The 71857-nt window shown below is 38.3% G+C and overlaps 5 protein-coding genes across 10 annotated transcripts; 2 read left to right on the top strand and 3 right to left on the bottom strand.

The window, feature by feature from the left end:
* Positions 1-38343: 38343 nt before the first annotated feature.
* LOC9323114 (B3 domain-containing protein REM12) lies at positions 38344-39998 on the top strand. Of its 3 annotated transcripts, none has more exons than XM_021036008.1 (5): positions 38344-38712; positions 39030-39155; positions 39241-39274; positions 39350-39462; positions 39773-39998. In XM_021036008.1, exons 2-5 carry the CDS (start codon positions 39150-39152, stop codon positions 39848-39850), a joined length of 231 nt encoding a protein of 76 aa, XP_020891667.1. In that variant the 5' UTR covers positions 38344-38712; positions 39030-39149; the 3' UTR covers positions 39851-39998. The 3 variants fall into 3 exon arrangements, 2 of the variants coding, with proteins under 2 accessions (XP_020891667.1, XP_020891666.1); XM_021036007.1 differs by having other exon boundaries at positions 38344-38723; XR_002334214.1 differs by lacking the exon at positions 39241-39274 and having other exon boundaries at positions 38344-38723.
* Positions 39999-40067: 69 nt separating this feature from the next.
* LOC9323113 lies at positions 40068-42585 on the bottom strand. 4 transcript variants are annotated; one of them, XM_021036004.1, is made up of 5 exons: positions 42457-42585; positions 42308-42361; positions 41265-41372; positions 41054-41131; positions 40068-40748 (listed from the first exon to the last, which is right to left on the bottom strand). In XM_021036004.1, the coding sequence occupies exons 3-5, from the start codon at positions 41313-41315 to the stop codon at positions 40263-40265; spliced, it is 615 nt and encodes a 204-aa protein (XP_020891663.1). In that variant the 5' UTR covers positions 41316-41372; positions 42308-42361; positions 42457-42585; the 3' UTR covers positions 40068-40262. The 4 variants fall into 4 exon arrangements, with proteins under 4 accessions (XP_020891663.1, XP_020891664.1, XP_020891662.1 ...); XM_021036005.1 differs by having other exon boundaries at positions 42274-42585; XM_021036003.1 differs by having other exon boundaries at positions 42308-42585.
* Positions 42586-43449: 864 nt separating this feature from the next.
* On the bottom strand, positions 43450-44874 carry LOC9324574 (methionyl-tRNA formyltransferase). Its single transcript, XM_021010055.1, is given in 8 exon segments — positions 43450-43680; positions 43816-44019; positions 44088-44147; positions 44256-44335; positions 44338-44355; positions 44438-44471; positions 44539-44646; positions 44743-44874. Coding segments are annotated over 8 exon segments (726 nt in total). The 3' UTR covers positions 43450-43590.
* Positions 44875-53873: 8999 nt separating this feature from the next.
* LOC110224202 (uncharacterized protein At3g60930, chloroplastic-like) lies at positions 53874-55011 on the bottom strand. Its single transcript, XM_021010054.1, has 2 exons — positions 54703-55011; positions 53874-54623 (listed from the first exon to the last, which is right to left on the bottom strand). The coding sequence occupies exons 1-2, from the start codon at positions 55009-55011 to the stop codon at positions 53874-53876; spliced, it is 1059 nt and encodes a 352-aa protein (XP_020865713.1).
* Positions 55012-65204: 10193 nt separating this feature from the next.
* LOC9324572 (cytochrome P450 81D11) lies at positions 65205-67272 on the top strand. The gene is made up of 3 exons (XM_002888463.2): positions 65205-65830; positions 66089-66472; positions 66565-67272. Exons 1-3 carry the CDS (start codon positions 65327-65329, stop codon positions 67177-67179), a joined length of 1503 nt encoding a protein of 500 aa, XP_002888509.2. The 5' UTR covers positions 65205-65326; the 3' UTR covers positions 67180-67272.
* The last annotated feature ends 4585 nt before the right edge of the window (positions 67273-71857 follow it).

The following is a 71857-nucleotide window of genomic DNA, read 5'->3' as shown; positions in this document are numbered from 1 at the left end:
CACTATCCACCACTATGATATCCTTTTGAGTGTTCATATCTTCAATTTAAACAAGAGGTATGATTTAAAAATGAGTAAATCATAAGATTCATAAATTAATAAAATATCAAAATGTCTGAAAATAAATAGCAAATGAAAAATAAAACAGATCCCCAAAATGAAAAGAAACAAAATCAAAATAAGCAAGTGTTCAGATGATAGAATCAATCGAGGAGATCTGAGGTCTCGTAGTCCATGAGATCGGTCGGCTCGGTGGTGGTGTCGTTAGCATCAACTTGCTGGGCCATGTTAGCTTCAGCAGGTGCTTTCCCATGTTTCTGATACAAATCGCAATGAAACTTGGGAGTACGACAGTTCTTTGTCCAGTGATTGAACATTCCGCATCTGGTACAGGCAGACTGATTGGTTGGGTGGGCAGGGCGGTTTGGTTTAGAGATACCACGGCCTTTACCGGAACCATAACTGAGGTTATGTCGGTTGCCACGTCCGTTTCCGCGTCCACGCTTTCCACGTCCATTCCCACGTCCATTCCCATGTCCATGGCCACGATCTGAGGATCTGTCTCGCTGGACATTGTAGGATTCTTTGCGGGAATCTGGTACTGGAGCCGATCCCGGGGGCCTCTGGGCACTGTTCCTCATTAACAGGTCATTGTTTTTCTCGGCCAAGAGCAAACAGGATAACAAATCTTCGTACAATGTATGTTTCATTGCACGATATTGTTGCTGAAGCACAATATTTTGGGTATGGAAGGTGGATAATGTTTTCTCGAGGAGATCATTATCAGACACCTCTTCACCACATAGTTTCATGATTGAAACTATCCGAAAGAGTTCGGAGTTGTAGTCATCCACAGATTTGTAATCTTGGAACCGGAGTTCCTTCCAGTCAAACTTGGCTTGTGGCAAGAGCACCGTTTTCTGGTGATCATACCGTTTTTTCAGGGCCACCCAAAGTTCGAGTGGGTTCTCAAGAGTGAGATATTGCTGTTTGAGGCTTGCGGCCAAATGATGGCGGATATGAAATATCGCCTGGGACCGGTCTTTATCAGATGCGGTGTTATCCGCTTTGATACACTCACCCAGTCCCTTTGAGTTGAGGAAAATCCTGGTGTCCAGGGCCCATTCGAGATAGTTTTCACCGGAGACTTAAGGGCCTCGAACTCGACTTTCTGAATGTTTGACATCTGAAACATGAAATTGATTTCATTAGGGGTTTGTTAAAAGGATAGTTATATGAAAATAATTAAATTTTCTATTTGAGGAAACTTTATATCTGAGGAAAGTTTCTAATTTTGGAAACTTTCTAAATGAGGAAAGTTTTCATTCCGGGTCATTTGCTATTTGAGGAAAGTTTTTATTTTAGGAAACCTTCTAAATGAGGAAAGTTTCTATTTGAGGAAACCTTCTAAATGAGGAAAGTTTCTATTTGAGGAAAACTTTCTAAATGAGGAAAGTTTCTATTTGAGGAAACCTTCTAAATGAGGAAAGTTTCTAATTTGGGGGAAACTTTCTAAATGAGGAAAGTTTCTATTTGAGGAAAACTTTCTAAATGAGGAAAGTTTCTATTTGAGGAAACCTTCTAAATGAGGAAAGTTTCTAATTTGGGAAACTTTCTAAATGAGGAAAGTTTTCATTCCGGGTCATTTGCTATTTGAGGAAAGTTTCTATTTTAGGAAACCTTCTAAATGAGGAAAGTTTCTATTTTGGGTCATTTGTTATTTGAGGAAGGTTTCTATTTTAGGAAACTTTCTCGGGAATCGTAAATTTTAAGGATACGGAACATAAGTTCGGTTTAATGGTTTAAAGTTGGACCGGAATATTAGATTCCGGTTTGGGCCGAATTGATTTCCGGTTTAGAATAACCAGTTTGAACCGGTTTACCCAGATTGAGATCCGTTATTATTTTTTGGAACCTGTTTGATAATCGGTTTAACCGATGAACCGAATTGATATTCGGGTTTAGGAGTTAACCGAGAATGATTTCCGGTTTAGGGGATACACGAAAATTGCGGTTTTGGATTTGATTTGATTTAGGTTTTAAGATTTCGGCCATGGCTTAGTGTTTTCGATTTTGAGTGTTAGGTTTAAGTAATACAAGGTTTTTGATCTTTAAGCTTTTAAGGTTTTGTTTTTACCTTTCACCAATTGGGGTTGAACGAATTGAACCGGGAGCTTAAGACCTCGGTAACTCACGCTGTCGATGAACAGTACCGATGAACAGTGTCGATGAACAGTATTGATGAACAGTGTCTGCCGGCGTGAACAGTGTCGATGAACAGTATCGATGAACAGTGTCAGCGTGAACAGTATCGGCGAACAGTGTTGATGAACAGTGTCGGCGTGAACAGTGTTTTGCGATTTTTAGGGTTAGGGTTGTTAAGAGCAAACTCGTGCTGATAACGTGTTGTGAAAGTTATTGTTGTCTCATTCTATTCCATGAATAATGATACATATATATAGGCATATAAACCTAGGGTTTTAGAGTAAATAATGAATAACCCTGATGGGCTTATTGGGCCCGGTTATAAGTCCAATATGATGTATTATAACAAATTATGATTTTTACGATTATTTTTCTTTCTTTATTAAATCCTTAATTTTTATTAATTTTTTTTAAAAAAGAAGATAATTCTCATTAACTTTTTTTTTATTTAACGGATGTACAGTTGTACACTACAATTCTCACTAACTTCCAACTTTCTTTTACAAGTTTAGGTGATGTATAGCATTGAAAGTTATATTTCACCTATACATACATTTTATTTAATGGAGAGTGATGTTCGTTAAAATGAAAATTACATAAAATACTTGGTTGGTCCTAGAGATAATATATCTCATTTTCGCATTAATTGTTAATTAAATCAATTGAAAGTTTGACGCCAAATTTATTTATATATAATCTTATATAATAAAGTAAAGGTGTTTTTCTAAACTGCATGAGAAGCTGACAAGTGGCGCTCTATTTTTTTGACATGTGTCAATTTTCTCAAATTTAAATACACTATTTTTAATATGATATTTATTTTATATTTTTTGCAACATATACCATTTTTTGTATTATATTTTTTTTTAACATAAATATTTCACATGACATTATTATTATTGTATTGTATTATTTTATTATGTTATTTAAAAAATATATATATTATCTTGCATTAGGCTTTTCAAATAGTGTTCATTTACATATTTATGTATATTTGAAAAAAATTAAATATACATTAGATATCATAGTAATATTTTTTAATTTTTATTTTAAAATTATGGTGAATTAAGAAAAAATGTAGAGAAAAAAACCTTAAATAACAGATTTGAAAATTGTTACATTTTAGTCAATTTTCAAATGAATGCATCTAAATGGCTTTAATGAGTCCAACCGCTACAATATCAATTTCTTAGCCATTAAACAACATTAAAACCATTATAAGTTATAATATTATTTTGTAACATACAAAACACATATTTTCCTATAAATAGTAAGACACACATTTCACTTTCCATCATAATATTTTGAGTACTACATAATTCTGTAAATCAATAACAAATGACCTCTAGTCACGAAGGATGGACAATAGACATCCGAACTTGTAGACAAATGACCTCACAACTTGCAATTTAAAATAATGTGGACATTATTGACATACTATGTATCACGTGGACATTTACTTCTTTTTGTCTTCAGTGCTATTACGCAATCCAAACAAAAACCGTCTTAAATAAGAGAAATAATCCAATACATAGTTTTTGGTTGAAACTGTTCCAACTTCAGACAAAACATTATAATCACACAACATTCCAGTCCATGTGAAATCCCCAAAAAACAATTCATCCCAAAAAAAGAAATCTCAACAAAATATCTCCACTAACAGCTTCAAATAAGGGTGGAGCATGTTTTCCGGTTGTGCCCAACTCCTCCACATCTCCCACATTTGGTCACCCTTTTTGTCTTCCCCTACATAGTTAAGATGGACATGTAAATACGTTTTCATATTTTGTCTACTAATTACTTGACATGTCCATCAAGTTTTCTTCATTTTCGTCTCTCGCGATTTCTCCAACATCAACACTAACAGATCCACAACTCTCTTTTTTTTTTTCTTGAATAACGCATACTCCACATCGCTCTTTATCAACACCGGTGGCATTTTCGTTTGTGTAAACACCGTCGTTTCACCAGCGCACCAGAAACTCAAATCAATACTAGTTTCTTTCCTCTTAACTCCGAATACCCTTTCTACTTCCCCTTCCAGGTCTTTAAAACTTGAATCTTTTTTCACAGCAACACATCGCGCCATTTCCCCATTACGCACAACGAATCTCCATTCCCCTGTGTCAGATTAGCTCCATTCCCCCAAAATCAATGTCACACTATCCTCCATACTTCACAAATAAACTCCTGCGCCAAAAAATTACAAAAACTCATCATCAAAACAAAGGCCAATGTCGATTTCTAGGGTTTATATACCCTTGTACCCATAAATGCATCACTAAATGCATGTGGAAATTGTTAGATTTTGCAAGACAAAAACTCAACCACCACCATTTATGACGGACCATACCTTCGTGCCAAATCTTGTCCACCACTATCTGTATTCAGCTCGTTTGTCCACATAGAAAACCCAGACAATTTTGAACGGAATTCATTTCTCCATATTAGCAATCCTCTAAAAAAAACTCTATCTTCTCCGTTACTTTCTGGTAAAATCACACTCTTAACTTTTGTAGACATATTGGTTTAATTGCTCATTTTTAAGACATATCCATCAGTTCTTCACACACATTATGTGGCATTGTGCCCAATAAAAGCCAAACGGCTATCATAGTACATCAATAAATGCCAAACAGCACACGTCACATCAACCTGCAACGAGAATTTGTCACAAGGCAAGGGTATTTTCGTCTTCTATTATATTCTGAAAAGTGAATTTGTGGCACATTTAGAAACAAAATAGTTTTATGGCAATTTTACTAAGTTTTACGGCACCATATGGCACTCCAGACCAAATTCCCTAATTTCAAAACCTAATGCATACTGGAAGTTTTCATAAGCGAAATATTTGAAATTCAGTAGAAAATTATTAGTCAAATTTGATAGGTTTAATTAGTAATTACCTCTCCGTTACGACTTAAGAAGGAATTAAGTACATAATTTTAAAGTTCATCATGTTATATGGGTAACTTTGTAGATTACATAATTTTAAAGTTCATCGTATTATATATGCAAAGTTTCGACTGCCAAATTAAAGTAACCATCGTTACCAATCGGGTCCTTTATCGAATACAATAAGTATGATATGTAATGAAAGATATTTGCTGAACATTAATTTCTCGGAAACCGCTTTTGACTGATTTGCACGTTTAGAAGAGCAATCAGACAATTGTAATTTCTTATACTAGTTAGTATCAATCAGTTTTCTAAAACAATATTAAGTCGATCTTCATCTAGAAGACGGTGTCCAGGACAGAACTTTGGGTCCTTTCTCAAGGTCCAAAATATTCACTCTGCTCTTACGTCACAAAATTCAAAGTGGTCATTTCAAGAATGCTAATAATCCACAAAGACACAACTTTAGTGGTTCTCAAGGATAGATTATGGTACACGTTAAGGTTCAAGGAAGATCTCACCGTCAACCAATGGACTATGATCTAAGACGCACTCCATTGAGGCTGCAGCTATCTAGTGTAGAGGCCGTTGCAGTATCCGTTATTGTATCTTACATCAGCCAAGCCATTAGGAGCTTTCTTGGAGGTTCCACTGACAAAAACGTTTTTCGGACCGTTACTAATCAGATGTTGATGAACAGAGGCTTGATTCATGACTGTGTCTAGCTCACCACAAGATGCTGCAATGAGTCCTGCAACAAAAAAAATAAAAATAAACAAAGATTGTTTAGAAGAATTGTGTTGATTCAAAAGAAGAGAGATATAAAGCTTGGAACTTTGTGATCGATGACAAATAGGCTCAGACCTATGAACAGAGAGGAGAAGCTTTCCCGGGTCTGGATTTGTACTCTGGGTGGAATTGAGCACCGATGAAGAAAGGATGGTTTGGAAGTTCAACAATCTGCAGTTTTAGTACAAGATTAGTCAAGGATTTGAGTTGACTTTGTAGCAAATAGATTGGATTAAAGAGACACATAGTTGTGAGGAGTAAAACTAAAACAAATTCTAAAACAGATCTTAGTAGGACGAATAAAGGAAGCCAGGCCAAGAAACGAAGCTACATAAGCGAGAAGGAGAGAGAATCTAAGAACCTCTGGCATGAATACGATGCATGTATGTTTAGTATCAGGTTTGAGCTCTGTGCTGTTTGCATAATTGCATCGTGCAAGCAGATAACTTCTCTGATCGTGCAAACTTGATGACAGCAACTTTCATTCCAAGCCAAATACCAAAACCTCCAGGTACAAGAACTCCATCTACACCGTGATGATATATAATACTAATAGAGATGAGGAAAAACATAAAGAAAGGCTTCTCGATGATTGAAGTTGTAAAATGCCAAACATTTCAAACCTTGAGCAACTTTCAAGCAGCTTTATACGCATTTGGATTCTACTTAAACGAAAAAGAAAGATATAAAAACTTGTGAACACAAGCAAATGCATACATGTGTAATCAACATGTCTCATGACCTCTTTCGCAGTTTCCTTTTCGAGATCACAAGCTGGAACCCAATCAACTTCGAGCTTTTTGCGACAAGCCACAGAAGCATGTAAGAGAGCCTAAACAAGTTATCCAAATGTAAGTTTACTGAGCCAAGGAACTCGTGATGTGTAAGTTGTACCTTCAAGACAGAGAGATAGGCATCAAAGAGGCCTGTAAATTGATTTTATTGTGTTAAGAAAGAGATATTGAGGTTACGGTTTATGGAGGAGTTATTGAAAGCTGAGACCCACCGGCACGTGTAAGATCAGCTCTTGAAGTCCATTCCTATAGAGAAGGTTCTTTAACCATACTGATTCAGAAACAACAGATCACTTCCAATCCCTTTGACTCAAAAATCCAACCCAAGAAAACAAAGGACAAAACAAGATACCTAGCAAGATTGAGATTGAGAACCAACACGCATTTGCATCTACGATATGGGTTTGTTTCAAGTATTACCAGCTCTTTAACAAGAAGAACGCGAGACTGGCATCATTAGTTGGAATGTTCTGATGAGAAAACCTCTTTCTCTATCTAGAGATTAATCAACTTTGATCAATCAACAGAGGGGAATTTTCTTTATATTTTCATTTATCTTTGGCCAAAATCTGATAACAAACGAGTTTTCTACCATTTCATTAATAAGCAAACCATTTTACTTGGGGTAGGCATACATCATATTGATAGCTAATGCATATCACTCACAAAGCATATATAAAAAAACAGATTAATTTGAACCTTTGAAAGATCCTAGAGAAAAGACTAGTAAGTTTTGAATTGAGTTTCATTTTAGAGTCTGTCTTTTCTCTAGGATCTTTCAAAGGTTCAAATTAATCTCTAGAAAAGATCACAAAGCATATATACACCCGCTTTCGGGGCCCCTTACTATATTCCACCACAAAAAATAGACTAGTAAGTTTTGAATTGAGTTTCAGTCTAGAGTCTGTCTTTTCTCTAGGATCTTTCAAAGGTTCAAATTAATCTGTTTTTTTATATATGCTTTGTGAGTGATATGCATTAGCTATCAATATGATGTATGCATACCTCAAGTAAAATGGTTTGCTTATTAATGAAATGGTAGAAAACTCGTTTGTTATCAGATTTTGGCCAAAGATAAATGAAAATATAAAGAAAATTCCCCTCTGTTGATTGATCAAAGTTGATTAATCTCTAGATAGAGAAAGAGGTTTTCTCATCAGAACATTCCAACTAATGATGCCAGTCTCGCGTTCTTCTTGTTAAAGAGCTGGTAATACTTGAAACAAACCCATATCGTAGATGCAAATGCGTGTTGGTTCTCAATCTCAATCTTGCTAGGTATCTTGTTTTGTCCTTTGTTTTCTTGGGTTGGATTTTTGAGTCAAAGGGATTGGAAGTGATCTGTTGTTTCTGAATCAGTATGGTTAAAGAACCTTCTCTATAGGAATGGACTTCAAGAGCTGATCTTACACGTGCTGGTGGGTCTCAGCTTTCAATAACTCCTCCATAAACCGTAACCTCAATATCTCTTTCTTAACACAATAAAATCAATTTACAGGCCTCTTTGATGCCTATCTCTCTGTCTTGAAGGTACAACTTACACATCACGAGTTCCTTGGCTCAGTAAACTTACATTTGGATAACTTGTTTAGGCTCTCTTACATGCTTCTGTGGCTTGTCGCAAAAAGCTCGAAGTTGATTGGGTTCCAGCTTGTGATCTCTTACATGCTTCGTTTCTTCTCTTCTCTAAACATATCTTTCTAGACATTATAAGTGTGTCCCTTCTTACCTTACGTTACTCTATCTAATAAATGAAAACCGTAGCATTAACGTTATGTTTCTTCTTTACATTACGTTTTCATGTTACAAATCTCTTATTTAATCAATTCCATAAAATCGAGACACTTGGTGTGTGGTTCTTTTTTTTTTGGTTGAAATGTTAAATTAATATAGCAACAAAAAAGTGAAGTAATTACAAGTGTTTAGAGAAAGTTTTGTAAAGCTGGGACAAACTTATTAAGGAACAAGTGTAAGAGAAAAAGACCAGAGTTTGTCTGGAAACCAAAAATAGGGCATAGTCACGTCCGTGGGTGGAGTCTGGTCCAGCATTCCAAGAGGGGGCTGGGTGTGCAGCGCCGGCCCATGACGTAAGCAACGTAAGCGGTGGCTTACGGCCCAATTTTTTTTTTCTTCTTTTTGTTTGTTTTTTTTTTTTTTTTTTTTGATAATTTTTTTTGTTCTAAATAAATCAAAATAAAAACGTAATAGACTGGAATGTGATTGTAATTTCTTAAGGATGAGTTCATTAAGATTTCTGAATATGACTTTGTTCTTAGTTTTTGGATATTGGTTTTGATCAAGGCCGGCTCAATTATTTTGGAGTCCCTGTACAATTTTTAAAAATTGGTCATTTCTTCATAAAAAAAATAAAAAATGGGTCTTTTTCATGTTAAAATTTTTTTAAAAATTGCCTTTTTTTCATATTAAAGAAAATATTTGGGCTTTTTCATGCTAAAAATATTTTAAAATTTAAAAAAATTACCATTTTTTCTTACTAAAAAAAATTTGGGCTCTTAAATTTACCCCAAATTAATTTGGTCCAGTACATTTGCTCCACAAGCACACCCTAAACGCCGGCCCTTTTGATGTTTTAATGTTTTTTGTATGTCTGAAATTCTGTTCGTTCATTTGAAGTTGAAGAAAAAAAAAATACTATATACAAATTTAAGTAATATTTTAGAAGGGGAAATTTTTTTTTTTTATCTTGAGTAGGGCCTTCCAAAACATTGGACCGGCACTGTGGGTGTGTTATGTGGATGACTTCTCAGGCTTTTAATACGGTATGTGATCGCTTTCCATATCTGATCTGTCAAAGCATGATAGCTATGATGGCTTGCGGCGTGGATACGTCCATTACGTTCTCGCCATACAAAATAGACAACCGTTTGGAAAAGCATACGGAGTAGCGCCACATCAATGACCGGCGAGTTTCTACGGGTGAGTGCTCGTATGGTGGTCTGCCAGTCCGGATTTGTGTGCCTCTGTAGAAGGGGAGTGCTCAAAGAAGACCAAATAGAGTAGGTATACGGGCAAGCAAAAAACAAGTGATCCCGAGTCTCATTTCTCTCACCACAAAAAGGACATGGTTGAGTATGCCCCCAAGCGCGCATACGTTGGCCCGTAGAAAGTCTGTCCCTGATCGCAAGCCAAGTAATAAAAGAATAATGCGGGACTGCTTGTGGGAACCAGACAAATCGTGACCATGAGACCTGAGGAGAGCGGTAACGAATCAGATTCCAAGTGTCTTTAGAGGAGAAAACCGGCTTATACTCCCCCTGTTTAGACATCCACAAGACGATGTATTTTCCCGCGGTTGAGATAGGTGGAGCAATGCGTCTTATGAGGTCATAGACAGCATGAAATATTTGTCCCTGAGCCCTCCGAAGCGACCAGCCATGGTTTGTGGAGACACATGACACATTGGCGAACCGAGGAATCCCTAGCTATTGTGATCCATAATCACCTGCAATATCAATAAGGCGGCCTGAACCTGTCCAGTTATCCCACCAAAATAAGGTTGTTTCCCCATTTATAATCTCATTTTTCATGAGAGATGCAGCGAGAGGCCTGAGTTTCAAGAGCTTTCTCCATATCCACGATCCAACAGTTCCTTCCCTCACACTCCAGAAAGAGGCATTCTGAAGAAGATAATGGCGAGACCAAGCAACCCACAATGAACCCGAGGCCGTAAAGAGTCGCCATATAAGGCTTAGCGTAAACACCCGAGACGAATCACACAGCCTTCTAATACCCAACCCACCCTCATTTTGGAGAGAAAGCCTGCTGATATAAGATTGGAATCACACCAAACTTATTGATCACACGGTTTCAAGGCCTACGGCTTGAATGGATCGAAGTTCGCCACACAAAGTTGCGGAATGACTTTGCGATAAGAACACGAATCAATGTCTATGTGAATCACACACAAAGACAAAGATCAAACTTGCTTTCTAAGGGAATCACACACAATAGAAAAGACAAGCAAACAAAGCCGAAGCTTTAAAGGTGAGAAAACTTCTCAGTTTTTCTATTTCTTTCAAATTCAAGGGTGTCTTTTACAATGACATGAGATGAGCTTATATAGGCTCGTACACAAATGTTTTAAAATAATAAATGAGAAAATAAATCAACATAAATACAAATAAATTAAACTAAATGATAAATCAATCAAAGGTTTGATTGATATGGCCTTTAATGCTCGATTTTGGGCCAAATGAGGAAAATGTGAGAGTTCTTTGTATCTAGACAACTTTGGCATGAAGTAGTGACGTTTTGGAGTTGTCTTTATGGTGTGGAAGGTCTCCAAATCAGGCTGGTCGAATAAATCAAGAAGATATATCCATGCGACACTAATTGCTTGATTTAGCGCCGAATATGGAAAGTCGAGGTGTGGACTGGTCCAATTGATCTCATGCTTGATAGTACACCTTAAAACACTATTAGGAGCCTTTAAATCATAGGAAAAGTCTCCTGGTCGCCAAAGGTAAGTCTGTAGTGATCCAAATAAGGAAATTTCCGAATTTGGACAGTTTTGGACCACCCGGTTTGTGATCTCGGTTCTAGTCAGGTTTGAACCATTATGGGCCGTTTCTTGCTTCTTAGTGGATCCTTGATGGGTCAAGAATATGGAGAAATGAGGGTCTTGGCTTAGTTCACCGTGGTTGGGCTTGTGCGCTTCAATCTTGGTCCGTACGTCTTCTTCATCAAAACTGTCTATGCACGATTTGTTGGAACATACCTTTGTGTGTTCTTGGATATATTCTTCAAGGATTACCTTTTTCTCCTCTTGAATAGGATTAGATTTTATGTCCTCATCATACCCTCCTCCTTCAAAAAGTTTTGTCCTCAAAACTTGTTCACATGGCTTGTGATGGACGTGTGCATGTGTGGGGTGTTCTTGTTGAACTTTTGGTGCACGCTTGCGGATTGGCCTTCTGCCATAGCGCTCCTTGATATCTTCAGGAAAATCGCTGGGTATATACCTCTCGTCCATGAAAAGCTTGAGCTCTTCCCAAGTGTTGATGGGTGGCTCATTGTAGTACCAACGTTCTTCTTCTTCTAGATTCCACCATGATGCGGCTTCACCTCGTAATTGTTTGATGACTAGTGGTAGTCTCTCGTGTTCAGGCATTCGGTGGTGCCAAATACAACTATCCATGTGTGCGGTCCAAGATAGATATGCTTCAGGTCCATATCCTCCTTGAAAAACTTTTGGTCTTAACATGAAAACTGAAATAAGGAAAAATGATTTTTTTTTTTTTAACAAAAGAAACAAAATAAAAAATGTTAAAAACGATTTCTTTTTTTTTTTTTTTAATATAGGGTTTTTTTTTGAACTTTTTTTTTAAATATGAAACAAAAGAAAACGAAATTGAAAACTATAAAAGGTAGGAGCTTTTAGCTCTGATACCAAATGATATAAGATTGGAATCACACCAAACTTATTGATCACACGGTTTCAAGGCCTACGGCTTGAATGGATCGAAGTTCGCCACACAAAGTTGCGGAATGACTTTGCGATAAGAACACGAATCAATGTCTATGTGAATCACACACAAAGACAAAGATCAAACTTGCTTTCTAAGGGAATCACACACAATAGAAAAGACAAGCAAACAAAGCCGAAGCTTTAAAGGTGAGAAAACTTCTCAGTTTTTCTATTTCTTTCAAATTCAAGGGTGTCTTTTACAATGACATGAGATGAGCTTATATAGGCTCGTACACAAATGTTTTAAAACAATAAATGAGAAAATAAATCAACATAAATAAAAATAAATTAAACTAAATGATAAATCAATCAAAGGTTTGATTGATATGGCCTTTAATGCTCGATTTTGGGCCAAATGAGGAAAATGTGAGAGTTCTTTGTATCTAGACAACTTTGGCATGAAGTAGTGACGTTTTGGAGTTGTCTTTATGGTCTGGAAGGTCTCCAAATCAGGCTGGTCGAATAAATCAAGAAGATATATCCATGCGACATTAATTGCTTGATTTAGCGCCGAATATGGAAAGTCGAGGTGTGGACTGGTCCAATTGATCTCATGCTTGATAGTACACCTTAAAACACTATTAGGAGCCTTTAAATCATAGGAAAAGTCTCCTGGTCGCCAAAGGTAAGTCTGTAGTGATCCAAATAAGGAAATTTCCGAATTTGGACAGTTTTGGACCACCCGGTTTGTGATCTCGGTTCTAGTCAGGTTTGAACCATTATGGGCCGTTTCTTGCTTCTTAGTGGATCCTTGATGGGTCAAGAATATGGAGAAATGAGGGTCTTGGCTTAGTTCACCGTGGTTGGGCTTGTGCTCTTCAATCTTGGTCCGTACGTCTTCTTCATCAAAACTGTCTATGCACGATTTGTTGGAACATACCTTTGTGTGTTCTTGGATATATTCTTCAAGGATTACCTTTTTCTCCTCTTGAATAGGATTAGATTTTATTTCCTCATCATACCCTCCTCCTTCAAAAAGTTTTGTCCTCAAAACTTGTTCACATGGCTTGTGATGGACGTGTGCATGTGTGGGGTGTTCTTGTTGAACTTTTGGTGCACGCTTGCGGATTGGCCTTCTGCCATAGCGCTCCTTTATATCTTCAGGAAAATCGCTGGGTATATACCTCTCGTCCATGAAAAGCTTGAGCTCTTCCCAAGTGTTGATGGGTGGCTCATTGTAGTACCAACGTTCTTCTTCTTCTAGATTCCACCATGATGCGGCTTCACCTCGTAATTGTTTGATGACTAGTGGTAGTCTCTCGTGTTCAGGCATTCGGTGGTGCCAAATACAACTATCCATGTGTGCGGTCCAAGATAGATATGCTTCAGGTCCATATCCTCCTTGAAAAACTTTTGGTCTTAACATGAAAACTGAAATAAGGAAAAATGATTTTTTTTTTTTTTTTAACGAAAGAAACAAAATAAAAAATGTTAAAAACGATTTCTTTTTTTTTTTTTTTTAATATAGGGTTTTTTTTTGAACTTTTTTTTTAAATATGAAACAAAAGAAAACGAAATTGAAAACTATAAAAGGTAGGAGCTTTTAGCTCTGATACCAAATGATATAAGATTGGAATCACACCAAACTTATTGATCACACGGTTTCAAGGCCTACGGCTTGAATGGATCGAAGTTCGCCACACAAAGTTGCGGAATGACTTTGCGATAAGAACACGAATCAATGTCTATGTGAATCACACACAAAGACAAAGATCAAACTTGCTTTCTAAGGGAATCACACACAATAGAAAAGACAAGCAAACAAAGCCGAAGCTTTAAAGGTGAGAAAACTTCTCAGTTTTTCTATTTCTTTCAAATTCAAGGGTGTCTTTTACAATGACATGAGATGAGCTTATATAGGCTCGTACACAAATGTTTTAAAACAATAAATGAGAAAATAAATCAACATAAATAAAAATAAATTAAACTAAATGATAAATCAATCAAAGGTTTGATTGATATGGCCTTTAATGCTCGATTTTGGGCCAAATGAGGAAAATGTGAGAGTTCTTTGTATCTAGACAACTTTGGCATGAAGTAGTGACGTTTTGGAGTTGTCTTTATGGTCTGGAAGGTCTCCAAATCAGGCTGGTCGAATAAATCAAGAAGATATATCCATGCGACATTAATTGCTTGATTTAGCGCCGAATATGGAAAGTCGAGGTGTGGACTGGTCCAATTGATCTCATGCTTGATAGTACACCTTAAAACACTATTAGGAGCCTTTAAATCATAGGAAAAGTCTCCTGGTCGCCAAAGGTAAGTCTGTAGTGATCCAAATAAGGAAATTTCCGAATTTGGACAGTTTTGGACCACCCGGTTTGTGATCTCGGTTCTAGTCAGGTTTGAACCATTATGGGCCGTTTCTTGCTTCTTAGTGGATCCTTGATGGGTCAAGAATATGGAGAAATGAGGGTCTTGGCTTAGTTCACCGTGGTTGGGCTTGTGCTCTTCAATCTTGGTCCGTACGTCTTCTTCATCAAAACTGTCTATGCACGATTTGTTGGAACATACCTTTGTGTGTTCTTGGATATATTCTTCAAGGATTACCTTTTTCTCCTCTTGAATAGGATTAGATTTTATGTCCTCATCATACCCTCCTCCTTCAAAAAGTTTTGTCCTCAAAACTTGTTCACATGGCTTGTGATGGACGTGTGCATGTGTGGGGTGTTCTTGTTGAACTTTTGGTGCACGCTTGCGGATTGGCCTTCTGCCATAGCGCTCCTTGATATCTTCAGGAAAATCGCTGGGTATATACCTCTCGTCCATGAAAAGCTTGAGCTCTTCCCAAGTGTTGATGGGTGGCTCATTGTAGTACCAACGTTCTTCTTCTTCTAGATTCCACCATGATGCGGCTTCACCTCGTAATTGTTTGATGACTAGTGGTAGTCTCTCGTGTTCAGGCATTCGGTGGTGCCAAATACAACTATCCATGTGTGCGGTCCAAGATAGATATGCTTCAGGTCCATATCCTCCTTGAAAAACTTTTGGTCTTAACATGAAAACTGAAATAAGGAAAAATGATTTTTTTTTTTTTTTTTTTAACGAAAGAAACAAAATAAAAAATGTTAAAAACGATTTCTTTTTTTTTTTTTTTTAATATAGGGTTTTTTTTTGAACTTTTTTTTTAAATATGAAACAAAAGAAAACGAAATTGAAAACTATAAAAGGTAGGAGCTTTAATTTTAGCTCTGATACCAAATGATATAAGATTGGAATCACACCAAACTTATTGATCACACGGTTTCAAGGCCTACGGCTTGAATGGATCGAAGTTCGCCACACAAAGTTGCGGAATGACTTTGCGATAAGAACACGAATCAATGTCTATGTGAATCACACACAAAGACAAAGATCAAACTTGCTTTCTAAGGGAATCACACACAATAGAAAAGACAAGCAAACAAAGCCGAAGCTTTAAAGGTGAGAAAACTTCTCAGTTTTTCTATTTCTTTCAAATTCAAGGGTGTCTTTTACAATGACATGAGATGAGCTTATATAGGCTCGTACACAAATGTTTTAAAACAATAAATGAGAAAATAAATCAACATAAATAAAAATAAATTAAACTAAATGATAAATCAATCAAAGGTTTGATTGATATGGCCTTTAATGCTCGATTTTGGGCCAAATGAGGAAAATGTGAGAGTTCTTTGTATCTAGACAACTTTGGCATGAAGTAGTGACGTTTTGGAGTTGTCTTTATGGTCTGGAAGGTCTCCAAATCAGGCTGGTCGAATAAATCAAGAAGATATGTCCATGCGACATTAATTGCTTGATTTAGCGCCGAATATGGAAAGTCGAGGTGTGGACTGGTCCAATTGATCTCATGCTTGATAGTACACCTTAAAACACTATTAGGAGCCTTTAAATCATAGGAAAAGTCTCCTGGTCGCCAAAGGTAAGTCTGTAGTGATCCAAATAAGGAAATTTCCGAATTTGGACAGTTTTGGACCACCCGGTTTGTGATCTCGGTTCTAGTCAGGTTTGAACCATTATGGGCCGTTTCTTGCTTCTTAGTGGATCCTTGATGGGTCAAGAATATGGAGAAATGAGGGTCTTGGCTTAGTTCACCGTGGTTGGGCTTGTGCTCTTCAATCTTGGTCCGTACGTCTTCTTCATCAAAACTGTCTATGCACGATTTGTTGGAACATACCTTTGTGTGTTCTTGGATATATTCTTCAAGGATTACCTTTTTCTCCTCTTGAATAGGATTAGATTTTATGTCCTCATCATACCCTCCTCCTTCAAAAAGTTTTGTCCTCAAAACTTGTTCACATGGCTTGTGATGGACGTGTGCATGTGTGGGGTGTTCTTGTTGAACTTTTGGTGCACGCTTGCGGATTGGCCTTCTGCCATAGCGCTCCTTGATATCTTCAGGAAAATCGCTGGGTATATACCTCTCGTCCATGAAAAGCTTGAGCTCTTCCCAAGTGTTGATGGGTGGCTCATTGTAGTACCAACGTTCTTCTTCTTCTAGATTCCACCATGATGCGGCTTCACCTCGTAATTGTTTGATGACTAGTGGTAGTCTCTCGTGTTCAGGCATTCGGTGGTGCCAAATACAACTATCCATGTGTGCGGTCCAAGATAGATATGCTTCAGGTCCATATCCTCCTTGAAAAACTTTTGGTCTTAACATGAAAACTGAAATAAGGAAAAATGATTTTTTTTTTTTTTAACGAAAGAAACAAAATAAAAAATGTTAAAAACGATTTCTTTTTTTTTTTTTTTTTAATATAGGGTTTTTTTTTGAACTTTTTTTTTAAATATGAAACAAAAGAAAACGAAATTGAAAACTATAAAAGGTAGGAGCTTTAATTTTAGCTCTGATACCAAATGATATAAGATTGGAATCACACCAAACTTATTGATCACACGGTTTCAAGGCCTACGGCTTGAATGGATCGAAGTTCGCCACACAAAGTTGCGGAATGACTTTGCGATAAGAACACGAATCAATGTCTATGTGAATCACACACAAAGACAAAGATCAAACTTGCTTTCTAAGGGAATCACACACAATAGAAAAGACAAGCAAACAAAGCCGAAGCTTTAAAGGTGAGAAAACTTCTCAGTTTTTCTATTTCTTTCAAATTCAAGGGTGTCTTTTACAATGACATGAGATGAGCTTATATAGGCTCGTACACAAATGTTTTAAAACAATAAATGAGAAAATAAATCAACATAAATACAAATAAATTAAACTAAATGATAAATCAATCAAAGGTTTGATTGATATGGCCTTTAATGCTCGATTTTGGGCCAAATGAGGAAAATTTGAGAGTTCTTTGTATCTAGACAACTTTGGCATGAAGTAGTGACGTTTTGGAGTTGTCTTTATGGTGTGGAAGGTCTCCAAATCAGGCTGGTCGAATAAATCAAGAAGATATATCCATGCGACATTAATTGCTTGATTTAGCGCCGAATATGGAAAGTCGAGGTGTGGACTGGTCCAATTGATCTCATACTTGATAGTACACCTTAAAACACTATTAGGAGCCTTTAAATCATATGAAAAGTCTCCTGGTCGCCAAAGGTAAGTCTGTAGTGATCCAAATAAGGAAATTTCCGAATTTGGACAGTTTTGGACCACCCGGTTTGTGATCTCGGTTCTAGTCAGGTTTGAACCATTATGGGCCGTTTCTTGCTTCTTAGTGGATCCTTGATGGGTCAAGAATATGGAGAAATGAGGGTCTTGGCTTAGTTCACCGTGGTTGGGCTTGTGCTCTTCAATCTTGGTCCGTACGTCTTCTTCATCAAAACTGTCTGTGCACGATTTGTTGGAACATACCTTTGTGTGTTCTTGGATATATTCTTCAAGGATTACCTTTTTCTCCTCTTGAATAGGATTAGATTTTATGTCCTCATCATACCCTCCTCCTTCAAAAAGTTTTGTCCTCAAAACTTGTTCACATGGCTTGTGATGGACGTGTGCATGTGTGGGGTGTTCTTGTTGAAATTTTGGTGCACGCTTGCAGATTGGCCTTCTGCCATAGCGCTCCTTGATATCTTCAGGAAAATCGCTGGGTATATACCTCTCGTCCATGAAAAGCTTGAGCTCTTCCCAAGTGTTGATGGGTGGCTCATTGTAGTACCAACGTTCTTCTTCTTCTAGATTCCACCATGATGCGGCTTCACCTCGTAATTGTTTGATGACTAGTGGTAGTCTCTCGTGTTCAGGCATTCGGTGGTGCCAAATACAACTATCCATGTGTGCGGTCCAAGATAGATATGCTTCAGGTCCATATCCTCCTTGAAAAACTTTTGGTCTTAACATGAAAACTGAAATAAGGAAAAATGATTTTTTTTTTTTTTTAACGAAAGAAACAAAATAAAAAATGTTAAAAACGATTTCTTTTTTTTTTTTTTTTAATATAGGGTTTTTTTTTGAACTTTTTTTTTAAATATGAAACAAAAGAAAACGAAATTGAAAACTATAAAAGGTAGGAGCTTTTAGCTCTGATACCAAATGATATAAGATTGGAATCACACCAAACTTATTGATCACACGGTTTCAAGGCCTACGGCTTGAATGGATCGAAGTTCGCCACACAAAGTTGCGGAATGACTTTGCGATAAGAACACGAATCAATGTCTATGTGAATCACACACAAAGACAAAGATCAAACTTGCTTTCTAAGGGAATCACACACAATAGAAAAGACAAGCAAACAAAGCCGAAGCTTTAAAGGTGAGAAAACTTCTCAGTTTTTCTATTTCTTTCAAATTCAAGGGTGTCTTTTACAATGACATGAGATGAGCTTATATAGGCTCGTACACAAATGTTTTAAAACAATAAATGAGAAAATAAATCAACATAAATACAAATAAATTAAACTAAATGATAAATCAATCAAAGGTTTGATTGATATGGCCTTTAATGCTCGATTTTGGGCCAAATGAGGAAAATGTGAGAGTTCTTTGTATCTAGACAACTTTGGCATGAAGTAGTGACGTTTTGGAGTTGTCTTTATGGTGTGGAAGGTCTCCAAATCAGGCTGGTCGAATAAATCAAGAAGATATATCCATGCGACATTAATTGCTTGATTTAGCGCCGAATATGGAAAGTCGAGGTGTGGACTGGTCCAATTGATCTCATGCTTGATAGTACACCTTAAAACACTATTAGGAGCCTTTAAATCGTATGAAAAGTCTCCTGGTCGCCAAAGGTAAGTCTGTAGTGATCCAAATAAGGAAATTTCCGAATTTGGACAGTTTTGGACCACCCGGTTTGTGATCTCGGTTCTAGTCAGGTTTGAACCATTATGGGCCGTTTCTTGCTTCTTAGTGGATCCTTGATGGGTCAAGAATATGGAGAAATGAGGGTCTTGGCTTAGTTCACCGTGGTTGGGCTTGTGCTCTTCAATCTTGGTCCGTACGTCTTCTTCATCAAAACTGTCTATGCACGATTTGTTGGAACATACCTTTGTGTGTTCTTGGATATATTCTTCAAGGATTACCTTTTTCTCCTCTTGAATAGGATTAGATTTTATGTCCTCATCACCTGCTCTATTTTAGAGTAAAATATAGAGATTTACATTGGAGATGGTCTTAGGAGGTAATTTATACAATTAATGCTCCATTAATAAAAAATCATTTATTAATAAAAGGATGTAAGGATGTTCATTATTTATTTAAAAGTGAAAAGAAAAACCAAATAAGAAAAATATGGCACATATAGCCTAAAAACAATATTAGAATATCTTATATATGTTAATTCTAGATTTTATATATATATATATATATATATATATATATATATATATATATATATAAGATGTCAGAGTATTTATTGAAAATTGATAAGTTGAAGATTGTTAATTTTTTTTTTCAATTTATACCGCATTAATCAGAAAATTAATTTTTCATAATAATTTATTTTAAAGGAAGAAGAAAAAATATGGCTTATGTTGGTAAAAAAAAAAGAGCAACTTTTATATATGTGTAGAATAACTTTTAAAACTATTTTTATATGAGATTTAAAATTGTATTTAGTGATTTTGAAAACTTGTCACCTATTTAGAATTGTTAGCTAAACAAAGTTCATCAGCATATAGAAACATTTTTAACAATATAGGCTACATACACAAAACATATATATATATTAGGAAATATTTTCTTTATTTTCTGATCAAAAATAATAGAATTCAGATATACACAACATATCTTACAATTATAAACGTAATAACATATGAAATTATGGACTGAAATATACTTATAAATTATATAATAAAGTAAAGGTGTTTTTCTAAACTGTATGAGAAGCTGACAAGTGCCGCTCTATTTTTTTGACATGTGTCAATTTTCTCAAATTTAAATACACTATTTTTAATATGATATTTATTTTATATTTTTTGCAACATATACCATTTTTTGTATTATATTTTTTTTAACATAAATATTTCACATGACATTATTAGTATTGTATTGTATTATTTTATTATGTTATTTAAAAAATATATATATTATCTTGCATTAGGCTTTTCAAATAGTGTTCATTTACATATTTATGTATATTTGAAAAAAATTAAATATACATTAGATATCATAGTAATATTTTTTAATTTTTATTTTAAAATTATGGTGAATTAAGAAAAAATGTAGAGAAAAAACCCTTAAATAACAGATTTGAAAATTGTTACATTTTAGTCAATTTTCAAATGAATGCATCTAAATGGCTTTAATGAGTCCAACCGCTACAATATCAATTTCTTAGCCATTAAACAACATTAAAACCATTATAACTTATAATATTATTTTGTAACATACAAAACACATATTTTCCTATAAATAGTAAGACACACATTTCACTTTCCATCATAATATTTTGAGTACTACATAATTCTGTAAATCAATAACAATTTTCTTATACAACTGTGTTTTTCTAAACTGCATGAGAAGCTGACAAGTGGCGCTCTATTTTTTTGACATGTGTCAATTTTCTCAAATTTAAATACACTATTTTTAATATGATATTTATTTTATATTTTTTGCAAGATATACCATTTTTTTGTATTCTATTTTTTTAATATAAATATTTCACATGACATTATTATTATTGTATTGTATTATTTTATTATGTTATTTAAAAAATATATATATTATCTTGCATTAGGCTTTTCAAATAGTGTTCATTTACATATTTATGTATATTTGAAATAAATTAAATATACATTAGATATCATAGTAATATTTTTTAATTTTTATTTTAAAATTATGGTGAATTAAGAAAAAATGTAGAGAAAAAAAACTTAAATAACATATTGGGTGGTTTACTAAAAAAACCCGTTTGAGCATGAGAAGGCCCAAAAGAAAAGGGAAAAATTGAAAGTTTTTTAATACCAGCGTGCCCTTGTGTGCATGTTGTAAAAAAAACCATATTACGAAAATGCCATTACTAAAGGCTGCCACGTAGGACACTTTTAGAGGGAAAAATTCCCTCCAAAAACGTTTGTGTGACGGTAGATTTATGATAATTTGATAGACTTAAGTGATAGAGGTCTTCTGATGGTAGAGTTAGTAGTCATAGTGATGATAGAGATAAAAACGGTAGTAGAGTTAACAAGAACGGTAGAGTTACGTGATAGATTTTTATCCTTTAGCGGTAGATTAACTTTAACGAATAAGAGTTATTACGGAATAGTATTGTCAATGACAGTAGACTTACGTGATGCGACAGAGTAACTGGGTAGACTTACTGTTGGGTTTGATTTGGTCTTTGTTAGTTGCAGAGTGGGGAATAAGATCCGATTAAACAGGGGTCAATTAGTTGTCCTAGTATTTCGATTAGTTTCTGTTTTGTTTCCTTTAATTTCGCTTTCAAGTATTTGTAGAAGACTGAGTCTTCGTCTCCAGGCTATTTAAAGCCAAGCAAGCTATCATAATAAAGTATCAAAGCATTCAGCTTTTGTATGAGTATTATCTGAGACCAACAAATCTGGTATCAGAGCTATTAAGTGAGAAAGAGAGAAACACACGTGCGTGGTGAGTGAAATGGCGGAGTCGAGTAACTTTGCGCAAGCAAGCATTCCTAAGTTTGATGGAGACTATGATCATTGGAGTCTTCTCATGGAGAATCTGTTGAGATCAAAGGAATACTGGGGGGTGGTGAGAGATGGGTTCGTCGAGGCGACGAGTGAGACGACGTTGTCAGAGGCACAGAGGAAGACACTTGATGAAGCGAGATTGAAAGATCTCAAAGCAAAGAACTATCTGTTCAGTGCAATCGATAAAACCATTCTCAAAACGATTACACTGAAAGATACTTCTAAGCAACTGTGGGATTCGATGAAAGTCAAGTACCAAGGAAATTCACGAGTGAAGCGTGCTCAATTACAGACTTTAAGAAGGAATTTTGAGCTGTTGGAGATGAAGACTGGTGAATCCGTAACAGATTACTTTGCCCGAGTAATGGTGGTGGCCAACGATATGAGAAATTGTGGAGATGACATGCAAGATGTCAAGATTGTGGAAAAGATCCTGCGCACATTAACTGAGAATTTTAACTACATTGTCTGTTCGATTGAGGAATCGAAAGACATTGATAATCTCTCTGTTGATGCGCTGCAAAGCTCACTCCTAGTACATGAGCAAAAGATGCGGAGACCTAGCAATGGTGGAGATGATCAAGTGCTGAAGGTTTCTTTTGATGATAGAGGAGGAAGAGGCAGAGGAAGAATGAACCAAGGAAGAGGACGAGGTAGAGGCGGCGGAGGAGGAAGAGCTTTTAATAACAAAGCCATGATTGAGTGCTTTAAATGTCACAGACTTGGACATTTTCAATATGAATGTCCAAGTTGGGATGGCAAAGTCAACTACGCAGAGGTAGATGAGGAGAGAGATGATGTGTTGCTCATGGCTTTTATAGAAGCGGAAAGGAAGTATGAAGCATGGTTCTTGGATTCTGGATGTAGTAATCATATGTGTGGAAATAAGGCATGGTTCTCCATACTTGATGAGGACTTTCGTCATTCAGTGAAGCTAGGGAACAACTCTCAACTGCAAGTGATGGGAAAAGGAGATGTGAGCTTACAAATGGAAGGAGGAACTCACACCATCTCCGACGTGTACTTTGTCCCGGATCTACGAAGTAACCTGCTTAGCATTGGGCAGCTTCTTGAAAGGGGATGTGAAGTGTTGATTAAACATGGAGTGTTCAAGTTATTTCATCCGAGAGTTGGACTGGTTCTGCAGTCTCCAATGACAGCCAACAAATTATTCAGAGTCATGGCAGCTGTGAATGGATCTAATGCGGTGTCTGATTGCTTCCAGGCCACATCTATGGATGAATTCCACCTCTGGCATCGCAGGTACGGACATCTCAACTATAAGGGTCTGAGAACTTTAAAGTACCAGAACATGGTGAAAGGAATACCACACTTGAAGAGTGATGGAGGAGATAAGGCATGTGTTAGTTGTTTGACGGGAAAACAACATCGGGAACCCATCCCAAAGAAGAGTTTATGGCGATCATCGAGAAGATTACAACTGGTGCACTCTCATCTCTGCGGCCCGATTTCTCCAATATCAAATAGTGGCAAAAGATACATCCTTACCTTCATCGACGACTTCAGTAGAAAGGTCCGGGTTTATTTTTTGTCAAATAAATCTGATACGTTTGCTATGTTCACAAGATTTAAATGTCAAGTGGAGAGGGAAACGGGAGAAACGCTGGTGTGCTTGAGAACCGATCGAGGAGGAGAATTCACTTCCAATGAATTCAAGATGTTTTGCGAGGAGAAAGGAATTAGCCGGCAGCTCACTACGGCGTTTACACCACAGCAGAACGGAGTAGCAGAACGCAAAAATCGCACCATAATGAATATGGTTCGATGCATCTTGAAGGATAAGGAGGTGCCTAAGAGATTCTGGTCAAAGGCGACAAGATGGGCTGTTCACGTTTTGAATAGAAGTCCGACCTCTGTACTAAAAGAAAAGACACCAGAGGAGATGTGGAGTGGATTCAAGCCAACAGTTGATTATTTTAGAGTTTTTGGATGCCTTGCTCACGTTCATGTCCCAGACCAGAGAAGAAGGAAGCTTGATGACAAGAGTGTCACTTGCGTGTTAATCGGAGTAAGCAATGAATCCAAAGGTTACCATCTTTACAATCCTATTACCGGAACGGTAGTGACGAGCCGAGACGTTGTGTTTGAGGAAGAAAGGGGGTGGAATTGGGAGAAAGTAAATGAAGAGCAGCTGATATGGGAAGGATGTGAATCCGATGATGAATCCAACGCTGAAACAGAGCAGTCTCAGCCACCTGACAATTCTCCAGAGAATCATCCACCACTGTTGGTGTCGGATCCCGCACCAGTAGTCCAGGACCAACCAAAGATTGCCACGTATTCAAGGTAACGGCCCACGAAGAACAAAGCCCATTAGATCCGTGAGTCGGAGAAACAGCCGAAGTGGTTATCACCACGAGGAGAATCCGAAGTGATTACACCTCGACATGAGTCCAAAGACGAAGTCGCAGTTAAGTCGGTCCAAGGACATTTTGGGCCAAAAAGGCGAGGCCCATGGAGATCGGAGTCAACTCAAATTCGAACGTTGAGCATTAAAATCAAAAATCAAAACGGACGCATTTAGGAGATAATAATTGTATTTAATTAGCCATTTAAATGTTTTTCTATGTATAAATATGGAGGCCATTGGCCATGTAAAGGGGATCTCTCTAGAGAAAGAAATACTACAGCAATTTTTAACAATTCATAAGCTTTTTGCATATTTATTTTTGTCCCTCAAGAGTAATCTTTCCTACTTAATAAAAATACTTGAGTGTGTGAATCCGACTTCCACATTTTGGCGCTGCTTGTGGGGATAGAGATTCTTGAGTGGTCAGATTTTTCTTTACTACATTTCCGAGATAAGCAGCAATGTCCGGAGGAGACGCAGTTGAGCTATCATTGGCCGAAACCCTCAAAGCCATGCAACAAACTATGTCGGAAATGTCGCAGAAGTTCTCCAATGTGGAAAAGGCTGTCGACACGTTACAAACATCCCAGGTATCTCTTAGTCAAAACGTCAGTACTATACAAACTCGTGTTCGCTCTTTAAGTGCAGGAAACCCTGTGGGAATCCGAAGATGGATATTCAACTCGCCAAGTTCCGTCGCGCGAAATGAAACCAGCGGACAAACAACTCCTGGTGCTACTAATACGGCAGTACAGCCGTTGGAAGGAGAGACACAGCTCGAAGATGAAGAACAACTTGCAGCTCAATACGAGCAGGAGAACCTCGACAAATTCGAGACCATGAGGAAGGTTAGCCAGGAATTAAAAGAAATGAAATCAAAATTTCATCAAGCTACAAGTTCGGAGCCAGACATCAATCGAGTCATTGAAGAAGCTAGGCGAACACCTTTCATCTCGCGAATTGCAAGTTTGAGAATCAAAGATTCCCGGAAGCTCAACTTGGACCCTTACAGCAGAATGGAGGATCCAAAGAGCTATCTCGCAGCTTTTCTGATCGCTGCTGGAAGAGTCGAACTGGATGAAGCTGATGAGGACGCAGGTTACTGCAAGCTCTTTTCGGAAAATCTATGCGGCCAAGCTTTAATGTGGTTCACCCAATTAGAGCCGGGTTCGATTAGCAATTTCGACGAGCTATCAGCTTTGTTCTTAAAGCAATATTCCATCCTTATGGATAAAAGCGTTTCAGATGCCAATCTTTGGAACCTATCACAAGGATCAAATGAGTCACTTCGAGTTTTTATCATCAAATTCAAAGGAGTGCTGTCAAAGCTCCCAAGAATCTCGCAGCAATCAGCTTTATCTGCCCTACGAAAAGGATTGCGACATGATTCAAGGTTCAAAGAAGATTTAATACTTCATAAACCAGACACGATTCAGGATGCACTCTTCCGTGCAAACAACTGGATGGAAGTAGAGGACGAAAAAGAAAGTTTCGCCAAAATAAATAAGCAAGAAAAGCCGGCAATCACCGTCCCTACCAAGAAGTTTGAGCCTAAGGAGAACAAAGGACCAAGAAAATTTGGGTCGCAACCCTTCAACAGTACCGTCGGAAAGCAATTCCAAGGAAAAGGAAGGTCGAACACTTGGGTCCGTGATGAAAGTTTATATTGCGATATTCATAACGTAACCGGACATTTAACCAAGGATTGTAGTGTCCTTAAGAGGCATCTCGCGAAGCTTTGGGCCAATGGAGATCTTTCCAAATTCGATATAAAAGATTTCGTAAAGGAATACCACAAATCAAAGGATAACTCCAAAGATCAAAATTCTAAAAGACCAAAGTTATCCAATGAGGAAGAGCCAAGGAGTTCGAAGGGTAAGATCAATGTGATTCTAGGAGGTTCTAAATTTTGCCAAGATTCGATAAGTTCCATCAAAAAACATAGGCGAAATGTTTTACTCAAAGCAAGTTTGAGTGAAGAAGTCGATTCTCAAGGGGCATCAATATCATTTGACGAAGAAGAAACGCGGCACCTCGAGAGACCTCATGATGATGCATTAGTCATTACCCTGGACGTTGCCAACTTGGAAGTATCAAGGATTCTTATCGATACGGGTAGTTCGGTCGATCTAATCTTTTTAAGAACTTTGGAAAGAATGGGAATTAGTCGGGCAGACATTATAGGGCCTCCATCTCCGTTAGTGGCATTCACAAGTGAATCAGCCATGTCCCTCGGAACAATCAAACTACCAGTCCTTGCTAAACGGGTGTCAAAGATCGTGGATTTCGTTGTCTTCGATAAGCCCGCGGCTTACAACATCATCCTCGGGACTCCCTGGATTTATCAAATGAAAGCAGTCCCCTCTACATATCATCAATGTATCAAATTTCCAACATCAAGAGGAGTGGAAACAATTCGGGGAGATCAAGAAGCTTCACGGACGTGTTATCTAGCTAGCCACCGTATGAAGATTCAATAGCAATTAACGAAGCCCGCAAAAGAGGGACTAAGAACAAAATTTCCTAGCGGGCAGAAAAAAGATGATGTAGTAATCGAAGTGGTGTTGGAAGAAGACAAACCGGACCAGAAAATTCGAATTGGGGCAACTTTGACTGGCCAAATAAAAGAAGCTTTGATCGAATTATTGAGAAAAAACATAACATCATTCGCATGGTCAGCGGCGGATATGTCCGGCATAGATCCAAGCATAATTTGTCATGAACTAAACGTGGATCCAAGCTTCAAGCCGGTAAAACAAAAAAGAAGAAAGCTCGGAGCGGAGCGAGCAAGAATAGTAAATGATGAAGTGGACAAACTCTTAAAAATAGGATCCATAAGGGAAGTGCAATACCCGAAATGGGTAGCAAACACTGTCGTTGTCAAAAAGAAGAATGGAAAAGATAGGGTTTGCATCGACTTCACAGACCTCAATAAAGCATGTCCCAAGGACAGTTTCTCGCTCCCGCATATAGATCGACTTGTAGAATCCACCGCTGGCAATGAGCTGTTAACTTTCATGGATGCTTTTTCGGGTTATAACCAAATAATGATGAACCCCGAAGACCAAGAGAAAACGTCATTTATCACGGATAGAGGTATCTATTGTTACAAAGTGATGCCTTTTGGTTTAAAAAATGCAGGAGCAACTTATCAACGGTTGGTAAACAAAATGTTCCACAAACATCTCGGGAAGACAATGGAAGTCTACATAGATGACATGTTGGTTAAATCATTAAAGAAGGAGGATCACGCTAAGCATCTAGAGGAATGTTTCAATATTCTCAATAAGTATCAAATCAAGCTGAACCCGGCAAAATGCACATTCGGAGTCCCATCCGGAGAATTTCTTGGCTATATTGTGACAGAAAGAGGGATTGAAGCCAATCCAAATCAAATTAACGCCTTTCTAAACATGCCATCTCCAAGAAACTTCAAGGAAGTACAACGGTTAACTGGGCGGATTGCGGCTTTGAATCGTTTTATCTCGAGATCAACAGATAAGTCGTTACCTTTCTACCAAATTCTAAAAGGAAACAAAGGATTCCTTTGGGATGAGAAGTGTGAAGAAGCTTTTGGGCAGCTTAAGGCATACTTAACCACCCCACCTATACTGTCCAAACCAGAAATGGATGAAAAACTTTATTTGTACGTGTCGGTTTCAAACCATGCGGTTAGTGGAGTCTTGGTTCGGGAAGACCGCGGGGAACAGAAGCCAATTTACTACGTAAGTAAGTCAATGACGGATCCGGAAACCAGATACACAATGATGGAAAAACTCGCACTCGCGGTGGTGACTTCGGCTCGGAAGCTGCGCCCATATTTTCAATCCCATCCGGTTGAAGTATTAACCAACCAGCCACTCCGAACAATACTTCATAGTCCAAGTCAGTCCGGACGTTTGGCGAAATGGGCGGTGGAATTAAGCGAGTACGATATAGAATTCAAAAGCCGGATCAGTATGAAGGCTCTGGTTTTAGCAGACTTCTTGACCGAGCTACCAATACCTGGAACGATAGAGCAACCGGAGAACCAAACTTGGAAATTACATGTAGATGGGTCTTCAACAAAACAACGATCCGGAATGGAAATCAAGTTGGAGTCTCCAACATCAGAAATTCTAGAACAGTCATTTCGATTGTTATTCAATGCCTCCAACAACGAGGCAGAATACGAAGCCCTGATTGCCGGACTTCGATTGGCACAAGGAGTTGGAGCTAAGGAAATAGTGGCTTATTGTGATTCGCAATTAGTAGTTAACCAGTTTAATGGAGACTATGAAGCCAAGGACTCAAGAATGGAAGCGTACCTCGAAGTGGTGAAGGATCTATCTAAAAATTTCTCAAAATTTGAATTAATCCATACCTCGGGGGGAGAATACAACTGCGGACGCACTCGCCGCATTGGTGTCAACATCAGATCCTGAGTTGAAAAGAGTTATTCCAGTGGAATGCATTTCGGAGCGAAGCATTCAAGACAACAAAGAAACCCTCGTCGTTACAAGGTTTCGAGTAGCGGCACGTGACCGTGGCCAACCAGAGATCGAACCGCCACCCAACAAACGGAGGAAGTCAAAGGGATCAAACACATCTAACAAGGAACCCGTTGTCTTAGCAGGAGATGCGATTCCAGAAACAGTACTAGAGACCGAGCCATTAATCGAGGAGGATATTCTTGAACCAAACGAGCATCCCGAACCAGAGCCACGAGTATTTCACAAGGTCGACCAAATTCCGGCTAAAGACTGGGGGGCTGACTGGAGGGAGTCAATAAAGCGTTATATCATGACAGGCGAGCTCCCAAAGAATAAGTGGTAGGCCAGAAAAATGAAAATCGTTAGCGCAAAATTTTGTCTATCAAAGGATGCATTATATAGACGAGGTGTCAGTGACCCTTACCTATTATGCAATTTTGGGCCCGAAGTTGAAATCGTCATGAGCGAAGTACATGAAGGATTATGTGGGAGTCATTCATCAGGAAGAGCTATGGCTTTTAAAGTTAAAAGAATGGGATATTATTGGCCCACTATGATCACGGATTGTGTTAAATTTGCCCAAAGATGTAAGCGCTGCCAACTCCATGCACAATTGATCCATCAACCTTCGGAGTTATTCTCTTCCATCTTCGCTCCGTACCCGTTTATGAGGTGGTCAATGGACATCATTGGACCATTGCACAGGTCAACTCGAGGTGTACAATACCTTTTGGTCTTGACGGACTACTTTTCGAAGTGGATTGAAGCTGAGGCATATGTTGGCATCAAGGATTCGGCGGTGAAGACTTTCATTTGGAAAAATATTATATGTCGACATGGAGTTCCGTACGAAATAGTCACTGATAACGGGCCACAATTTATTTCACAAGAGTTTGATGCCTTTTGTGCGGACTGAGGAATCAAAGTCAGTTACTCTACTCCACGATATCCGCAAGGAAACGGTCAAGTTGAAGCCGCGAACAAGACAATATTGAGTAATCTCATGAAACGCTTAAATCATCTAAAAGAAGGATGGTATGAAGAACTCCAACCCGTCCTATGGGCCTATCGTACAACCCCGAGGCGACCTACTGGAGAAACCCCATTCTCTTTGGTTTATGGCATGGGGGCAGTAGTACCAGCTGAACTCAACGTGCCCGGACTTCGCCGAACAGAAGCACCGTTAAATGAGGAGGAAAATTCAGCAATGCTTAATGATTCACTAGATACTATAAATGAAAGGCGTGATCAGGCTTTGATTCGGATTTAGAATTACCAGCAGGCAGCAGCCCGATATTACAATTCTAAAGTTAAAAGTAGGCCGTTCTTCGTAGGAGATTATGTGTTAAGGCGCATCTTTGACAACAAAAAAGAAAAAAGTGCCGGTAAACTCGGTATTAATTGGGAAGGACCTTACATTATTACCGAAGTGGTTCGGAACGGTGTTTATAGGTTGAAAGACTTAGAAGACAGTCCAGTCAAGCGACCTAGGAATGTGATCAACCTAAAGAAGTTTTATGTTTAAAGCTACATGCATTTTTTATGTACATGAACTACGGTGTGGTTTGATCCCGAAATGGGTACGTAGGCAGCTCGGAAACGAGTTTAGCTATTAATAAAAAATTTGTTTTATTTTCTTTATTAAAGGGAAAGGTTCGACTTTGCGAACAAGTGAAGCAAATAAAGGTCGGCTATGCGAACATACAAGAGATTGGAAATAGAGCGTTTATTCAAACAAAAAAGATGGAATGTCCCTCATCGTACACTTCGGGTTATGGAGATCATGTTGACGAGCAGAACACTTCAACTCCTTGACCAGCAAGGTCGAGGATTGGCATCATGCAGTCCAGAATTCGAGCGAAGTCAGAGATTCCAAGCTCGATCCATTCTCCAGGGTGAGATTCAAGGACGTGAAGATCTCTTGATACCGTAGTAAGCCTGCGTTGCATCCGGTTAATCCTCTTCCGGAGTCTCCTCTTTTCCAACGTAAGCTTCCGATGTTGAAGCGCAAGTGCCTCTATGAATGCCATCGCTGTTCCTTGGTCTCTGATTGGGAGATCCCTGTTCAAAGCACATGGAGCTCGGATCTGGGATCTGAAGAAGCCGCGAGGTGGAAGAGGCCGCCTATTTGGCTCATTTGGAGCATCTTCGTTTATCATTCCAATCCTGGAGAAGTCGGGCATAGATTCTGAACATCGAAGGTTGAACTCCATACCTGCTAAAATGAAAAAGAGTGGTGAGGAGAAAAGAGAAGTTGAGACTATAATTTATAGGAATGTCATATTCCTAAGTAAGCTGCGGATTCTATCCTAGGAATAGAGTGATTCGCGGAGAGATTTATGCTCTTAAACCGATCCTGCATTAAAAGACGCATCTCCGAGAATATTTGAAGAGTAATGAAAATTGCAAATGTTTCCATAAATAAAAAGGGGCCGAAGCCCATTACGAGTTCAAAGTAAGTGAAGAAGTTAGAGAACATTTATGGAAGAGGCTCAGGAACAGGCTCCTTCATCGCCGGTTTAGTTTTCGGAGTGGACGCCTTGTTCTTGGCATCCACTTTGGGACGATCCCGAACGCGTTTCCGACTGGTACTGGCCTCCTCCTTGTCTTCTTCCTCGCTATCAGATGGAACGGTATGGACCGGAGCATTCACAGGACCCGGAACTCCTTTAGCACGGAGATACATCCGAAGCATCTTCGGGATCTCAGCAACAAAATCGAAGCTCCGCAATTCCCATTGAAAGGGATCACTTTCCAGAGCCCTTATCTTCCTCTCCACCCGAGCGATGCGAGCCTTGAGTGTTTGCCTTTTGAGACCTAGCCGTTGCCTCTCCTCACACAAGCGACGGTGTTTGTCGGCGACCTAGCATAAAGATGAATGAATAAAACGAAACAAAAATTTTTTAATCAAGAACCACGGATGTTAACCTTGTCAATAAAGTCGCAAGCCTCTTTCTTCTCCTTTGAAGGAAAATGAAAGACGGCGTGAGGGAAAAGAACGCCGGCCGGTTCAAAGCCATCGCCGGACAAGAAAAGTGGGCTACCGGGATCAACGGGGGCTACGTTTTCGTTTTCCATTAATGTGGTGTTTGTTGAATGGATTATGAAGTTTCTTGAGAAAAGATTAAAGGCAAACAATCTCCTATTTATAATAGGGTTAAGGTTTGTCTTGGGAATGAAAATTCAATAATGGTGGCGTGCCCTAATGGTTTAAACCATTTTTGGAAATCGAGAAAAGACAATTATTGCATTAAAGACGAGCCGCTTTTCCTACTTTCAAGAAATAAGAAGGGAAAGAGCAACCGTCGCATTAACTACAAAAGTTTCTAAGGCCCAAGCCCAACAAATTTACCGAGTTGACTAAACCCGAAGTGGGGAACTCGCGTTAAGCCGAGCTCAGTTCTCGCATTCTAAAGAGAAAGGTCTGATCAGCCTAAAAATCTCGAAAGCATGACCACAAGGCCACAAAAGGTTAAAAGCGAACTTTGCAAACCCGCACATAATTTTAACCAAACCCCCTTGGGGTCATAACCTAGAAAGGTTTAAAAGCCTCCTCAGGCAAATATCTTGTTCAAAAGAAATGATAAAGCCTCCTTAGGCAAAAACAAGTTCGAAATTAAGTTTTAAAATAAATGGGACAATCCCCAGTTTAAAGTGGGCACAGCCACTACGGATCGACAGCCACCTCGGACTCCGGCTCGGCTGTCGAAGTTTCATTCGCCTCCTTGGCTGGTGCTTGGTCAGATGAAGCTCCTGGTCCGCCCTCCACGGTACAACCATCCTCTAGGGTGACCTCCGGTGCCGCAGGAACTTCGGGTGGGACGACATCTTCCGTCTCACTTGAGCCTGGGAAGGACAGTTCCAGTCAATTTTAAAAAAACATAAGGTGAGAAAAAGGTAGTAAGTGTCAGGAGCTAGGCGTTACCTGCCCAGTCTAGACCCGATTCACTTATAGGAGGCGATTCAGTGAAGAATTCCTCGAAGTCCTGCGGGTTGAAAGTCGAAGTGGGAAGAGCTGCCAAGCGACTCTGCTTTTCAGATAGATTAGCCGACAGTTCGGTCCTCTCTCGCACCTCGGAGAAATCTGTGTCATGGATTTGATCCAACAGAATCAGGTTGCTCTCGTGCTCCTTGATGTCTGATTCCAAATCTGTCCTAGCTTTCTCGGTTTGAATGAAGCGGATGGCCCCCTGGATCAACGCCATCCCGCGTCCCTTAACCCCTTTTCTGGCTTTTGATGCCGACCTTGCCAACTCGGAATCACGTAACTTAGTGATCGCCTTGTACTTCGCGTTAAGCTCAATAAGTTGGTTATTCAGGGTATCGGCGATTGATTCGGATTCGTGAAGCCTACCCTGAACACCAGAAAGCTCATCCTGAAGTTTGAAATTCTGGTCGTACTGGTCCTGTAGCTCCCCCTTTATCTTCGCAAGCTCGGATGTTAGACTGTCGACCTTGTCCTCCAGATCGTGCTTGGAGCCGGTAGAAGAGCTTAGTTCAGCCTCAAGAGCAGAAAGTTTTTTCTTCCACGCGTCAATCTCCTTTTCCCGACCAATGACCAGCCCCTCATAATGTTCAATCATGTCATTAAGCTCACCGTTAGCCTGGCATTATGCATAAAACCGGGATGGTGAGTCATTTCGAAGAACGGCAGCATAATCGAAAAAATGAAGCGGAACTAACCCGAGATGAATGATGAGCATGAAGCAAATAGCGTTCACGAATCGCAGGGCGCCACTTGTCGAAGTCTGGCAAGATCGAACCCGATCGGGTCTTGAAGCATCGGAAGACGCTGCCTTCTTTCTCCATAGCTGCGAAGGAGGAAGAGTTATAAAAATTGGAATCTAAATAGAGACAAAAAACTTTTAGGTATGTGTAAATCACCAAACCTGAAAGCGATTTGACTTGAGGGACAAGAGCAGGCTTTAACCTCGAGGAAGGATCTCGAGATTCAGAATCTCCCTTTTTAGGAGATGCGCTCTGAACAGTCTTTTCGCTGTCAGGCTGGGAAGAGGAAGACATATCAACCGGTCGAGGAGGACCCATTGGTTCAGTAAGAGGGGATGATCGAGGTGAACGGTCAGTCCGGGCCCTTGACTTCTCCCTTCGCGGGGAAGAATCACTACGAGAGGACTTGTCTCTCTTCCTACGAACCAAGTTCTTAAGTGGTTCATTGCTAAAATCATCTCGGGAAGGACGAGGTGAATCACAGTGAGGAGATCGGTCCCTCCGAGGAGAACGTGCGTCACGACGATCGCGACGAGGAGTTAATCTGAAAGAAGCGACGGATCTGGCCCCTTCGGTACTGCCATCATCAACCAGCAGGGTCCTACTGTAGTCCTTCTTATCTATAGAAGCCGCAAGAAACTCTTTCTTCTCCTCACAAGCCTCAACTATCGGCTTGGAGAGCACCTTGCGCTTGGCCGCAAGGGCCCGAGATGACATCCCCTGAGTTGAGGGAGGAGGCGGAAGTTGGTGAAGTTGACCTGGGGGACTCATCCTGAGCTTGTGGTTGGCTTCTAAAAATCGTTCAAGAGTGAAAGAATTCCCAAGGGTTTCCCCTTTGAGAATTATTTTGAAGAATTCAATGAATGCTTCAGATGGGAGAGTCGGAGCGACGAAAGCTGCGAAATGAAACAACGGTTTTAGTCAATAAAGATAATAAAACAACCGGGAAAGATATGGGCGACCTAATCTCTACCAGGTTTCGCAGACGACTTCGGAGGGAGTAAATCTGCAAGATTTCCAATCGAAACGGGAGTTTTCTTAATCAGAAACCAAGGATGGTGCCAATTTTCATCCTTGTTCGAAAGATGCGAAATGATGTTCCTGTTGGCGTTGGGGTACGCGGAGAAATATCCCGCCTTCTTCGACGAACTCCTTACGCTAAGAAGTTCATTCAATTCGGGGACTCCGGTAACATACCCGGCTTCCGCCGCTACAGTTATAATCCCAAGGATGGTGCGAAGGAGGTTGGGGGTTAGTTGAGGCAAGGCAATCTCAAGGGCTGCCAAGTATCGGATTAAGGCTTCAGGAAGAGGAAAGGTTAGCCCGCAACCCTTGAAATAGACCTCATAAACACAGAAATAGCCGTCACGATGGCTTTCCGGAGATTCCATAGGACCGGGCAGCATCGATTCAGCCATGATTCCAGAAGGAATCTGACAGAGATCTCTCATTTGATTAAGAGATTGGAGAGTACATGTAGACATGTAATGTGGACCAGCGATGTCACCCGGGCGGGTGCACTCGTCGTTACTAGAGCCTCTTTCAAAGGATGGGGATTCGGGTCTCTCGGAATCAGAAGTCATCGGAGAAAAATGAAAAATTCAAGGTCCGGCGAAGAAGGGTTCGGCGAAGAAAAGAAGAGAGAAGTTTCAAATAAAGCGCAAATGTAAAAGTAAAAATGATGATGAAAGAAGTTACCTCACGCAAGCTAGGTGATAATGATGAAATCGCCTCGGGAATCGTGGGGGAAGTGGAGAGGTTTTTTCGCTTTAATAGTAAATAATTAATATACGGTTATAATGGCGCCAGATGTCACGCGGCCAAATATGGGTAGCACCGAGATTAAAGGACTGACGGGATCTTGGCGGGAAATCAGAAGATTCCTCAAAGCGCAATCTTTGGTCATTAAAGCATTTAAGTCCTCCGAATTGGAATAGCACTTCGAAAGACTTGGGGGGCTAATTGTTGGTGTCGGATCCCGCACCAGTAGTCCGGGACCAACCAAAGATTGCCACGTATTCAAGGTAACGGCCCACGAAGAACAAAGCCCATTAGATCCGTGAGTCGGAGAAACAGCCGAAGTGGTTATCACCACGAGGAGAATCCGAAGTGATTACACCTCGACATGAGTCCAAAGACGAAGTCGCAGTTAAGTCGGTCCAAGGACATTTTGGGCCAAAAAGGCGAGGCCCATGGAGATCGGAGTCAACTCAAATTCGAACGTTGAGCATTAAAATCAAAGATCAAAACGGACGCATTTAAGAGAGAATAATTGTATTTAATTAGCCATTTAAATGTCATTTTTCTATGTATAAATATGGAGGCCAATGGCCATGTAAAGGGGATCTCTCTAGAGAAAGAAATACTACAGCAATTTTTAACAATTCATAAGCTTTTTGCATATTTATTTTTGTCCCTCAAGAGTAATCTTTCCTACTTAATAAAAATACTTGAGTGTGTGAATCCGACTTCCACAACCACCAGCAGCAGAAAATCAAATTCAAGAAGTTTCGCAAGTAACCGGAGCTGGAGAGGTTACACCAGTTGGAATGCCCAGGCCTCGTAATCCACCTTCATATTTGCGAGATTATACAACAGGGGAGGAGTTGTCGGAAGAAGAAGAAGAAGAACTTAGTAATATGGCCATGTTTGTATCATCCGATGATCCAGCCACCTACGAAGAAGCAAGGAGAGCTGTTAAGTGGTTGAAAGCGATGCATGCTGAGTTGGAATCGATTGAGAAAAACGAGACATGGCAGCTCACAGAATTACCTAAGGGAGCAAAAAGAATTGGAGTTAAGTGGGTGTACAAGACAAAGCTAAACGAAAAAGGCGAAGTAGACAAATACAAAGCAAGACTTGTTGCTAAGGGGTATGCTCAGCAACATGGTGTAGACTACAATGAGGTTTTTGCTCCAGTGGCTCGGTGGGACACTATACGAATGATATTAGCTTTGGCAGCTCAGAAAAATTGGTGCGTGTTCCAGTTGGACGTCAAGTCTGCGTTTCTATACGGAGAACTTTCTGAGGATGTCTATGTTGAACAGCCACAAGGTTACATCAAAGAAGGAGAAGAGCACAAGGTTTACAAGCTTAACAAGGCGTTGTATGGTCTGAAGCAGGCACCGCGGGCATGGTATAGCAGAATCGAAGCTTACTTCACCAAAGAAGGATTTATGAGATGTGAGTATGAGCATACGCTGTTCATAAAAACAGAGGAAGGTAACAAAATCCTCATTGTGAGTCTTTACGTAGATGACTTGATCTTTACTGGAAATAATCAAGTCATGCTTGAAAATTTCAAGTCATCTATGAAAGAAGAATTTGATATGACTGATTTGGGCCGAATGAAGTACTTTCTTGGTGTTGAAGTGGTGCAAGATGATGAAGGGATTTTCATTCATCAAAGAAAGTACGCTGAGGAGATCTTAGAAAGGTTCAATTTGCAATGTGGCAATGCGGTTAAGAATCCAATTGTTCCTGGTTCAAAGCTCTCAAAGGAAGGTGAGGGAGGTAAGGTGGATGCAACTCTTTATAAACAACTAATTGGGAGTTCAATGTATATCACTTCTACCAGACCCGACATCATGTTCTCGGTGTGTTTGTTGAGTCGGTATATGGGCGATCCCACAGAACAACATTTACAGGCTGCAAAAAGAGTGTTGCGGTACTTGAAGGGAACGCAATCTTTTGGAGTGTTCTATAAAAAAGGAGGTGGTGAGGAGCTGACTGTCTACACCGACAGTGATTACGCTGGAGATACGGATGATAGGAGGAGTACAAGTGGGTATGCATTTATTTTAAGTGAAGGAGCTGTGGCTTGGGCGTCCAAAAAGCAACCTGTGGTTACACTATCAACAACTGAAGCTGAGTTTGTGGCTGCAGCTTTTTGTGCTTGTCAATGTGTGTGGATGAGAAGAATCTTAGAAGAGTTTGGTTTGGAGCAAGCAAAGAGTACTACGATTCTATGTGATAACAGTTCAACCATTAAGTTGTCTAAGAATCCGGTGCTACAGGGGCGGAGTAAGCACATTGATGTCAGGTTTCATTTTCTAAGGGATCTCACAAAGGAGGGTGTAATTCAGCTGGTGCATTGCGGAACAGAGGACCAGGTAGCAGACATTTTTACTAAACCATTGAGGCTGGAAGTGTTTGTCAAGTTAAGAGAAAAGCTTGGAGTTTGTGACCGGAGCTTGGAGTCGGAGTAAACTGAATGCTACTGCTTTCAGTTTAGGGGAGGCATTGTTGGGTTTGATTTGGTCTTTGTTAGTTGCAGAGTGGGGAATAAGATCTGATTAAACAGGGGTCAATTAGTTGTCCTAGTATTTCGTTTAGTTTCTGTTTTGTTTCCTTTAATTTCGCTTTCAAGTATTTGTAGAAGACTGAGTCTTCGTCTCCAAGCTATTTAAAGCCAAGCAAGCTATCATAATAAAGTATCAAAGCATTCAGCTTTTGTATGAGTATTATCTGAGACCAACACTTACATGTAGTTATAGTAGACTTAATAGTTTCTGATAGAGTAACATCACAGACATGGTTTCTCAAAAAGCTACAGTACTGGTCGTAAATGAGAAACCCTTTTAAAGTTTTGATTATTTCGCTGCTCAACTTCCATTAAACAAATTAGAGAAGCTAAAATCTAGAAACTAACAAAAAGAGAACGGAAGGTTGAAGAAAGAACCTTGAGTAAGGAGACGATTAACAGCTTCATCAGGATCCATATCGCACTCAACAAGCATCGCATAGATCTCTAAGTCAGAACAGTTGACAATCTCCTTCAAACTCTGGACAACCTTCCTCGACGACGCCGAAACACCTGCGTTTGCGTTAGTAACGCCGCCGCCACCAACTCGACCGCCCATTATTTCTCTCTCTCTCTCCGGATTACCGGAAAACCAAATCAGATCTGAAGCTGAATGTGAGTATCAGGTTTGTTTCATTTCAAATTTGATCTGGTTTACTTCAAAAGCTTACTGCTTTAACACATTTAACTAGTGTTCTGAAGCTGATCAATAATTTAGCTAGAATCCTTGTAATTGGATATATTCATCTAATACTGTTGTTTAGAGTTCTAGAATGTGATCAATTGGATTAGTGGAAGTGAGATGTAAAGCACTAGACTTGGACTTCTCTGCTCAGTTTCTTTTCCCTGCAGGCTTATACTAATCACTGGGAACATACTTCTTATCCCAAATTTCGTTGATCTTCTTGGATATGTTGTATGTATGTATACAGGTTTGTGGTGGCTAATGAATTTCAAATCGGATATGTTGAATTTCAAATCGGAGATGTTGACGTTGTTAGATATATAAGAGATTTTGGATTTAGGATCAAATTACTCAGAGATTCAAGACAATGAGGGTAAGTTTTGTTCTGAATTCTTGATTTTGTGTTTGGAGATTAAATATTTCAAAGATAAGAATGAACTGTTAATTTGCTAAATCAGCTAAAAATTTGTCAGAAAAAGCGTTTGCATTCAGGTAACTTGGCTTCCCTTGTACTTAATTGAATTATAGTAAAAGTTTTTGAAAGTTTTAACTTGTGGTCTGAGACAGAGCTTCCAAGAAAGAAGAAAGTGAAGAACATTCGAGAAGCACCAGTTTCTTCATCAGACAACTCATGTTTTCTGCCTCTTGTCACAGCTTCGAGTCTATGCACAGATACACTGGTATTTACTTTACTCCTTCATTGAACCACAATCTCATTCTAATAGTTTTTGCTTATTGTGGTTTATAGGGTTGAGTAATTAGGTGTAATTGTCTAATTGTCTACAACTCCTATTTTTCATGCATATGCATATAAAATCATGTAACTTAAGAAACTGTTTGTTCACGTTTGCTATATATTATTGTGGAGTTGGTTGGTTAGTCATGAAACTAAAGAAAGAGTCATGAGGAAAGTCTGAAAATGCTTGTGATATGCAAAGTCGCCTCTTAAGTAAATTAATCTGATTCTTGTGCGTAATCTGGTGCTTGCAGTATCTTCCACTACATTTCACAAGCTTAAATGGTTTTACAAGAAAATACTGCAAGATTCTTGAGGGAGAATGGTATTAAGCCTGGAGAGATGTGACACTCAAAAAGCGTCGTATATATGCAACCGTTTAATACCAGTAAAAGGTGTTGTAATTAACAGACCAAATAGCGACGATTTTGTGACATACTAATGTTCTCGTATAATAGAGACGGTATTGTTACGTGCATACAGTCTCAATTTGTAACGTTTTAACTACTAATTTTGTCGAGACATAATTCAAAAATAAGTGACTAGTACTTGATCGCAAAAGTGTCAAATTAACAACCAAAATGTTCAATATATAGTCACAAATCAGTGTGAATATACCATCTGTTTTGTGACTATCCTTATAGAAATATTTTTTTTTAAAAACGCTGAAACAAAATGAAACCAAAAACATCCTAACAAATCCAAATCCAAAAACATCCTAACAATTCCAAATCCAAAAACATCCTAACAAATCCAAAGCAAGATAACAAAAGATAAGAAATTAAGTCTTAGATAAGGGAGAGGAAGATGCAGTAAACAAAGGAGATGTGGCTGATCCTGTTGGTAGTGCAGTGGCTGGTGCAGTGGCTGGTGCAGTGCCTTGTCCAGTGGCTGGTACAGTGCCTTGTCTAGTGGCTGGTCAGTTTCAGGTGGGATGATTGGTGGTTGACGCGCCAAAAAGTCTGCAAACTGGGGATCATTGGTCTTCAAGTATGAGACAATCATCTCCAAGCTTGAGATCCTACTTTGAGCTATGCGTGGCTCCGCCTCACGTTGAGAATTGATTAAGTCTTGCTCAGCTATCTTTCGACGAGCAGCCTGAATTTGTTCTTGCATCTCTGACAAGGATGATGAAGAGCTTGCACAACTTTCTTTTCTCTTCCTGTTGTTGACAGTCTCTCTAAGTCTTCCAAGTCCAAAAGGGTTTCCCTTATCAGCTGTTATGGTACACTAAAGCAACAAAAAGAAACGTTAAGAAAACAAGACAAAATGATGCAGAAAAACAGACATAAGAAGCAATAAAAACGCTTTAGTAAGCAATGCTAAAGATAAGTCAGACTTCTCAAAACCAAGCATAAGCAAAAACCAGACTTATGCAAAAACCAGACATTAACCAGACAAAAACAAGAGAAAAACAAGACATAAGCAAAAAACTAGACAATTAACATCATCAAAATCAGCAAAAGTATAACAAAATCCAGATTAACATCACCAAAACGTTACAGTCATAGAAATAAGACAAACACGGCTTCCACCTCTGCAGGACTTGGCGTTGGATTGAATGCTTTTCTGTCCCACAATATTCCTATTACATGAATTACTCTAAGCAGATGCTGCATTGGAACATGAAACACAGATAAGCAAAATATTGTTTAGAGTTGGAGAACTATGCATCTTTCACTTCATAAAAGCTAAAGAAAGCTTGGTATGGGGCAGGGAAAGATTACAGTTGTTTCAAATAGATACCTTTATCTGCTGAAGGCATAGGAAAATGAACTCCCATACGCCAAAAAGCATAAAGGAATGCTGACAAGAATAAGAAAGCCCCAGCAGAGGCACGCTCCCTTCTTACACCTGAAATGTTATTTTAACTTGGCAAATTACAGACAGTCCACACTAAATGATGTAGCATGTAGCAGCAAACTGGTAATCAAGGAATTAATCAGAAAAAGAACAAAGAATTCAACAGCTGTTAAGGCAATAAAGCGATGCTTTCTCAAAATTCATTTATCTCCATCTAACTGAACTCACGAGTCTTTGTGAAAGAAGAAACAAAAGCCAAAGATAAGGATTACGATTATTCTAGCAATAAGATGAAACTGATAAACCCAAAGACTGTTTATACAGCTGCACACAAGTGTTCTCTAAGAAAATCCCAGTTAAATAGCATTTGTATAACAAAAACGCTTTCAGGAACTCCTAAGAAACTTGCAATGACACATTAACCAATTATAATGATTACCATCTAAACAAGAAAAAATAAGAAAAGAGAACAAATAAAGAAACTTCACAAGCGGAATAAAGCTTACCACTATTACGAAGCATGGTAATAAGATAATAGAACAAACAAAGAAACTTCACAAACTTGATGCTACTATGTTGACTGCAACTAGTGGATTGGGTTAGAGTACTCAACTACTCATATAACAACCAAAATCAACAAAATCAAGTACCCAATAGAAAAGTATATTCAAGTAGAGAAGAGGGAGGCTTATAAATGAAGTAAGTTGAAATCAAACCTTACAAATCCTTGGCTAAAAAACCAATGCTATAAAAATAAAAAAATAAAGGGTGAAAATTTACTAAACCCAACACTAGAAGTGAGCAAGAACTGAAGAAGATAATTTAACCCACAGATTAATCGGCAAATCGAAACCACAAAATTGTCTATTCTCCAGATCCAATCTACAAACATTGTAACAAGCAAATAACATTCCAGTTTTTCAACTAAGGAACTAGAGATAGATACAAAAACCTGAGTACGGGACCAAGATTATATAAAGAAGAACCTTGTGAAGGTACTGAAACCTGGTTGTGGCCGCGAAGATGAACAACGAAGAAGACTGAAGCAGAGAGAAAAAAACAGAATGATTAAAGGGTTTTTGCTCGGTGCCTGTAGTAAGGACGAAGTAAAGACTTATAAAAGAGAAATCATTACAGCGTCGTGATACAGAAATACTACAAGAAAACACGTCGTAACTGACGACCAAATTCGTCGGTAATCCGACGGGCACAAGACGGATTACCGACGGGCACTAAAACAAAACCGACGGAAAACCGACGAATGATTAAAAAAAAACTATATTAAAATAAATACAGTAAATCAAAATTATTAAATTAAATTATCATTACAAAAATAAAATTAATAATTAAATAAAATTAAAATTAAGAATTTTATTTATAATAAAATAAATTTAAAACAAATTATTCAAAATAAATTATCCAAAACAAATTATTCGAAACAATAATTAAAATGCGAACTAAGAACTAAAACCGGGAAATCGCATACGCATCTCTTCCATGAAACGCATCATCTCTTCGGCTCTACGTTTGTTCTCGGCTTTCTCCTCGGTCATCTCTTTCTCCAAAGCGGCAATCCATGATTACCGACGGTTTAGGGTATATATCAATAAATATCATCTAGATTAAATGATTGACACGTATAATCAATATTAACACTTAAATTAGACTATTTAAAAGTGTATATATGTATCTCTCTTACTTACAAAATTTTTTAAAAATTTAAGCATATCATCTAATCAAACCTATTTCATAAGTAACATTACAAGTTTAAGAAAACTTATTATGAATCCATTTTCAATCTTGTAAACCAACATATAGCACTCGATATAACCTATTTTTGAAACTCTTATTTATTTAAAAAGCATCAATGAATGTTTGCGGACATGTGTAGCTAATTTGTTTTCAATTTCTAAACCCTAAACCACAAATCGTCGGTTTTTTGTTAGTATTCCGTCTGTAATAACCGACAGAAAACCGACGGATATATTTAATATTCGTCGGTAATTACTGACAGATTACCGACGGAACATCATTCGTCGTTATTCTGTCGGTAATCTGTCGGTAATTACCGACGGATCTCGGTTCGTCGGTAATTCCGTCAGTTAAGACTCAGAGCAAAAAAATCATATACCAAAGAATGTGAGGATATTAAATTTGAAAAGAACACAAGAAAATGAAACCAAATTTAGAAGTGGCTACATCAGATTTGACTAGTTTGCTTGCTTTTAACTTCCTGACCAAAGCTTTATCTCTGTTTCAGTCTCTGTCTTCATAGCTTCTGCAGCTTTTGACCTCTCAAGCCATTCCAAAATGCGGCTGCCTTGATCGCTTTCTTACCAGAAGGCCGGACTTCTAGTACCTGAATCGCAACACCAAATTTAGCTTTTTAGATGATAGATTAATGTCTGATTACCACATCATAACATCTGCCTTTTGTATCAATAGTTAGTGAGTCTGTAACTTAGTTGATTTAGAGAATAGTGTCACTGATTACCTCTAAAGCTGTATCTCCTTTGCAGGGAAACATTAGTGAACCTTTCTTGAAAGTTACATAATCTTGTTCACCATCCCAGATTTCCAAAGCTTGACATACTCGAGTGGTGATGATTTTAAGCTCGAGCACCTTTTCCTGACTGCTTTTGTCATCGAAGACTACAAATTTAGCGCATGTTCCTGGCCATCCTGCGAATGCACGAACCTAAAAAGCGGTATTACTTTATATATATATGATTGTAGACTAATTGAACTTAATGAAGAGTTCTATACCTTGTTATGCAGAACAAAAGCTTCCTGGTCAAAAGAGAGCCAAGCCTCATCTGGAGCCAACTGTGCATCAATTGAATAAACGTTATCTCATACAGGAAGCAATATAGCAGCATTGCCTTATATTTTTTTGTGCCCTATTGTGAATGATACAAGACACACAACAGATACCTTTGGAGCTAAGGTAGCTTTAGGATCATCTTGGGGAACTGCTTTTGATTTTGCGGACCCATCGAGTATCGAGGGAAGTTACGGATAAGAAGCTTAGAACCTGCAAAGTTTATCTTCGCTTAGGTCCTAATCATAGAACCCAGTTATGTTCAAATAATTGTTACTGAAAAACATGAATTAACCTATAGAAACTAGGAACGAGAGCAGTTCTGGTGCCTGCAAATGATTCAAACAGAGGTCATTAAGATCCCGAAAACATAATAAGATGGGATAAAGCGAATACCTTAATTAGATCATCCACTTGAAACCTCTTAGAGGCAATCACTGGCCCTGAATCTAACTTACGCACCACCGTAAATGCTAATGTTACTCCTGTTTCAGGGACACCATCCTAGTGCAGCCACCAAGTGTTATTTTGCACACTTGATTCAAGAGTCTTATCATGTAGTAAGTAAAAACATGAAGAGTGAAAAAAGAAAATTTGCACCTGTAATGCTCTTTGAACTGGAGCAGCACCACGGTAAAGGGGCAACAAACTTGGGTGCATGTTCACTGTCTCTAAACCATTAAATAATGGCTTCAAAACACAAGACTCATTTGCAGTATATAGAAACAACATTAGGTTACATCAACCATCTATTATATATTATATAATTCTTACATACAAGTTTTTAAAAGGGAGAATTTGTGCAGAGGTAAAAACAGAGCAAGTAATTTGCGAATCGGTAAATGTTTTTTTTGTCTCAAACAATAGAAAAAACACGTAACAAGTGGCCCTCAATTTCTCAATAATAACGAAAAAACCATGTTGATTTTTTTGATATGCGCGTGACAGACGCTTTGACTTTTGGGAGAGAATAAAAACGAACTGACAGACATTAAATGCTCAACACGTGAACTGACTCTTACCAAACTAACAATAATTGTTTGTTTCTCGAATTAGAGCAATTTTAACACGATACAAACATATATTACACGATTTTAATACTTATACACATGTAAACACATAAATAGAGCGTTAAAAGTTATTATAGTGTTAAGCTATTGGATCTATGTATATATGTAAATATATACATATACACACATATATATAATAGAACGTTATTAACATTTATATACAAGTAAACACGTATATAGAGCGTTATTAACATTAAAATACATGTAAGCAAGTATATAGAACGAACGTTATTAGCAAGTAAAATACATATATATATACAAGTAAACACGTACATAGAGCGTTATTAACATTAAAATACATGTAAGCACGTATATAGAACGTTATTAATATTTATATACATATAAACACGTAGATAGAACATTGTTAACATTTGTGTACATGCATGCACGCTACAAAACCACTCATATTCGTCTAGGAAGAAACAAAAAAAACTTCGTCGGTTTACTAAGCGCGTGAGGCTAAATATGGAAAGAGGATGGGCTAATGTTAGAATTGTTTTAGACCTCGACAAGATTTTATCAAAAACTAATTTCATCCCAGATCTTTACTTGTGAGCTAATTATCTCTTTTTAAAATTTGTATGTTCATTTTTATTTTCTTACTCAACATAATCTCATATTATAAAAAATTTCTCATTTCTACAGCAATATAAACACACTTATTTCTATGAAATATGAAACAATAAATAAATACAATAAATCTTAAAAGATATAATTCATACAAAATTTTGCAATCACACAACTTTAAAATTCTTACACAACAAAAAATATAATATATCATATTTCAATATTTCTAACAATAAACAAAATTTACAAACCAACACAAATATTTACACATATATATATAAAGTACTTACACACTTTCAAAACTATTTAAATATAAAACAAACACAATAAGATGATACGTAATATACACACGGGGTACATTGATGCTTACTAAATTGTCATCTCATTTTTCTGTATAATTAGAATTAGTCAAACATAAAAAATACTTATCGCACAATGAACAATATATATATATAGATTTCTATATATACATTCTAATTACATATGTAAATAGGTTATATATATATATATATATATATATATTGTTGGGTTCGGATTCCATCCACGTTAAGATCGAGCCAAAACATGACACCTCGGGATCTACCACCAGAACGGCTCGGGGAACTATGACTAGGCCAGCTCGGGATCACTCGCCGAACTGGCTCGGTAAACGACGATCAAATCGGCTCGGGATCAATCACCGAATCGGCTCGGGTTAGGACATGATTAAACCGGTTCGGGTCATCCTGCTTCAGCTCGGAAACGAGACCCAGAATATCCTCACCCGAGCTGAATTCTCCCTTCGTCCCGAGCCGATTTGGCAAAATCACCCGAGGCAAAGAACCAAGTCACCCGAGGCAAAAAGGACTTCGTTCACCGAGCAGAAATTCATAGAGTGTCCCGAGGCAAAGACTTAGTATTCGCTTTCAAAGTACCATTTCCAAGCAAGGCATCATTTCCGAACAAGAAGGATCATTTCCGATAAATCCGGAAATGATAAAGAAGAATCACGAAGGATCAACTTAAATCAGGAAATCTTCCAAAAACTCCGAAGAATAAGGAAATTATCCTGATCCGCGATATTCTACACCGACTTCAAGATAAATGGAAATCTTCCGATAATATCGCTGGAGAGGCGGTTTATCACCCCTATAAAAAGAGACTCAAGGCTCTCGCAGAAAGCAAGCAATATCGCTCTAGGATTTACACTACGCAAAGCTCTCACAGCACAAACATCTTTTTCTTTTACGATCAAACTCTTGTACGATCAAAACTACTCTTTTCATCAATAAGATCGAGAACACCATCTTTGGTTACAATTGTTTCTGTTGTTCTTTGAGAATTCACATTTATCGTATCCCTAAATTAAAACCCTAGACAAATCTCGATTGTGTTAGTTTCGATTTCCACAATTTGGCGCCGTCTGTGGGGATACTTTAGAATTCTCTTACCCTAAGACGCAGAACTCGATTACCGAAAAGGACGATGAACGAAGACGGTCGTCAAACACCACCAGCCGGAAGAGGGAACCCTAACCCTCCGAACCCTCAGAATCCTCAAGCCGATCCGACGATCATAGCGACTCTAGCCGAACTGAAAGATCTGATGGTTAAATTCCAGAAGAAAGCTGACGACCAAGAGAGAGCTAACAAAACCTTGGCGCAGCGAGTCGACGAAATCGCAACACGTGGGCCACAAAAAACCACGTGTTTCCAGACTCGGCCGCCACGAGCTCGGAGGGACTTGCCTGGCATCAACCCAACAAGACTCACGTTCGCGACACCAACCGACAACACCAGAGTCACAACCCGAGCCGACCCTGCCAGACGCGAGAACCAAGATGATCCCACCAAGCCAGACGCAGTGGACTTGACGGACGAGCCAGATGATCTGCAAGATGAGCGTACCCGAGCCGGAGCTAACTCCGCCGAGCGAACAGATCTCACTGACGATGAAGAAACTGAGGAGAACATAAGATGGGCCGAAGAATCCGAAAGGGAGGACGAGCTCAGCAAGATCCGAGCCTCCCTAGCCAAGGAGGAAGCTGATATGAAGCTCGTCAAAACCCAGATACATAGCGTTTCATCCTCTGCACCAAACATCGACCGAATTTTAGAAGAATCTCGGAATACGCCCTTCACCAAAAGAATTTCCGAAACGACGATGTCCAATCTGGGGAAGTTCAAAATCGACTCCTACAACGGATCAACCGACCCGAAGAGTCACATTAAATCTTTCGTGATATCCGTAGCCCGAGCCAGGTTCAAGCCCGGGGAGAAGGATGCAGGTCTATGCTTGCTGTTCGTGGAACACCTCAAAGGACCCGCATTAGAGTGGTTTTCTAGATTGGAACGAAACTCGATTGACAGTTTCGACGAGCTGTCGACACTATTCCTCAAACAATACTCCGTCCTCATCGACCCCGGAACCTCCGACGCGGATCTGTGGTCCCTATCTCAAAAGCCCACCGAACCGTTGAGAGATTTCCTCACAACCTTCAAATCGATGCTAGCCAAGGTCGAAGGAATTACAGATGTAGTCGCTCTTTCGGCTTTGAAGAAAGCTCTCTGGTACAAGTCAGAATTCAGGAAAGAGTTGAACCTGTCTAAACCGACAACAATTCGTGACGCGCTGCATCGAGCCTCGGATTTCGTCGCCCACGAAGAAGAGATGGCGCTGCTAGCAAAGAGGCATGAGCCAACGAAACAGGCGCCCCGAGCCGAGAAAACCGAGAAAGCCCAAGCGACACCTCCGGTCCAGAAGAAGACGCGTGAAAGCGGTACGTATACGCATCACGAAGGGCGCAATTTTTCAGGATACCATAACTACCAGATTGACACGCCCCGAGGCCGTGGCCGCGGTAGAGGCCGAGGCCGTGGGCAAGGAAGAGAGTCCTTCAACTGGACAAGGGATCAGCCACCGAGCAATGATCAAGAATATTACGAACACCACAAAATTTTCGGCCACCATACCTCGAGATGCCGAAGCCTCGGAGCCAAGTTAGCAACCAAATTCCTAGCTGGAGAGCTCGGGACGAACGTCACTCTTAAGGATCTCGAGCCAGAGCCAGAGCCCGAGCAGACCAACCCGGGAAGAGACCCCGAACCAAGGAACCAGGAGTCTCAGAAAAGAACCCAGGGGTCGGAAAACGAAGACCGAGATGGTACGCGGCAGAAGGTTCTTACCATAATGGGTGGATCGCCATACTGTCCTGACACCGTAGCGGCAATCAAAGCTTATTAACGTCGAGCCGAGATGCCTAGCAACTGGACAAGACGCTTCGATCGACCTAACGACGTGATCACATTTGAAGAAAGCGAGACAAACGGGCTCGACATGCCTCATAACGATCCAATCGTCGTCACATTAGCGATAGGAGACCATGATATCTACCGAGTATTAATTGACACCGGCAGCACCATCGACGTAATCTTTCGCGAAACGCTCCGACAAATGAACATCGACATGTCACAGGTGATTCCGACCCCGAGGCCTGTCCTCAGATTTTCAGGGGAAACTTTGATGACGCTTGGAACCATCCAACTACCAGTCCGAGCCGGTGGGATAACAAAGATAGTCAACTTCTTAGTCACCGATCAACCTACCATCTACAACGTCATAATGGGAACTCCGTGGTTAAATCTAATGCGAGCTGTCGCATCAACATATCATCTGTGTGTCAAATTCCCGATCCCCAATGGCGTGAAAACGATCTGGGGCAGTCAGAAAAATTCTCGGATGTGTTTCATGGCAGCACACAAACTCTGAAACCTGTCACTGAAGCGAAGGCTGAAACCGATCACAAGAAATCAAAACTTGGCCGGAGTGAAGAGAAGGCTATATCTAAACAGTTATAGCAATTACAGATCGAGGAGGCGCGCGAGGAGAAGAAGCCTACCTCGGATCCTGTAATCTCCATTAGCCTCGACGACGAACGGCCTGAACGATGCGTGGAAATTGGCAGCGACTTAACCGAGGAAATCAAGACCGAGTTCATCTCATTCCTCAAAGAGAACATCAACACCTTCGCCTGGTCGGCTGAAGATCTACCTGGGGTAAGCATCGACGTAATCTGCCACGAGCTGAATGTTGACCCATCTTTCAAGCCCATCAAGCAGAAGCGAAGAAAATTGGGTCGGGATCGCGCAAATGCCGTGAACGCCGAAGTAGAAAAGCTCCTGAAGATCGACTCGATCTCCGAAGCAAGATATCCGGACTGGTTAGCAAATCATGTCGTGGTTAAAAAGAAGAACGACAAGTGGAGAGTCGGCGTCGATTTCACCGATCTGAACAAAACTTGCCCTAAAGATAGTTTTCAACTCCCACATATCGATCGCTTAGTGGAAGCAACCGCGGGAAATAAGTTGATATCATTCATGGATGCTTTCGCAGGATACAATCAGATTCTCATGCACCCCGACGATCGCGAGAAGACAGCATTCATCACAGACCGAGGTATCTACTGTTACAAAGTCATGCCCTTCGGACTCAAGAATGCTGGCGCAACGTATCAACGGCTCGTCAACAGGATGTTCTCCGAGCAGCTCGGGAAGACGATGGAAGTTTATATCGACGACATGTTAGTCAAATCCCTTGAAGAAAGCGATCACATAGCCCATCTACGCGACTGTTTTTGCCAGCTCAACAAGCACAACATGAAGCTCAACCCGACAAAATGTCGTTTCGCGGTAAAGTCGGGAGAATTCTTGGGATATCTTGTAACTCACCGAGGCATCGAGGCAAACCCGAAGCAAATCGATGCTCTACTGAACATGCCCTCACCACAGAACAAGCGCGAAGTCCAACGTCTCACCGGGAGAGTCGTAGCCTTGAACCGATTCATCTCGCGGTCCACTGACAAATGCCTGGCTTTCTACGATACTCTGCGCGGGAACAAGAAATTCGAATGGACCGATCGCTGCGAAGAAGCTTTCCAGGAACTGAAGAAGTATTTGGCTAATCCACCGGTGTTGGCGAAACCAGTCCCGGGCGAGCCATTATTCCTGTACATCGCAGTCTCTGATACGGCGATAAGTGGGGTCATAGTCAGGGAAGACAGAGGGGAGCAGAAGCCGATATTTTATGTCTCGCAAACTTTCACCGACGCAGAAACACGCTACCCGCAAACTGAAAAGCTCGCCCTCGCCGTAGTAATGTCAGCTCGGAAGCTACGGCCATATTTCCAGTCTCACTCAATTGTCGTCATGGCGCCCGTATCACTCCGAACCATCCTGCACAGTCCGAGCCAATCGGGACGCCTGGCCAAGTGGGCAGTAGAACTCAGCGAGTATGACATCGAATACAGGAACAAAACATGCGCGAAATCTCAAGTCCTGGCCGATTTTATCATCGAGCTGCCAACAGAGAACGCCCGAGAAGAGTCACCCACCGCTGTTTGGATCCTCCACGTCGACGGCTCATCCTCAAAACAAGGTTCTGGCGTCGGAATCCGCCTAGCATCACCAGAGGGTGAAATCCTCGAACAATCCTTTCGGCTAAATTTCGACGCGACTAACAACGTGGCTGAGTATGAAGCGCTGATAGCAGGACTTAAGCTGGCTCGGGGACTTAAGATCAACAAGCTGCGAGCCTTTTGCGACTCCCAGCTCGTGGCTAATCAATTTAATGGAGAATACGCGGCTCGCGACGAACGAATGGAAGCGTATCTTTCTCTCACGCAAGACTTGGCGAAACAGTTCGGAGAGTTCGAGTTAACCAGAATCCCACGAGGTGAGAACACATCGGCCGATGCCTTAGCAGCTCTAGCTTCAACCTCTGACCCAAATCAGAAGAGAATCATACCAGTTGAGTTCATCGAAAAGCCGAGCATTGAAGATAATAGAAAGGACCAAGCTCTAACAGCTCGGGAGACAGAAGAACCGGAAGAAATGGACATCGAACTGCTAAACCAGCAAACTACGGACGCAACTGAGCCCGAATACGGAAGCGACGCCAAATGGATCGGAGCCATCCGAAGCTACATTGCCGATGGAGAAGTTCCTACTGAAAAATGGGCAGCTCGGAAGCTTAAGGCAAAAGCGGCTCGGTATACTCTGATCGACGGAGAACTCTTTAAATGGCGATTTTCCGGTCCCCTCCTTATCTGTGTCGAAGGAAATGAAGCTCGGAGAGTCATGGAAGAAGTACACAGCAGATCTTGCGGAAACCATTCTGGCGGGAAAGCCCTAGCTATATAGATCAAACGCCACGTATATTTTTGGCCGACAATGGTCAAAGACTGCGAGAAGTTTTCTCAACGGTGTGACAAATGCCAGAGGCACGCACCAACCATTCATCAACCCGCCGAGCTCCTCTCTTCCATCACTTCGCCTTATCCGTTCATGTGATGGTCCATGGACATCATTGGACCTCTACACAACTCCAAGCAGAAGAACTCGTCCTTGTACTGACAGACTACTTCTCCAAATGGATCGAGGCGGACTCCTACGCCAGCATCAAAGACGCGCAGGTCGAGAGCTTCGTCTGGAAAAACATCATATGCCGCCACGGGATACCTTACGAGATCGTTACAGACAACGGATCACAGTTTATTTCAGCTCGGTTCGAAGGATTCTGCGAGAAATGGGGAATTCGCCTCAGCAAGTCTACGCCTCGGTACCCTCAGGGAAACGGTCAAGCCGAAGCGGCAAATAAGACGATTCTCGACGGAATAAAAAGGCGCCTCGACGCGAAGAAAGGCCGCTGGGCCGACGAATTGGAAGGAGTACTATAGTCGCACAGAACCACGCCGCGGCGGGCCACGGGAGAAACGCCTTTCGCCCTTGTCTACGGCGCGGAATGTGTGATTCCCACCGAAGCCGAGATCCCAGGACTAAGAAGACGTTTTCTCCCCGAGCAGGAAAATTCCAACACTCAGATGATGCTGGACGAGCTGGACTTAATTGACGAAAGAAGAGATTCGGCTTTGTTCTGTATGCAGAACTATCAGAATGCAACGGCTCGGTACTACAATTCTCACGTTAAGAATCGCCGTTTCCACGAAGGAGATATCGTACTGCGCAAAGTTTTCTAGAATACCGCCGAGTAGAACGCAGGTAAGCTCGGCGCGAATTGGGAGGGACCTTACACGATCGCAAAGGTAATCCGTCCCGGCGTCTACGAACTCATCAACATGAACGGCAAAGCGGTACCTAGATCCTGGAACGCAATGCATCTAAGTTAATATTACCGCTAAAAACCTAAGGTACGCATGTACTCGAACTACGGGGTGGCTTGATCCCTGAAAAGGGTACGTAGGCAGCTCGTCCTCGGACAAGTTCAGCTACCCCCCCTAATTAAAAAAGGGTGGAGTGGGTCCGTATACATATACTCCCACTAAATTTTTCAAATTTTCTAAGTTTTTACCCTTCGGATTTTCATTTTTATCCACCTCGACACCTATCCCAAATTCATCTCGGGAACCTTTACGGTCTCCTTATCGACCCACAAAGCCAACAGTTCGTTCGGACAATGGCCACGTCCACGAACAGAGAGCTCATTTCACCGCTTCGGTTACAGCGCTATATAAGCATTCAAGACAATTCGGTCGGAGATATCTTGCCAAATAAATTGTCTTCAGAAAACCCAGTTAACTTCAACACTGGTACCCCAGTTCGCTTCTAAGCACTGGCGTCGACTATATCAGCTCGGGTCGCAACCAATAAAGATTAGTCCCATATGACCAAAACCCAGTTACCTTAACACTGATAAACGATCCATTTCACTTTCAGTTGGGAAGTTGAAACGGTTCGGGAGAATTTAACTTTTTCACGTCACACTTACAAAAACCCAGTTATCTTAACACTGGTTCGCTATTCCGAAAGTTAACTTCTACTGAACCGAAACTCTTTTTTACCAAAACCCAATTACATTGACATTGGTGTATAATTCGGTTCGGAAGTTAAAACGACTCGGAAAGGATTAATTTATCGATGAACGATTATTAAACCCAGTTACTTAGCACTGGTATCGAATTTAGTTCAGAAATATTTCAAGATAAATAAGACTATTCAAGTACTTGAGAAAGAACATATATTATGTGGATAAAGCCATCCAGGCATAAGTCTTTACAAGAGAAACTCGAAACATGAAACAAAAGGAAGAAACACCTCGGACTTATTCGTCTCGCTCCTCAACATGCGCTGCCACGGGCTGCAGAAATGTACCCGCCTGATCCGTAATGCCAATCCCCGCGGCAACTCCCTCGATTGATCTGTTTCCGAAATTATCTTCAACAGAATCTGCAGAAGCCGGAGGAAGCCTCAGATCCTCTCGCAGCTCGGTTCCAATCCGCACGAACTCTTCCTCGGCATCTCCGTACTCCGCTTTCCACTGGAGCACTTCCTCCTTCTCATCTTCGACGTTTTTGCCGCCTTCAAGATCGGCAATTAATTCGGCATTAGCCCTAGCCTGGACCAGGAACATGTAGCGCTCGGACGCCTTCCCGTACAGGTCCATCTTCGCCTCTATCGCCTCAATCTTCTTGGCGAACTCCTTCTTAGCCGCTTTCCTCTCCCGACCTACTTCCTTCTCCCGAAGGGACTTCTCTTCGGTGAATAGTCGGTTCAAGCGTTCGACTTCAGCCTCCAACTTCCGACGAAGGCGAAGACCATCCTCGGCCGTCTTCAATCGCTCGACCTTTTCTGCCTTGGCCAACGCTTCGGCTTTCCGCCTGGCCTCATCTGCCTCGGCAATCTTGGTCGCCGCCTCGGCAATCTTGGCCTCAGCCTCGCCACTCTTGGCATCCGCCTCGACTATCCTGGCATCGGCCTCAGCAATCCTGACCTCCGCCTCGGCTCGGGAAGTCTCGTATTTCCGGTTCGAAGAGTCGTAGGCTCGAACCATGCTGTTTATCGAATGAAAGGCCTGGGACGCAAAAACTTAAGTTAGTACCAAGAATTCTAAATTTTAAAAGACCGAGGATGCCTCGGAAATGAACCAATACCTTCAGGAATCCCGCAGCGGTTTCGCGGTAGTTTTGAGCCTCCAACAAGGCCTCGGGAGCAGGCAGTGGTGGACCCGAGCAAGAAGCGACAAAATTCGCCGACACGATCTTGTCCTTGTACACTGGAGTTTCACTACGACTCCTCTTCTCCTTCCTGGAAGCTCCCGAGCCTTCACCTCGAGGTCTTTTTCCCCTAGTTTTGGATTTCGCCTCGGCGGCTGGAGCAGCAATAACCAGAGCCCCTACCACCTCGGGGACATCGGTCGAAGGGGAGATATGCCCGGCCACCTCGGGCACAATTGAAGTCATATCCCGAGCTTCATCAGTCGCCTCGGCACCGACGATGACCTCAAGGCTAGCCTCGGGAGGAGTAGGAGGTCTAAAATTTGCCTCCAAAACAGCTCTTTCCTTAGCCGCCTTCTTTTCGGCAGCTTTCCTGGCTCTCAAAGACTGCGCGGCGCCCTGCATCTCGATAAGATGATCTAGGCGATGATCGGACGATTCAGAAGAGGATTGACAAGGAGCTCCGTGCAGTAGACGCAGGGCTCTCTCAATTCTTTCTTGGGAGAAGTGTTTCGTCCAATCGCACTTCCGAACTATTAGTTCGTCGTGCAGATCTAAAAAGCCTTCGGGAACGTCTTCGAGAAATGACGGATTCCGATCTGCGAAAACAAGAAAACGTTCAGTGAAAAGTTTAAAGCAAAACAAAACAGCAAATACGGCTTCGGGCGTAATACCGATTTTTCTCCACTTTCCAACAAATTTCCCTAAGTAGTCCTCGTGGACACTATACTCATTTAAGGCTACGTAGAAGAAATGGTCGGTGTACTTCTCATCCTTGCTCGGTAAACCACCGATAACCCTCCTATTCGGCCTCGGAGATATGTAAAATCTCTCAACAGGGCCTGGTATGCGCCGGATCTCTAGGAGATTCCTTAAATGGCTAAGGTCGACAAGGTTGACCGTCTCAATACTCCGGACTAGAATCCCTATAAGATGGCGCAAGCCTCGGGTTGTGATCTGAGACAAAGCGATCTTGTACGACCATAGAAACGCCAACACAGGCCTCGGAATCGGAAGCCAGAGGTAGCAATGGTAGAAGAACCCCTCGTAAAGGGTGAAAAACCCCTCGGGTGGATCATCTGCTCGCTCATTCGGAGTTGGAAGTCTTAGTTCGATCCCCTCGCTAAAACCAAATTGAGCCTTGAGATCCCGAAGGGAATCCTCCGTGCATAAAGTGGAACCCGGAGGATCAGGTTTCTTAGCTTTCTTGGCTCGTTTTCTCTTCTGTTGACCCTTGGCTGCTCGGACTTTAGCTTGGAGCAACCTAGCCGCCTCGTCGGAATCGTAGTGAACCTCCTCGGCCTTAATAGGAAGTAGAGGCGCCTCGGGGGCATTTCGCCAGCATGAGACTCCAGCTTCACCAGCTGCCGGTGGATGGATCCTCCTTCTACTCAAAATCGCCTCGGGGTCATCAGGCAAATCCTAATCCCGAGCTACATCCACAATCGTGTCTTCCCGAGCAATGAAACGGCTCGGGTCCTCCTCCCGTGAGGCCGACTCTGCATCACTACCGCGGTACAACTCGATCTGACGGTCCGTGTTTCCCGCCTCGGGGTCACTCGAAGAACTCCAGACCATCTTTCTCTTGTAGACAGGGAGATGAGTGTCGCCTCGGGGCGAATCACTGGAATCAGAGAGGGACATTTTCTGGCTCGGGCGATTGAAGAAGTTGATCGGAGGAACAAAGCTTGACAGATCGGAGAAATCAACCCAGATCTAATGACGGTGGCGCTACGACGAAGTATAACGGAAAACGTATTAAAATGCAAGAGCTCAAGATCAGAGAAAGAAGAGAACGAACCTTAAAAATTTTCCTTTGCAGTTGCGAAATGAAAAAATGAGTCGAAGACTTAACATTTATAGAGATTTAGGGAGCGTCGGGTACGAACGAGCCAAATAAAACACGTTGTGTCCGCGTCTAAGGCGCGTCGGGCATGCACGAATTGAATAGGATTCTTCACATACGCACAAATCTCGGGAATCAGCGAAAGGACCTTTCCACTTCTCGAGAAGGAATCCCAACCGTCACACGCCAAGAGAAGATGAAACGACAGAGGAATTCGAATCGCCAAAAACTTTAAAGGGACCGAACTGTCCGAAGTAAACGGCTCAGCCCAATTATCATAAAGCTTGTCACGCTTGGTTCTCCAAACTAACAAGCTGGGAGGCTAACTGTTGGGGTCGGATTCCACCCGCGTTAAGATCGAGCCAAAACATGACACCTCGGGATCTACCACCAGAACGGCTCGGGGAACTATGACTAGGCCAGCTCGGGATCACTCGCCGAACTGGCTCGGTAAACGACGATCAAATCGGCTCGGGATCAATCACCGAATCGGCTCGGGTTAGGACATGATTAAACCGGTTCGGGTCATCCTGCTTCAGCTCGGAAACGAGACCCAGAATATCCTCACCCGAGCTGAATTCTCCCTTCGTCCCCAGCCGATTTGGCAAAATCACCCGAGGCAAAGAACCAAGTTACCCGAGGCAAAAAGGACTTCGTTCACCGAACAGAAATTCATAGAGTGTCCCGAGGCAAAGACTTAGTATTCGCTTTCAAAGTACCATTTCCAAGCAAGGCATCATTTCCGAACAAGAAGGATCATTTCCGATAAACCCAGAAATGATAAAGAAGAATCACGAAGGATCAACTTAAATCAGGAAATCTTCCAAAAACTCAGAAGAATAAGGAAATTATCCTGATCCGCGATATTCTACACCGACTTCAAGATAAATGGAAATCTTCCGAGAATATCGCTGGAGAGGCGGTTTATCACCCCTATAAAAAGAGACTCAAGGCTCTCGCAGAAAGCAAGCAATATCGCTCTAGGATTTACACTACGCAAAGCTCTCACAGCACAAACATCTTTTTCTTTTACGATCAAACTCTTGTACGATCAAAACTACTCTTTTCATCAATAAGATCGAGAACACCATCTTTGGTTACAATTGTTTCTGTTGTTCTTTGAGAATTCACATTTATCGTATCCCTAAATTAAAACCCTAGACAAATCTCGATTGTGTTAGTTTTGACTTCCATATATATATATATATATATATATATATATATATATATATATATATATATATATATATTTATTATATGTAACAAAAAATAAAAAAAAATTCTAACAAAAATATATTATTTTATAAACGAAAATATCGTCCCGCGGTGTACCGCGGGTCAATCCCTAGTATAATACATAAAGTAAAAAAAAAAATCAATTTTTTTTTCTGCATATACTGTGATTCGAAATTTTAAAAACGGACATATATTATCCAATTGACGAATTTGTGTGTTCAACGTTCTACATCGGTTAAAATATTTAGACAATGATTCAGAATCATATCATAAATAAGAACATTAATAAAGTAAATGAGTTTTTTGGCCAGACAGGTTTGGCGGAACGGGTTTTTGAATCAACAATAATAAAAATATTAAAATATCATTAATCTGCCGTTTCAATACGGATCAAATCCTTTTTTTTTTGGAAAAATGGGAAAAAAAAAATCCCTGAGGTTTTTTAAAAACACAAAAAAAAACCTGACTTTTTTTTTCTGGGTAATTAAACCCTGACCTTAAGAAAATGTGAGAATCAGCCCCCCCCCCCCCCCCCCCCAACTATTTGTTAACAAAGACGTGACAGCGACTAAATATCACGTTTTGGTAAACTAGAAAACTATAGTGACAAAGAGAGCAACATATTCAAATTTTATGACTCATGAGCAACAGATAAAGCTTGCATTAAGAGGTGTTGATGGAGATGGAACAAACATAGAGCATTGTTCCTTAATTACGTACGCATACGTGTCTCGTGGTTCTAAAAATTGCCTTCTAATTTTCTGGTTCATCACTCGTCATGCTTCAACTAGTTTAATTAAATTCCGAATGAAATACCATTAAGCAAAAGGACATAAACAATGTCTAACTAAACAAAGGCAAAGCTACAAATTCCAGAAGAAGAAATAGAAAACAAGAGTAAAGAAATAGTTGTTAAGTCACAAAAATAAAAGTGCAAAGAAACACCATGTTACATATTACGTCGTCTAATATTTAACTTGTTTAGCTCATGTTCTCTAAAGAGTGACGTTGGGGGCCAATTTCCACATTTTCTTAAAGTGAGAGTTTAATTACCCCGGGGATGTGCCTTTAGTCAAGTGGTTAAGTCCACTTGACTCTGCCTTCTCCACCGGAGTTCGACTTCAGTAAGTCGCGTTACCCCGCGTAGTAGGGATTGGCTATGGATCGGGCCTTGTCGATCCAAAGATATCAAAAAAAAAAAAAAAAAAAAAAAAAAAAATTCCCCAAAAAAAATGTCAGTTATTTTTTTTCTGTTTTTAGAAAACCTCAGGGTTTTTTTACCCATTTTTCCTTTTTTTTTTAATACCACAAATATTAGACATATTAAATCAGTCTCATTTAGAAAAGATATATTGTATAAAACCAAAATTTGTCCCGTGGTATAATGTTACTTATAACAATATTTATAAAATTTTAAAATATCATTAACAATTTAACATGCCGCTTTAATACATATTAAATCTTTAGTTTATTAAAAATAAATGTCTTAGAGAATGATATGATTTGTAAACTTTTATATATAATAAATAATCATTAAATTTTAAAATAAAAACAAATCACGGGACGGGTTAAGAAATTATGGAACTGGTTATATTTCGGAAAGGATTTATATGGCGGACGAATTTGAATCAATATTTATATACCGCTTTAATGCGGGATAAATCCTCAGTTTATTAATAATTGTCTCGTGGACTCGTGGTTTACCGTTACTTAATAACAATTGTAAACTATATTACAAATAAATATGTTATAAGGAGATACAATTTACAAAATATTTTTATACTAACTTTAAAATTAAATCATCTCGCGGTCTACCACAGGTTAAAATCTAGTATATATATATTAAAAATTCAAGTGTGTGCAATGACATTATAGGGGGTATTATGATGATTCATGAGATAACTTTCTATCAACCTAAAAGCTATAATAGAAAATGATGCTACCATCATAATATTTAGACTTTGCTTGTTGGTACTCATCATCAAGTGTTTGGCGGAGCTTAACAGTTTGTACTGTTAACATAATGTGCTAAACATATTAAATAATTGATAAAGTCTATGTCAATTCCAATCACATTGAAAGTAGAGGTGGAAACATCAGAACAAAAACAAAAGGGAACTCGCCAATCACATTTCGGTCGGTCCCGGTTCTTTTGGTTCTAGATTAATTTAGGATCCAGTCGGAAATTTTTAAATTTCGGTTCAGTTATTTTTGCTTTGGTTCTTGTTCAGTCCATTTGGTTCGGTTAATGTGTATTACAAGGAATTTTATATTGATAAGTATATAGCAATTTTCATATTTTATTTTACCAAGCAATGATACAACATTTAAATCTTTAAATAAATTACGAATTAATTTACCCCTTTATTAATGATAATGGAGTGTATGTACAGTACAATACATTAATTATTTATCATTGTTAACTTCTACTATACATTTTTGCAACACTTTTAAAGGATCCTAATCGGGTCAAATTTTGTTTAATTTTGACCCGGAAATCTTCAATCGGATATTTTCTTAAGTGTTGGCAAATTTTAAAAACGAAATTATTTAATAAAATCTAAAATATATATTTTCTCAACTAATTACTATATCTAAACTCTTTATTTATGGTATATTCTTTACGATTTTTATAGATAAGGAAATCAAATATGATGATTTAATGATAATATAACAAATTTAAATTAATTTCTTTAAACATCTCTACCTAATTTAAATATAAATATATGATTCTCATTTCACTTTTATTTGATCTTATATTATATTATTTTGAATTATTATAAAATAAATATAGTTCATAAATTTTAGTTTTTTTCTGCATATGTTATGATTCAAAATTTTTAAAACGGACATATATTACTCAATCAAAAAAAAAAAGAGTATGTGTGTAATCTATATTAACATTTTTGAATAACAAATTGCGCATTTAATCATGTCGTTTTTTTTTATTCTGACCTGAAATTGAGTCATTCATATTTTTCCTTAATTTATACAATTATCTAAAACGTGAGAGTATACCACGGGTGAAATTCTAAAATTAACAAATCAAAATACAATTATTTAGTATTTTAAGATATAATTATAAATTGTTTTTACGGATTGGTCCAAAACCATACACTAATTTAAATATATATATATATACATATATATATATATATATATATTATAAAAACCATTTAAAAGCAAACTTTTAAATTGATTCGAATTATGTCTTTTAAATAAAAGTGTTATTAAAAACAATAACAAAATAATGTATAATTTCACATGACGGGATTATATGGTGGGACGGGTTTAGGTCGATATTAATACGGGACAATATACCACAGGTGAAATCCTATAATTAACATATCAAAATACAACTATACAATCTTAAACACTAAACAAAACAAATACAATTTAAATTTTTTACTTTTTAGTTACAACACAAGTGACCCGCGGTGTATAACAACAAATATTATACGCAACAAATTTATCAATTTATAAAAAGATTAAAAAAAAAATCAAATAATTAACCCGCGGTGTATCGCGGGTCATATCCTAGTTTATATTATAGTTGCTCCCTCCGCCTTATTTCAAGTGTGTTTAATATTCTTTCAGTTTCATAGATAGTGTCGTTTTTAGATTTAATGTGGGTTTTACAAAAAATTAATTTTATATTTCTAATGTAAAATTTCAAATAAAAATCCAATTTTAACCCTATTGCTTTAAAGTACTAATCTTCTTATTATATAAAGTATGATTTTCAAAATTAGTAATTCATAAGATTGTGCCACGTGTCAAGTCTATTGATGAGATACTGACATGTGTTAGAAAAGAGTTAACTTTTTTTTCCTTCAAGAAATAGAAAAACAAAAAAAAAAGACAAATTTATATATACTAATTTATATTTCTATATCTAAAAAATTTTACTTTTTCTTAACCAAAAGGAGAATTAACAAATTTGTTTTTACATGTGTTATTGGTCAACTAAATTTAGCATATACTAATTGTTTAAAAAAAAAATAGTATGGATATTAACTAATTAAAAAAGCCCATTGAAGTTTAAAATAAAAATATAATTTATTTAATATTAATTTAATTGGATAAAATTGTATTTTTCATTGTAATATAGTGTTTTCATTTGTTAAATTAAAACACAAATTTTTTTAAAAAAAATAATGAGCTTATGATAATAACTTTTTGAATACTTATGTTTTATTCTAAGAATTTTAACGCATCATGTGATGGAGGTACTAGCATCATTTGATGTCTTTCCGCAAGCTTATAGTTATGTTTTATTTTAAGAATTTTAACGCATCTAGTCATAAGTGAAAACACAATTTTTTTTTGGGAAAAATGGCTTATAGAATTGACTTTTAAATTACTTAAGGAGAAGTTAGTATATTTTATTTATTAATTTTAACTCATTTAAAATTATTTTGCATGAGGTAAAATTAACTTACGAGATTACGCTATAAATAAAAAAAATATATATTAAACAATGTTTGTTATCAAAATATATTTGTGGATTTCTGTTTTTTTTGTTAATTATGTTTTGTTAATTGTTAATTATTTTTAATATTAACTAAGATATAGATTTGATCTGATATAAATATTATTTTCATATAAAATTGTTATCACTTAAGATGTAGTGTGTAGAATTATAATCGAGTTTATTATGATAAAATAGATAGTTAAACTGTATTATAAAATTCAAATACTATCGTTAAAAATTTACAGTTATATCTTATATTAAGTATATTAACAGTTATGGATATCTATATATATCACACTTTTCTCTCATTATATTTCATTTTATTTTGTCTCCGTTATCTATAAAAAGATTAAAAGATGCAATCTCTTTTTTTTATTCTCCTATCTTTGTTTATTCCAAAATTACAAAGGTTTAACCTAAGTATCACCCTAAAACAAATTAACGTAGATATCATCAAAGCAGTGGGTCTACGAAATTACCGGGATGTAATATTTTACGCAGAAGTTAATGTGGGAGACCTAGGCCAATCATTCAAGATGGTGTTTGATCTTGGAAGCAGCGACCTCTGGGTTCCTTCACTATTGTGACCTTATAGTGGACACCCGAAATTTAATGTCTCAAAATCAAGCACCTACAATTCTAGTCTTATTATATAAAGTATAGTTTTCAAAGTTAGTAACTCATAGGATCGTGCCATAGGATCGTGCCAAGTGTCAACTTTATCGATCTCAGATATTAATACGTGTAAAATAAAATTTCCCTTTCATTTATTTTAAAAGTATAAAAGAATAATTGTAAGAAATTATAAATTTTAAAAAAATTTAAAATGTAAAAAGATCATTACAAAGTAACTATACTTATATATCTTACATACAAAATGTAAAAAAAAAAATTATAAGGAAACTATATGTATCCTATTATATAAAAATAGAAATTATAAAATCATTTACTTATTCTAATTTGACGTTAATATTCTAAAAGAAAAGGGATTACTTTTGCCTTCAAAATTAAAAAGAGATTTTAAAAATTATACAATTAATTAATAAAATACGATAATTAAGGAAATTACACAATCAATTATTAATCTTCAAAGAAAAAAAAGATTCTAAATATTCACCTCTATATAAACAAATAGATAGTAACATATTTTCTCACCAAACAAGAAATTTTTTCAAAAACACCACCATTGCTTCAACTTCGTTCTAATGATGAAGCAATTTTTTCGTGGGAAAAATTTGTTATCTAGAGGTCATATGTGTTATTTCAATATATAGATCATACGTTATATTGATGCCTATTTGTCCCAACTATATTAAGAGGCTAATCTTTGTCAATATATTTTAACTATTTATATGTTTACGTAACTAAAACCAGTGGTAAAGAACATACTTCAACATTAAAAAATAATTAGATGAAAAAACATTTAGTAGTAAAGTAAATAGTAAATTTGTTAATTGATGTAAATAATCAGGATTTAACATGTTGTTTGTATCTAAAACACTTTCTAAGAAAGTTGTTAAATTATTTTTGGCGAAAATAGAAAACTACGTTTTGGCAATAATAAATAATGATAAATATTTGACAAAAGTTTGGTGTTTGATATTGAATTTTACTGAACTGTTATAATAAACATTACAATAAATTTAAAGTATAGAAACGCAAATTGATGTATTAAGGCAAAAGAATGAATATATAAATAACTTTTTCTCTAAAAAAAATTATATATTTTTTTAATTTTTAATGATAATTTCTACTTACAACCAAACTTAATTTTAATTTAATTTATTTTTAAATTCAATTTTAATTAAATAAATTTATTTAGTGAATTAATAATGGGTAAAGAAGAATTTTTACTAGTCTCTTTTCTTAATATGTGTGTAAACTGTAAAATAACATTTTGGTGAGATAGATGAGTAGTAGTATTCAACTTATTATTACATAGCAAAAATGATTAATTGACGTATGTGATTATGCCCTTTGTGAAACATCCCATAAAATTGGCATATGTGACTTTGTCTCACTGAGCTATAATTCCTTTTTTTTGTTCCACCTAAAATAGATTACTTAACCGATGTTTGAAAAATAAAAATATCAAAAAAGAATTATGAATCAACTTCCACATTTGCTGTCTCGACAAAACAAGATCGAAACTAATAAATGACTCAATATCATGGATCTCTCTCAGCAACATGAGTCAACATGGACTAGAAGAGCTTGATAGTCAGACTTAAGTTCTAGCACTCCCAAGTATTTTTCAGATGGTGAAGCCTTCTAGAGCCACCGAGAATGACCAAACCTTACGCTATCAAAAGGTATGACACATAGCTAAAACACTTTTAGTTATTATAGCTTTTGCTATGTCATATGTTCAAAATTAGTTCAAAAACATAAGTACGGTTTATTCATAAAATCATGTTTTGCTTATTTGACACATGTACAATGGAGTTTTCTAATAGCGTTTACAATATTATTGTCATTGAACTCATTTCCAAATCTTTCTTTTGAATATATATAAACATGTCAATAATAAATAAAATGTGTACATTATGACTCATATTTTTTGTGCATGGCATGTTAATTTTGTAGATTCTTAAGAACAAAATTCTGATTTTATCTCCACATAAAAATTGAAAGAAAAAAAAGTCTGCTACACTAGTGGACCCAAAAAAAAAAGAGATGTTGATATAATAAATATTTTTTGGAAACTTTTATCGTCCAATCAAATTATTACGGAAAATATGATTTTCTTCTAGATTGATTAATGTAATCTCACTAAATATAAAATTTAAATAATTATTAAGTACAAAAAGGATTAAAATTCACTAACGCTTGTAAATTATTCCCATGTGAATTGAGCTAAACTCTTTCTATAATTGGGTTTTCAAAATTGTGATGTTTTTAAAATCCACGTTTATGGAATAGTGCAAGCAGATTCTGAACCACATCTTCTTCTCTATTACAAAATCCAAAAATTCACAGTGAAGAAGAAAATCATATCAACAACAATGGAAGAAGAATCTCAAACCCTAATTCTCACAATTCTAATCCTAATCCTCACTCTCACATACCTCATCAAAAAACTCAAACCAAAACCAAATCTCCCTCCATCTCCACCGTTCTCACTTCCAATCATTGGCCACCTCCGCCTTCTCAAACCACCGCTCCACCGCGTTTTCCTCACCATCTCTAAATCCCTAAACAATTCTCCGATCTTCTCCCTCCGTCTCGGAAACAAACTCGTTTTCGTCGTCTCTTCAAACTCAATCGTTGAAGAATGCTTCACGAAAAACGACGTCGTTCTCGCGAATCGTCCAAAATCAATTGCTTCTAAACATATCTCGTACAATTACTCATCTATGGTCTCAGCTCCGTATAGTGAACATTGGAGAAATCTCCGCCGTATCGGCGCTGTCGAGATTTTCTCCAATCACCGGCTTAATAGCTTTTCCTCTATCCGCCGGGACGAGGCCCGGCGACTTATAGTTCGTCTCTCTCAGAACTCTTCACTGGTAAGTGAGTTTAATTACTATATTTAGACAATCACTAATTTGGTTATTAAGCTTACTTACTAATTTAGGATAGTTTTAGGGCTTAATCATTAATTATGTTATTTGCAAAACCTATTTTAATCAGAATCTGTTACCACTAAGTTTTTTTGGAAGTGTGTCAAATTTATGTTGAATTATTATGAATATTAATAATAGTAATCTCTTGTTTAGTCTCTGTTTAGGTTAAAGTTTTCTGAATTGTGTCACTGAAATATGCAGGAATTCACAAAGGTTGAGATGAATTCAATGTTATCTAATTTAGCATTCAATAACATTATTAGAATGGTGACTGGAAAATGTTACTATGGAGATGGTGCAGAGGATGATGCGGAGGCTAAACGCGTGCGGCAGCTTATCGCGGAGGCGATGAGTTGTTTTGGTGCCGGACACGCGGCTGATCATCTACCGGTCTTGAGATGGATTACAGGTTTCGAGAGGCGGGTAAAGGAGATTTCTGGTAGGCTTGATGAGTTCTTCCATGGATTGGTTGATGAGAAACGAGCGGCAAAAGAAAAGGAGAATACGATGATTGATCACTTGCTTTCTTTGCAAGAATCCCAACCTGAGTACTACACAGACCACACCATTAAAGGAACTATGCTTGTAAGTAATCCGTGAAGAGCGTTTTAAGTTCATAAGCCGATTTAAGTTAATGGTCACGTTTGGTTTATTTCGTGTATGCGTGCAATATGCAGTCTCTTATACTTGCGGGGACAAATACATCAGCGGTAACATTGGAATGGGCATTGGCGAGCCTGTTGAACCATCCCGAAGTACTAAAAAAGGCGAGAGATGAAATCGACAATAAAATTGGCTTAGACGGGCTTTTGGAAGAATCAGACGTTCCAAATCTTCCTTATCTTCAGAACATTGTCTCTGAAATGTTGCGCTTGTACCCCGCAGGGCCCTTGTCCGTCCCGCACGTCGCATCAGAAGACTGTAAAGTAGGAGGTTACGATATGCCGCGTGGCACGATGTTGTTGGTGAATGTGTGGGCTATACATAGAGATCCTAAGCTATGGGATGATCCCACGAGTTTCAAGCCAGAGAGGTTCGAGAAAGAAGGAGAGACTCATAAGCTACTGGCGTTCGGGTTAGGAAGAAGAGCGTGTCCAGGGTCCGGACTGGCTCAACGGCTAGTGAGCTTGAGTCTCGGGTCTTTGATTCAATGCTTTGAATGGGAGAGGATTGGAGAAGAAGAGGTGGATATGACTGAAGGTGGAGGACTCACTATGCCTAGAACTAGACCTTTGGTAGCCATATGCAGAGCACGTGCCTTTGTTGGTAAAATCATACACGAGTCCGCTTGACTTTTGTAAATGCTAAAACATGTATTTAGGCAACGGTTATGTTTGTATGTTGGAGTAATTATTCCATTTGTACTACACTAAACTAAAACTTCTAATATTAAAAATGTCAATAAAAAGGATGGCAAAACACATCACTAATTAGTGATTTTTTTTTTGTCTTAGACAAAGTTTATAAGTGAGTTCTCTCAATAATCGGAAGGTAACAAAGAGATGATGATGATGATATTAGGTGATAGTTTATACCTTTTTTACTTGAACTAATGGTTGTGGTTCGTCTATGCAGTATCACACGAATCCGCTTGTCGTCTGTATTTGATTATACCCGCACGAACCTCCTGACTGCATACACAACCGGCAATCTAAGTTGACACCTAGTTCAAAACCCTCTTCAAGAGTCTTATGCAGATTAGCTTTACGTGGATGTCTCTCCAGTCTGCTAAGGGCAGTTCAAGGTACTGGAATGCGCGCGCTAACATTTCTACTGCACATTCCTTTGTAGACGCCTACCAAGGTACGTAGTATTTCCTTAAATTTCTAGGCCGATATATTTCGCGTCACGTAGAAACTTATATCATAATTCGCATAGTAAATCGCTTTAACATATCTACGATAAAAAAAAAAGCCTTGGACATAGTCGTAGTACCATTGTAAGCACGCATGTGTGAAGTGATCTAAACAAAGAGGTGAAGAGATTGAGAGCACGGTTCAATTACATCTATACTAGTATAATCGCAGCACTTTTTGTGACGGGTGGGTAAAAAAGCTTTCGGGTATATCGGATATCCGACCCATTTTAAAAATTCCTTCACAAAAAATTTGTTGGGTCGGGTTATATTTAACCCAACTCATACACCGGATATTCCATATTTAATAATTTAGATTTTTAGAAGATTTGATTAAGATTTATAATTAAGATTCTCCTTTAAATTTTTGTTTGATTTGTTTTTAACTGTTTTGAATCATCATATAATACATAAAGTAAAAAAAAAAAATCAATTTTTTTTCTGCATATACTGTGATTCAAAATTTTAAAAACGGACATATATTATACAATTGACGAAAATGTGTGTTCAACGTTCTACATCGATTAAAATATTTAGACAATGATTCAGAATCATATCATAAATAAGAACATTAATAAAATAAATGAGTTTTTTGGCGGGATGGGTTTGGCGGGACGGGTTTTTGAATCAACAATAATAAAAAGATTAAAATATCATTAATCCGCCGCTTCAATACGGATTTAATCCTTTTTTTTTTTAATACAAATCACAGGACGGGTTAAGAAATTACGGAACGGGTTATATTTCGGAAATGATTTATATGGCGGACGAATTTGAATCAATATTTATATACCGCTTTAATACGGGTTAAATCCTCAATTTATTAATAATTATCTCGTGGACTCGTGGTATACCGTTACTTAATAACAATTGTAAACTATAATATAAATAAATATGTTATAAGGAGATACAATTTACAAAATATTTTTATACTAATTAACTTTAAAATTAAATCTTCCCGCGGTGTACCGCGGGTTAAAATCTAGTTAGACTAGTATGATCATATCATATATTTTCCAGAATACCAAATTTAAGTTTTTGTAAATGCATTTACTAATAATTTGTTTTTCTACCACAAATTGTCAATACATTAAAACTTTAAACAATTTGAAATAAGAGATATGAAAAACCAGTTTTACAAAATTTAATCAAAATATAAGCAAAAAAAAACAAGTGATAAAACAATAAAAGTTATAGGTTTAAATTTGAGATCCAAATCAAAAATAATCTACGCTATAAAATGTTATACCACAAAATGCTACAAAATAGAAAACAATTTATGAAAGTAACTCTAACTAGTAATTTAGGTGACTTGTGCCACAAACCATATTTCAAACATGAAAACTTTCTAAGTTCCTTCATTTAACTTGATAGCTTGTAGAAGCAATCAAGTAATACGCTTGCTTGTATAAGATTCACTAGATATCGGATGTAGCAAATGGAGTTGGGATAATCTGATTCAAGTAAAAATGAATGTGAAGACAAATAAATAATGTTCTGACTATGATATTTTATTATTTTATGATATATTAATGAACTAATAATTTAATATTTATTTATTATAAGATTAATTTTTAAAAAAATCAGTTATATCGCTTTCACAAAAAAAAATCAGTTATCCTTGAAGATTTTACTGTCAGCTTTTTTAATGAAATGAGTTAGGAAAATCTGAGTAAAGTGAAATCAATGTTAGGGTCCTTAGGGATGTTATCAATCTGGCAGTCTCGGTAAATTTGGACAACTAATGTTTTAATTTTTTTGATAAACGAACTAAATGTGCGTAAAATACAATATAATTTGTTCTTTCTGTTAAAAAATAATGGATAATTATCCAATATTACTTACTCTCTACATAGTTGAAATTGCTTTCTCCCCAAGCTACTTTATGTTTATCTTATCCAATGTAGAAATCCTCCTATATATATGTTTCATCGTTTCATTGTAAGATAGAGAAGTAATAATAAGAGTTCTACTTTATGTTGTTTTCCTCTCCACTCGTCTACTCCTTCTCTCTATAGTTCTCTTATTTCTTTCTATAAAATATTATATTTCCATTATACACTTAAGTACACATATAAAAGTTTATTATGTTATAATTTTATAACACGTTATCAGCACGATATCTTTACCGCTTGGGCGTTTACGAGGTAAGTAAAATTTAAAATTTTTAAATTTATTTATGTTTATAGAACATAATTATTTTAGACATCGTGAGATTATGCCTTTTTCCGGTTTGATCGTTATAAATGGTAGGCTCTGCCTTCTTTACGATCAAATAAAAAGTTATGTCTTTTCCGGATAGATCGTTATATATGGTAGGCTATGCCTCCTTCACGATCAAATAAATGGCTATGCTTTTTCTGGATCGATCGTCATATATGGTAGGTTTTACCTTCCTAACGATCACATGAAATTTTTTTTTTTTCCGGATTGGTCGAAATATATATATGGTAGGCTCTGCCTCTTTCTCTACGATCAAATAAAAGCTATGTCTATTGAATTCTTAATGGAAGGCGATGCCTCCTGAATTCTTGTATAAAAAGGCTATAGTCCATAAATTATTATTTTGTGAATTTAGTTGTTTAATTATTTTTATTTATTTTATTCGTAATGAATAAATATATGTATTATATGAGATTTAAAGACTTTGAAATATGTCTTTAAAATCAAAAATATATTTCTCTTGTGAGAATATATGAAGCATGTGTCAATATATTTTTAGACAGTGCAAAATAATTGGAAGGTCTAGATGAGCTAGTCTCTCGACTTCCAAATGCATCAGATTCATAATAATCGATGCTTTGTGTATTCCAAAGTCTCAAAGAAACTCGTGTAGTTTCTAAAATATTTTTCTTTATAATTATTATTATATTGAAACTATAAATAAATGTAGTATTAAATATCCGACCACAATGGAAACAAGCAAATGTATGATTATATCATGCAAAAAATAAAGATGGTAAAATATTTATGATAGTAAACAGAGGTTTGCTAATTGCTATAGCATAGCATAACCGGTTAAGCCATCCCGGTAGAAAAATGCAATTAAAAATAATGTTCCAGATCCAGGATCCGTATCAGTGCCAGCAAGGGCCTGATTGAAAAAACAAAAGTGCAATATATTGAATTGCTCTTCCTTAATAAAAGAGATGTCTTTGGACCTCTTGTCACTACATCTAAAGATGTAAAACCTGTTATGTGCAAGTGGGTCTTCGTGCAAAAAAGTTGAAATCACACGATATAAAGCCCGACTTGTTACACAAGGTTTTTCTCAAAGACCTGAAGTTATGAAAAAACTATTCTCCGGTCATGAATGTAATTACATTTAGGTACCTAACGAGCCTAATGGTCTCTTATAATTTAGAAATGTACCTTATGGATGTAGTGACATCATATTTATATGGATCATTGGATAATGATATATATACATAAAAATCCTAAAAGGATTTAAAGTTCCTGAGCCATTAGACTCAAAGTCTAATAAAATATATACGGTCAAATTACAGCGATCACTTTACGGATTAAAATTAATCCTGACGCATGTGGTATAATCGCTTAAGCGATTATTTGTCAAGAAAGTATATATCTGTTAATAACGATATATACTTTTTGCTTCTTTATTTAGAAATCTCTTTCGAGACTTGTGATCATTGTTGTATATGTTGATGACCTAAATTAGAACTCAAAAGGAGTGATTAAATATCACTTAAAATTTATGTAAAGAAAGAAAAGCTTATTCAAGCATTGCATGCATTCGTCCACATTCGAGAGGTAACATTTCATTTATGTTGAATTTATTTAAATTTTTATATTATATACGGAGTTGAAGGTTATATATCTCCTCCTTAACTCTGTAGTAGGCTAAGCCTCCAAAAGCATATGATTTTTGGCCAAATCACCATTTTTATTTGATAAGCTCATTGTAATATGCTGGTTGATTTCCTCAATAATCCCCAAATTAAGTCCCAGATTCGGTCCAAGATAAATAGGCTTGAAAAACCATCATCTTGGGAGGGGTAATTACAAGTCCCACATTTTTATAAGGATCTAAGAATTAAATACATGATCCATATTGGATTTGTTATTGATCATAAAGTGGGATTCAGTTCGAGATG

Source organism: Arabidopsis lyrata, assembly GCF_000004255.2.
Source record: "Arabidopsis lyrata subsp. lyrata unplaced genomic scaffold ARALYscaffold_2, whole genome shotgun sequence".
In the NCBI taxonomy this organism is placed as follows: Eukaryota; Viridiplantae; Streptophyta; class Magnoliopsida; order Brassicales; family Brassicaceae; genus Arabidopsis; species Arabidopsis lyrata.
Note: the sequence above shows the minus strand (reverse complement) of the source record. Positions and strands in the feature narration are given on the sequence as shown.

Coding starts and splice junctions, on each gene's coding strand:
- LOC110224202 (XM_021010054.1), bottom strand. CDS start 55,011: ATGACTTCAATTGTGCCCGAGGTGGCCGGGCATATCTCCCCTTCGACC. Junction 54,624..54,702: donor CCGCTGCGGGATTCCTGAAG/GTATTGGTTCAT, acceptor TTTGCGTCCCAG/GCCTTTCATTCGATAAACAG.
- LOC9323114 (XM_021036008.1), top strand. Junction 39,275..39,349: donor GAAAAAGCGTTTGCATTCAG/GTAACTTGGCTT, acceptor GGTCTGAGACAG/AGCTTCCAAGAAAGAAGAAA. Junction 39,463..39,772: donor GTCTATGCACAGATACACTG/GTATTTACTTTA, acceptor TGGTGCTTGCAG/TATCTTCCACTACATTTCAC.
- LOC9324572 (XM_002888463.2), top strand. CDS start 65,327: ATGGAAGAAGAATCTCAAACCCTAATTCTCACAATTCTAATCCTAATC. Junction 65,831..66,088: donor TCTCTCAGAACTCTTCACTG/GTAAGTGAGTTT, acceptor TGAAATATGCAG/GAATTCACAAAGGTTGAGAT. Junction 66,473..66,564: donor CCATTAAAGGAACTATGCTT/GTAAGTAATCCG, acceptor TGCAATATGCAG/TCTCTTATACTTGCGGGGAC.
- LOC9323113 (XM_021036005.1), bottom strand. CDS start 41,315: ATGCTTTTTGGCGTATGGGAGTTCATTTTCCTATGCCTTCAGCAGATA. Junction 41,132..41,264: donor TATGCCTTCAGCAGATAAAG/GTATCTATTTGA, acceptor GTTCCAATGCAG/CATCTGCTTAGAGTAATTCA. Junction 40,749..41,053: donor CAACGCCAAGTCCTGCAGAG/GTGGAAGCCGTG, acceptor TTGTTGCTTTAG/TGTACCATAACAGCTGATAA.